This window comes from Vicia villosa, linkage group LG1, assembly GCF_029867415.1.
Source record: "Vicia villosa cultivar HV-30 ecotype Madison, WI linkage group LG1, Vvil1.0, whole genome shotgun sequence".
NCBI classification, from domain to species: domain Eukaryota; kingdom Viridiplantae; phylum Streptophyta; class Magnoliopsida; order Fabales; family Fabaceae; genus Vicia; species Vicia villosa.
In genome coordinates, this window is record NC_081180.1 from 72,027,850 (window position 1) to 72,099,938 (window position 72,089).

At 31.2% G+C, this 72,089-nt stretch overlaps 4 protein-coding genes and 1 long non-coding RNA gene across 10 annotated transcripts; all 5 read right to left on the reverse strand.

The window, feature by feature from the left end:
- Window positions 1-15,456: 15,456 nt before the first annotated feature.
- Window positions 15,457-16,581, reverse strand: LOC131609276 (ubiquitin C-terminal hydrolase 12-like). Its single transcript, XM_058880973.1, has 3 exons — window positions 16,450-16,581; window positions 16,185-16,363; window positions 15,457-16,092 (listed from the first exon to the last, which is right to left on the reverse strand). Exons 1-3 carry the CDS (start codon window positions 16,560-16,562, stop codon window positions 15,923-15,925), a joined length of 462 nt encoding a protein of 153 aa, XP_058736956.1. The 5' UTR covers window positions 16,563-16,581; the 3' UTR covers window positions 15,457-15,922.
- Window positions 16,582-21,815: 5,234 nt separating this feature from the next.
- LOC131641584 (uncharacterized) lies at window positions 21,816-26,893 on the reverse strand. The gene is made up of 7 exons (XM_058911887.1): window positions 26,599-26,893; window positions 26,310-26,449; window positions 25,946-26,218; window positions 25,686-25,853; window positions 25,142-25,205; window positions 23,562-24,112; window positions 21,816-23,418 (listed from the first exon to the last, which is right to left on the reverse strand). The coding sequence occupies exons 3-6, from the start codon at window positions 26,126-26,128 to the stop codon at window positions 23,955-23,957; spliced, it is 573 nt and encodes a 190-aa protein (XP_058767870.1). The 5' UTR covers window positions 26,129-26,218; window positions 26,310-26,449; window positions 26,599-26,893; the 3' UTR covers window positions 21,816-23,418; window positions 23,562-23,954.
- Window positions 26,894-28,127: 1,234 nt separating this feature from the next.
- LOC131609285 (uncharacterized) lies at window positions 28,128-30,285 on the reverse strand. 3 transcript variants are annotated; one of them, XR_009286056.1, is made up of 5 exons: window positions 30,097-30,285; window positions 29,886-29,966; window positions 29,302-29,672; window positions 28,637-28,770; window positions 28,128-28,494 (listed from the first exon to the last, which is right to left on the reverse strand). It is a non-coding gene; the product is annotated as an uncharacterized LOC131609285 (long non-coding RNA). The 3 variants fall into 3 exon arrangements; XR_009286055.1 differs by having other exon boundaries at window positions 28,656-28,770; window positions 29,805-29,966; XR_009286054.1 differs by having other exon boundaries at window positions 29,805-29,966.
- A 7,303-nt stretch (window positions 30,286-37,588) lies between these two features.
- LOC131609295 (pectin acetylesterase 8-like) lies at window positions 37,589-41,044 on the reverse strand. Its single transcript, XM_058880991.1, has 13 exons — window positions 40,885-41,044; window positions 40,507-40,631; window positions 40,343-40,425; window positions 39,967-40,096; window positions 39,761-39,840; window positions 39,581-39,667; window positions 39,365-39,489; window positions 39,169-39,229; window positions 38,990-39,043; window positions 38,836-38,913; window positions 38,576-38,681; window positions 38,089-38,234; window positions 37,589-37,933 (listed from the first exon to the last, which is right to left on the reverse strand). The coding sequence occupies exons 2-13, from the start codon at window positions 40,628-40,630 to the stop codon at window positions 37,820-37,822; spliced, it is 1,188 nt and encodes a 395-aa protein (XP_058736974.1). The 5' UTR covers window position 40,631; window positions 40,885-41,044; the 3' UTR covers window positions 37,589-37,819.
- Window positions 41,045-47,094: 6,050 nt separating this feature from the next.
- On the reverse strand, window positions 47,095-55,490 carry LOC131641592 (pentatricopeptide repeat-containing protein At4g19440, chloroplastic-like). Of its 4 annotated transcripts, none has more exons than XM_058911914.1 (4): window positions 52,544-55,490; window positions 48,799-49,021; window positions 48,219-48,330; window positions 47,095-48,102 (listed from the first exon to the last, which is right to left on the reverse strand). In XM_058911914.1, the coding sequence occupies exon 1, from the start codon at window positions 55,246-55,248 to the stop codon at window positions 52,756-52,758; it is 2,493 nt and encodes an 830-aa protein (XP_058767897.1). In that variant the 5' UTR covers window positions 55,249-55,490; the 3' UTR covers window positions 47,095-48,102; window positions 48,219-48,330; window positions 48,799-49,021; window positions 52,544-52,755. The 4 variants fall into 4 exon arrangements, with proteins under 4 accessions (XP_058767897.1, XP_058767894.1, XP_058767885.1 ...); XM_058911911.1 differs by having other exon boundaries at window positions 47,096-48,102; window positions 48,799-48,895; XM_058911902.1 differs by having other exon boundaries at window positions 47,097-48,102; window positions 48,219-48,385.
- Window positions 55,491-72,089: the final 16,599 nt, after the last annotated feature.

Consider the following 72,089-nt stretch of genomic DNA (forward strand, 5'->3'; position numbering starts at 1 on the left):
TTAGATGGTGGAATTTGGCAACCTTATAGATCAAATGAACCTCATAGATTTGCCACCAGTAGGAAACGAGTTCACATGGTCTAATGCTAGGGGTGGGGTGACAAGTAGGCTTGATAGATTCCTAATTTCCGAAGAGCTATTGAGGCTTGGAAGATTGTGCGCCAAGAAATAGGAAGCAAAGATATCTCCGATCATAGACCGGTGTGGATAAAATCAAGCAACTTAGACTGGGGGCCAAAATCTTTCAAAGTTAAAGAAAAATCAAGCAACTTAGAATGGGAATCTTTCATTTTAAATGGCAAGATGGCTTACAAAATGAAAGAAAAATTGAAAATGTTGAGATATAGGCTGAGGTGGTGGAATAGAGAAGTTTATGGATGGCTAGACATAAAAATAGAAGATGTTGTCTCTAATCTTAATTCAAAAGAGGAGCAACTATTAGATGTAAATTGTGTTTCGTCGGAAGAGGATAAGATTTTGTGGATGAAAGCACAAGATGAGATTCGGAAAGGTTAAATCAAAAGGAGAGTCTTCTGAAACATAAGGCTAGATTGAGATGGCTCCAAGATGGTGATAACAACTCAAAAAAAAATCAATATTATGATGAAAATTAGAACAAGGAAAATTTCAATAATTTCAGTGCCAACTAGTGTTGGGGGATTAAAGGTGTTGTGGAGGTAAAAGAGACTGCTAGGAAGTTTTTTGAAGAAATATTTGAAGAACCATATAGGAGTAGGCCCCGTTTGGGTAACATTGAGTTCCAAAAGCTAGATGCCAAGGAAAGTTTAAAACTTGAAGAGAAATTCTCTGAAGATGACATTAGAGAAGTTATTTGGGAGAGTGCTGGAGACAGAAGTTCAGGGTCAGATGGTTTCAACCTGGATTTCCAAAAGAAATGTTGGAGTTTTGTAGGGGTATATGTGATGAATTTTATCCAGGAATTCCATGAGACAACCATCCTCCCCAAAGCCGTGACAACATCATTTCTTACACTAATACCAAAAGTGGACAATCCTCGAAATTTAATGGAATTAAGACATGTATGTCTTATAGGATGTATGTAAAAAGTTGTGGCTAAGATCCTGGCTTTAAGACTTAAAAAAAGTGATTGGTAAGGTGGTATCAAATACTCAAACTGCATTTGTACCAGATAGGAAAATCTTGGATGGAGTTTTGTTAGCAAATGAAATTCTTGATTTTGCCAAAAGAGAGAAAAAAAAAGTTGTTTGATGTTTAAGGTGGATTTTGCACAAGCATATGATTGTTTTAATTGGGACTACCTTAGAATTATGTTGGGAAGTTAGGGTTTGGCCCAAAGTGGTTGAAATGGATAGAGGCAGGAGTTTTCTCTAGTACAATGTTTGTCTTAATAAATGGTAGCCCTACTAAATATTTTGTGGTGGGTAGGGGGCTTAGGAAAGGAGGTCCACTATCACCTTTTTTGTTTGCAATATCTGCTGAGGACCTTGCTGGACTGGTGAAACAAGCAATTAAAATTTTCTTGTACAAAGGTTTTAATGTTTTTAATAGTGTAGCCTACAACTTAATCCAATATGCGAATGACATAATCTTGGTGGGTGAGGGCTCTTGGACTAATATTTGGGCTATAAATTCAATTTTGAGAGGTTTTAAGATGGTTTCAGGTTTAAGAATCAATATGTGGAAAAGCAAAATCTATATAATCGGTGTCAAGGATCACTTTCTTCAAACTGCTTCATACTTCATGAGGCGTAAAATTGATAGCGTACCTTTTATGTTTTTGGGGATCATGTTGGGTTCAAATCCTAGAAGATATGAGAGTTGGAAATTTGTGATAGCAGTGGTAAGAAATCGATCAAAATGCTCCCTATGATGGAGGGACCTTGTTAGTAATGTGGGAAATGAGATTGCTAATGGTTTCTTGAGGTATGTTTCTTATAAACCTGGTTCTAGTGCAAACATCCCATTCTGGTCAGCAAATTGGACAGGACAAAATACTTTGGCAGAATTGTTTCCAGACATATTTCAGAGTCAGATCAATAAGTATATCGACGTTGGCAACATGGACGAGTTGCGTCAAGATGAATGGCATTGGCGTGTTCATTTCAATACCATGGTGCATGGATCGCTAGACAATGTTGTTGCAAAAGAGCTTGTGGAACTGAATCAATTACTAATGGAACTTGTTCCTAAATGCAATACAACTGATGATGTGGTATGGGTTAGTGTTGGAGAAAAAATCGTTAGTGTCAAAGTCTGTTATGGAAAAATCATGCAGGGGTGTGGAAATTGAGGTTGACGAAATCCTGAGAAAAGTTATGAAACTGGCGTGGGAAACTAAACTCCCTGAAAAAGTTAAAGTTTTTTAATGGCTTCTTTTAGAAGATAAAATTCCAACAAGAATGCAGTTGCATTATAAAAATATTATTCATAACTCTCAAGACTTGGGGTGTGTGTGTGTGTTTTGTGGCCAGCAGGTGAAAGATATCGAACACCTCTTTCTTAAATGTTCGGTGGATCAAATTATATGGCAAAATGTTTGTACTTGGACTGATTTTGACACATTTTCCGAGGAAAATATCATGGATCACTTCATGAGGATGAGGATGTTTTGGGAGGGAAAGGTTTATAGAAGATATTTGAGTGTCAATTGCATGGATTTTTTTTGTCTTTGCGGAACAAACGAAATGATATATTATTAAACAATACCATAGCTAATGTAATTGGTCTGAGTTTCAATATTATAGCATTTTCATGGTTTTGGCTTAGTGCTACTTTTGGTACCAATAAAAAATGAATTTTTTATGATTGATATAAAAATTCACTTCTTTGTCTAAAGTTACTTTGCTTCATTGTTTGTAACTTATTCCTTTGATTTGGTGTATTTGGGTTAGAGTACCTCCAATACTCTATATTAATATATCACATCTTTGCTTATTATAAAAAAATATGTAAAAGATTTTGTATGTGATAATAGAATCAAATGATATAACTATTATGGTTTGATAATAATTGGTAAAAATTACCCGGAGTATGAAAACAGATTATATATCTTTACCCGGAGTACAAAAACGAATTTAGATATAATTATGTAAATTCAAAAAATTCTGTAAATAATTAAATATTTGAAGTTTATTATAATTGAAGTATATTTTTGATAAAATGATCGACAAAGATACAATATTTTTTGATATGTTGTTGAATAAATTAAAACTTGTTAGGAGTATAATACAAACTCATATCTAATTAACCACTAATAGTAAAAACTCAACTCAAACTCCAAATTCATTAAATCTTGAGTTCAATTGTGAAACTATATTATTAGAGTTATTGAAATATTTGACAAAAGATAGATCTTAAGAGGTAAAAGTACTTGTACTAGAAGAATAAAAGTGGAAAGATGAGGTTTTTCTCTTAATAGATGTATATCATATTTTTGTTAGAATGTATAATTATGAATGTATTTATGATATATTCTACCTATATAAAATGAAGTGTGGCCACTTCATAGAATTCAATGACTTTACTTTCAAGTTCTCATGAAAATTATATGAGAAATAAGTTCTTCTCAAATTAATCATATTGATATTATGATAAAAAAATATTAATATTTCATGTGTGAGTTATGCATTTTTTTTAATAAGCACCCAAATGAAATATATATATATATATATATATATATATATATATATATATATATATATATATATATATATATATATATATATATATATATATATATATATATATATATATATATATATATATATAGGGATAGGATCAAATGACACCAAGGTGTCAAAGTTTAATTTGACACCAAATCTCGATCGTTAAAATAATTGATCAAACGGTGATGCTAAATGAAATACGATAATAATAAAAAAATATATAGCATATTTTTCTCCTAAATAATAGGCTAGTTAGCATCACCGTTTGATCAATTATTTTAACGATCGAGATTTGGTGTCAAATTAAACTTTGACACCTTTGTGTCATTTGATCTTATCCTATATATATATATATATATATATATATATATATATATATATATATATATATATATATATATATATATATATATATATATATATATATATATATATATATATATCAGGAGAGTTATATTGACTCCAAGAGTAAGTTATCAACACTTACTCCCCATCTTGACCATTAATTCTTTTCAATCTAATGGTTAAAATTAATGAGTATTGGTTTTCTCTCTCCATATTTAATTACTCATTAATTTTAACCATTAGATTAAAAAAAATTAATGGTTAAGATGTGGAGTAAGTGTTGATAACTTACTCTTGGAGTAAATATATCCCTCCTCTCTCTCTCTCTCTCTCTCTCTCTTTCTCTCTCTCTCTCTCTCTCTATATATATATATATATATATATATATATATATATATATATATATATATATATATATATATATATATATATATATATGGAGCATATCAAGTGAGAGCATTTTTAAATGAGAGATGAGATAAAGAAATATCAATCATTGGATTCATCCAGAGAGAGAATGTTAATACATTAATGAGGCAATTAGGAGAACTTAACCAAACCCCAAAGTATGAGAATCTATTTGCTCATTAAAAATCTTACTAAAATAAACTCAATGTGATAAGCTCTTGATGAAGGAAAAAATCATGCAGAGATAAGACATTGATTCAAAAATAAATAACCAAATAAACAAAATATATACAAATTTGACCATTTTATCAACATAATCATTTTTCTCTCTAAAAAGGTGAGTGAGTTTAAAATGCATTTGAGAAAAAAAGAAGTATGAAATTCCTCTGAGGGAGACATTAGATATCCAATCTATTTTCTTATCTTAAAACCCGTAATTGTTCCTGCAAAATCAAATAGAATTAAATGTTTAATGATGACACCCTGGATGATAAATTTGCATTAGACATACCAAGATTTGTCACAATAGTTGTTGATATGATGCACAAAACTAGTATCACTCGAGATACCAATGATATTTTGCAAGTAAAAGGACATAATAAAAGAGATGTAGAGATGACTCCGAGATAGTACCACAAGGACCGCATTTGAATAAAATGGCACAACCTCTAGAGCACAGGTCGTCATATGTACGTAACTTATTATGAATTAGTCTTCAAATAATTATAGATTTGATAGTGGAATATTTTTGTGTCAAACTATTTTGGTCCAATGAAGCATCTAACTAGGAGGCTTTTGAAATTTATATGGTTATTTGAAATTTAGAGAGTCATACATATTTTTAACTCAAACAAGTTTGTCAGAAAATTTAACCTTAGAAATAGTTATCTTGCTGAGCATGTTACACAAATTACAAATTGTATGTATACTATAAGTATAAATACGCCATTGACTATTGATCATGAAATCTCTCACCTTAGCATTGAGGACCACGCTAGAATCGATAGAAAGAACATCCCCTAACAAGTTATCAAGTCAAAAGTTAATAGAATCCATGTCACCAACAAGCCATTTGGAGTTATCCGTCACACCTGAAATTTTGCTTTTAATTCCTCCCCAAATAGAAGAGCGAATGTGGTATTGTATAAAAGTTATTTTCCTATTTGAAATTGTGAATTAAAAAACACGAAAAAAAAAGTTGGTCGTTTTCTTTAATGGCAAAAACTGTTCAATATATGACCCTATATACAAGGGGAATTATAGAGGTTTGAAAATCGTTGGTTTAAAAATAAATCCTTTGATAAATAAGAGTTTGAAACCATTTTATCAAAATGTTTGAATAAGTATACATCAGAAATTCAAAGGAAAAAAAGACTGAAAATAAAGAAGATAATGGAAGAGAAATAACATAAAGAATTATATAGGTTCGGCCAAGAAAACCTACTCATGCCCCAAGAATTGATATTGAGACTATCTATTATGCTTGAGAGTTTTTAGAAGGTTTTTAGAAGGTTGTGTCCACAAGAAAATGAAGTTTCAGGCAAACTTCTAACCGAATAACGAACATGGCTTAAAGTGGTTAGTCTTCTACCAAACGAAGATTTTGCATAGGCTAATCTCGAGCCACGATGAAGTTTTGAGTTGGATATCCTCTGAACTAAATCGGATTCTTATACTGGTTGACCATGAACCGAGCCAATATTTATACTAGGATGATCTCGAACTTACTTAGTTTTTATATCGGGCTGAACTCAGAGACCGAATGAGATGTTACACCAGATTGATCTCGCATTAATGGAGCTTTTAATCAGGTTGAACTCAAGAACCATTATGGAAATTTTTATTGTTTGATCTTCATAAACCAAAACAGAGCTTTTTCAATGGCGGAACTCACGAATCAAACCGAGACTTAGACAAATCTCCCAAATACTAACAAAAGATTTTTCAATGGTTTAACTCCTAACCAAAATACCAACTTTCTAAGAAAGAATTAGTTAGTCAAGAGAAAAAAACTACTCTTAATAAATTTACAATTATGCTCTCTGTAACAACCCGATTTTATTAGATATTTTATTTATTAGCTTATTTGTGTGTTTTATTAATTAATTGTTTATTTAATTATTATGTGGAATTACTAATTAATTGAAATATCTAATTATATGCATTTTGTGTTTTATGATATAATTAGGATATTAGTAGTATGTTATGTATTGGGCCTAATTAATAATTGGATGGGTGGGTGATAACATAACTAAGCCCATTAAGAGAAAGATAGTAAGAAGAGAAAACTAGGGTTTTAGAGATAACACAATTTGGGGAAAAGAAGAGAAAGAAGAGAAGAGGAATTGTAGATTTCTTGAAGAGGGTGGATTTAAGAGTTAGAGGTAAGGGTTTGAATACAAGTTCTTGTAGAATCTATGATTGGGTAATGTTTGTGTTGTGTGAATCTCTTCATTCTTTGCTATTTCATGAGAAATGTATGAACCCTAATTTCTATGCTATTTCTATGGATTTACATGATTAAACATGATTTTGATGATATATGTTATTCAATAATGATGAATACTGGTTGTATTTGATGTTTATTGATGTTTGGAAGTGATTTGGAGTGGTGGGTGTGTGATTTCGCAGTTCTGTATGTTGCTGAGTTTTTCTGCATAATCGCACGGCCGCTAAGCGGACCCTGGCCGCTAAGCGGAGCTGCGAAGACTGAAAGTTACTGTTAAGCCCGCTAAATGGCCGCTGAGCGGACCCTGCTGTAGGCAGAATTTTCCAAACTTTAAAATGTCATAACTTTTGATCTGTAACTCCTTTTTAGGTTCCGTTTGAAGCATATTGAAGCTTAAATATTTGTCTACAAGATAGAATAGAATGGATTGACACTTGTTTGATTAATTATGATGATAATTGGGAATAACATTTACCTATATGTGTATGTTATGGATGAATTGTGCATGATCAATGTTCATGGATGTATTATATGATATGATAACCGTGAATTATGTGATTGAATTCTAAATGCTAGTTGATGTGGAATAGTTTAAATTGGATGTTAATATATGGATAACATGTGATTACTTATGTGTATATTATGAATTAAGACTTGTGGTTAATATTCATATATGTGTTAAGTGATGTGATATCCATGATATGTTGGAATGAATATAAATATATATTTATATGTACTATTTGAATGTATCTTGTTGATAATGATCATTTAAATGTGTATGTATCGAGATGTGGATTGAATAAATGATAATGCTATACTTGAATACATGTGATTGATTGTTGTGTGTTAGTTGATGCATTGTTTGGAAGAGAAGTCATGTTGTGTAATGTTGTGCAAAGTTGTAAAGATGTGATTGTGTAGTTTAAGAGATAGAGACATCGTCTTAAATGCATGAGTCTTGTTTTGTTGCACACGTACACAAGCATGAGTCTTTGAAAGTGGCAATGTTGGGTAATCTCGCGAAGGTTATTTACTTGTCCCAAACCTAACAAGTATGGGGCTTTGAGGTGGTTATCTTGTCCGTAGAGAGTGGCAATCGGCATGACCGGAAATGATAACGGAGGGATCCACATGCATATCGCATTGAGTCACACTTGAGTCGCACGTGTCGGTGTGAAATTTTATTGTTGGTGTGATTTATGTGATATGAATTGTGTGGAATGATGTTGATAGATATGCATATATGTGGATTTGGTGATTCATTTGATATGAATTGTTGTTGTGTTATGAATGTGATATATGTGATTTGGAACATATGTGATATAGATGTGAATTTATATGTATTAATGATATATGTATATATATGTGGGTATGTGAATCATGTTTGATCACTTAGAATTGAATCAGCTATGTTGTATGACATGAACATGTGAATCTTGATTAATTGCATATGATGCATGTTTATGGGAAGAGTGATGAATTCTTGAAATGTATTCTTATTGTATTTTACATTTCCCATTATTATATTTTCTATAAGAAGTTGAATTCTCACCCTTCTGTTTGAATGTTATCCTTTGTTGGTAACGTGCAGGTTTCGTGGATAGTGACGCTTTGAAGGAGGCTTAGCGTCGAGATTTAGATCTCTAGTAGGGTGTCGTGACTAAGTAGTCACTTGTGCTCTGGTCATATGTAACACATGGGAGTTGGGTTTTATGTTTTTATGACTCGATATTATGAGATATTTGTTTACTCATATTGTATTCGCATTTGAATATGTTATTTTGGTTAATGTGAGGCCTTGAGCCAAGATGTTGAGACATGGTGGATGATGTATGGGAATCATCCTATTTTACCATTTATTTGATGAGATGATTATTCCGCTGTGGTTTGCATGTTGTTTTAAAATCCCGTGTTATTTGGAAATGACCATTGCATGTTTTAAAGATAAAATATTTGTTTTATTTTGAATTATGTGTAACGCCCTCGTGAGATGCATGCTTCTTTACTCTGATTTACGCAAATATATGCCTTATTTGTTTAGTATAGAATTGGGGGTGTTACACTCTCACCCCAAAACAATATTCCTCACTAGACTCAAGAACACTCTCTAAGTAGTATGATTAAAATATGTGAAAAAAGGTATGAAAGACTTAGAGAGGTTATAAGAGAAATAAAAAGTGAGATTTTTCATGTTTTTTGAATGTGAAATAGTGATAGAGAATCTCTCTAATTATATGCCAAGACATGGTGTAAATTTAGAAGCAATCAATGGGCCAAATTAATGATCAAATCGATTAGGTAATGCAAATAATTGATTGTTGTTGCCTAAAATATAAGGTTTAGATATAAAGTTATTACTGATCATTACGAGATTTTCACAATCAATTGTAAACTCAATTATCCACCATCTAATTGATTAGGCCAAAGATCTAATCGATTAGACAATTGCAAAAAATCTTCTAATCAATTGAAAAATTCCTTAATCAACTGGTTAGACCTCAAAAATATTTTTTTGGTGATTTTAATTAAAAAAATAAGAGGCTTCTCAATGTTTTTAGTGTGTTTGAGTGTGTGTGTGTGGGGGGGGGGGGGGGGGGGGGAGGAGGTTGGGCGGGTGTGATTTAGGCATAATACTTCTAGAAATATCCTTGTGTCTTTACAAAAAAAACTGATTACTCAAACTAACACGATCAAGAGAGCTTTCACACTTTCTCTCTTTCACACATTTTGAAGCTTCAAGTCTTTGCATCACTATCTTTTATTTTAGCATCACGCAAGTGTTAAACAAGTGACCTCAAGCACGAGAGGGAGTGTATTATTGTTTTAGAAAAAGTGTGGATACTTTTCCCTTTCTTGATTAAGATCGTTTTAGTAATATTTTTGAGTAATAAAGTGTAGCAGAAGTAAGGTAAATAAATTATATTGCAGAAATTTAAAGAGGATAAGGATAGAAAAATTGCACCAGAAAGTTATCCAGGTTTGGCTGAATGTCGGCTTAGTCCTGTCCCCAAGAGTCTTTTTGAGATTTTTCACTATAGACTTGTGAGCTTTTATGGGTTACGTCCACGAACCGTAATACAATCTGACCTTCTGAATTTAAACAAACTTATTCTTCAACCTATGAACAACTTTCACCCAAGATTAAAGCTTTTTTACCGACTAAGCTATATAAACCAACAATAGAGATTAATGGTTAATCTCAAACAATCAAAACCTTAATTTCTTAAAGGTATTGTACATTTAAGACTATCAAAGACCAACACAACCACTTACAAAACATCTCCTTACAGATTAAATGTTACTCCAAAACACTAAGGCACTTAAAAGTGAAGAAATAAAATTTCTAGATAGAGAAGGAGAGAACTTAGAGAGATAAATTCCAAACAAAAATGAAATCGTTGGAAACTGACGTTATTTCAAGTGATGGAGACCTCCCTTTATATAGTAGTTGGAATCACCAAAAAAAGAAATGATATATGGGCTGATTTAATGACTTAATCGATTAGCCACCAATTAGACGCTGATATCATGTCTTGGCGCGCAAGTTTGGATTGTTTTAATCGATTAGACAATCAATTAGAAATGGCCAAATTTTTCTTCAAGTCATTTCTTTAGCTCTTAGGTCATTTGGTACAACTTTAAGACTTCTTTAATTTAATTTATTTTGATATAAAAATTTCTTGTGTGCGTGTGTGTATGTGTGTGTGTGTGTATGTGTGTGTGTGTGTGTGTGTGTGTGTGTGTGTGAGTTGCCTTAGTACTCTTAAGCTACTACCTTATTTTTACAGCACTCAATTCACTCAGACAGGTGACAGACAAGACTTGGAGAGCTTTCACATATTTCTTCAAAGAGACTTCAAGACTTCTTACTAGATAGTATATTATTGTATATGCAATTTTAATTTGAGTCTTCTTTCGCACGCATATTTTAAGCACATATAATTCTTCATGCATTGTCGTCATCAAAACTTTAGTTATTGATCTTTATTTCCTGCAAAACAAGGTTCCACAACAAAAGCCTAGAGTCTTCTTGATGAGACTTGAGATATTTCCAAGTTAGTTACCATCATTTGAAAGATTAAAAGTTTAAATCACTAGTGATCATAAACCCTAAGTCTTCACTTAAGAGTCTTGGACTATAGTGTTGACTTTAAACATAATGTTTATCTTGATTCGGGAGGATAGCTTGATCAACCATCTAGTGCATCTTTGATCGATTGGGCTACCTAGCAGTTGCTTGACTTCAGGTGATGTCATCATCCAAACTAAGAAATTATTGGTTAAACTCTAAAAAAATAGATAGATAAATTTTGGAGTGGTTAAACTCCCCTCTCACATGAGAAGAATATATAACTACTTCCTCTGATATTATACTCCCTCCATTTGTCATAATCAAAAAGACGAATAAAAAAGCTAGACAGAATTTTAAATATGCAAGCACATAGTCAAATAGCTTACACATATTTTACAAAGGAAGAGAAAATCATATAGAAACAGGAATTATTTTCATTAATTAAAAAACATGTGGAGTACAAAGAAGAAGAAAAGAAATAACATGTAGAAAATAAAATAGAAAAACATTTGAAACAAACAAGCAAACAACTAAGCAACTAACTAATTTTCCTCTTCATAATCATCGCTTGAACCAATCGAAGATATAAGTTGGGTTGCAACAAGCTTGTTGGTGAGGCGACGAATCCTTGAGTTAGTCCTCCTTTACATCCTTATCATTTCTTGTTGATTTTGGAGGAGGTTGTTAAAGATATTGTTGGAAGAGAAGGTGGGAGGGATGTTAACGTCCTCCACATTTTCTGCTTGTTGTTGTGCTCTTAGTGATGCTTTTTGAGGTAGTAGAATTAGTTCCCATTTTCAATTTTATACCTCATCTAACTTAAGGTTCTTTTTCCCATTCTTGAATGTCTATTCTCCGATTCCTCCTCCTCTTAATCGTAGCCAATTTTCACTGACTAGTTCATTATATGGTAGAAGCGTGTTATTCGTTTTGTTCCCCACCATATGATGGATCACCGCATCAATCCAATTTTTCTCAACTATATTTGCCAAAAAATAAATTAGAGCTATGTCAAATTTGTTTATATGGTTAGAGTGGATTTTCCTTGGGAAAAAACATGATTCACCACATTTGAGATCTAAACTCCAGAATTTCACAATTAAAATTGTTTCCTTCTTTATTATCATCATACTCGTAGTGGTTGTAAGGAAGATTACAAACATGTGAGAATTTTTCAATACTTAGTTGGATTAGATGTTTCTTTACTTTAGATATGAGAGCCCCATCTATATATTTGAAGGTGACATAAAACATTTTCACTAAGGTGGAAAAATGTTTTTGGAGTATTTCAAAGATGAAGTTCGTCAAACCGGCCTCCGCAAAAGCTTGGACAAAGTTACAATTTTTAGGTCTTCTCATCCAAGTAGCGAGACTAAAAAATTTCTCTTTCGGCATTGTAGTGGTTGAAGTTTGTTTCTTGCTTTTTGATGGAGAAAATTTTAAAGTAGTATGAGGTGAGGTTGCGGCTTCAGAGGTGCATGCTCTTTTGAGTGCTAAGAAATTTTTTCTAAAAGCTTAAGTATACATACAAGAGAAGATAATTTGAGATGGAAAAAAAGAGAAAATACCTATTTACAGAGACTATCTAATCGAGTGAAACAAATTTGAGATGTATGGCTCTTAGAAACTATTGTGAAATTAATATTAATAACAAAGTATAATAGGTTTTTTTTCTTGGTAAGAAACTCACAAGGGTAAGAAAGAGGGAAGTAAGAAGAACCCAATAAAATTGGTTATAAACGGTTATTCTTTACTTTCTCTTTTAAGTAAAGAGAAAGTAACATCTCTCACCCTAATTAGGATTTACAGTATGTAACATGAGAGATTAGTATGTTATTTATAATAAAACTAATACACCAAACTAATGGAATTTTACACACAAATTTATTACACAAGTTAATTTAGGGAACAATCTAACTTAAACAATTGAGGCCTTCAACTACAACATGTTACCAAACTTCAACGGCATGCTAAAATCTTGTTGAATTGTCGAACCAAGAAGCCGTCATTCAATTATACTAGAGTTCAATCCCATATTTCACAGGAACTAATCGTTACGCCGTTTTAAAATATTGTTATATTATTAATTTTTTTAATATACTCTTCATTAACTACATGTTTTTTAAATTTAACCGTTGGATTGAAACATAATATCATATAGATCATACCTATAAAGTTTGAGCTTAATCTATAATCATTTACTATATCATCAAGATAACGTTAATTTTGATGTAATTCAATGACATAGTAAATCATTATAGATTAAGCTCAAACTTTATAGGTATGATCTATATGATATTATGTTTCAATCCAACGGTTGATTTTGAAAAATATTAATTCAAAATGTAGTTATTGAGAGAGTGTAACTCGTGGTGTAATTTGTGGGGTGTAATTTGATCCCTCCTTATATATATATATATATATATATATATATATATATATATATATATATATATATATATATATATATATATATATATATATATATATATATATATATATATATATATATATATATATATATATATATATATATATATATATGAGGAGGGATATTCTTACTCCAAGAGTAAGTTATCAACACTTACTCCTCATCATGACCATTGATTCTTTTCAATCCAATGGTTAAAATTAATGAGTAATTAAATGTGGAGAGAGAAAAATAATACTCATTAATTTTAACCATTGAATTGAAAAGAATCAATGGTCATGATGAGGAGTAAGTGTTGATAACTTACTCCTGGAGTAAGAATATCCCTCCTCTATATATATATATATATATATATATATATATATATATATATATATATATATATATATATATATATATATATATATATATATATATATATATATATATATATATATATATATATATATATATATATATATATATATATATATATATATATATATATATATATATATATATATATATATATATATATATATATATATATATATATATATATATATATATATGGGCCTTGGACCCTTTTCCTTTTCCTTCCTTGCACTCCCCCACTATCAATGCACCTTTGACTGTGTTTGTTTTCAAAATTAATTTAGTTTTTTTTTAAAATTTTAAAATTCCTTACACAAACAACTTACACTACGCGAGAACAATTAAATGACTTATGTTAAAACAAATCCGAATACAACTACAATTAAGAGGCTTCATCTTAGTCGCTAACCTACTCAATTAGGTTTAGGTAATTATCGCCGATTTCTAACCTAATCGTTTTATAAAATTAACTCGTTTCAACTCCAAGAAATTTCTAACGCACTCGTTTTAAATTGATTTTTTTTACTGTATTGCCCCTTTTTTGAAAATATAACACCAATATACCTTCGAATAAAAATAAAATATCAGAATGTCCGATTTTTGCTTGTGATTCGGCCAAAGGAGACAAAGTCCTCCCCAGTATGGGTTCGGCCCCCAAACCTGCCTTTTTTTTTTTTAAATTGAAAAAGATTTTTTAATTATAAAAAATGTTTTTTAATATATTAAATCATTAAAATATAAGATGTGAGATAGAGAAGAGAAACGTACAACAACACAGAAGCGCAGTTGCAGCAGAGCAGCATTACACATACCACAGTGTTAAACTCAGCTGTCCACTACCTCACTCTCTTTGAAAGATAATTAATAGTTTTCTCATGGTTTAATTGTAATAAAATAAATTATAATTTTATTTTATTATGTTAAATGTTTCATGAAGTTTTAATTAATTATAATTTAAATAACTATAGTTTAAATGATAAATTGTATCAGAAATCTTAATTCGAATTCAGTCCTATTGAGATTCTATCGGATTTTAAAAATTAATTTATACAGTTATAGACAAATTATATTGATTTATATTAATGAAAAAAACTGTTGAAAGAACAAGTCTTACCATCTCGTAAACATAGCCATAAAGAAAGCAGTGTTAGATATAGCAATAATTCTCTGATAAAGAGGAGCTTGACAAGCAAACGCTGCTATAAACCTAATCCTGAATTCAGTAGCTAATGATGATAACGTATAATATATCCAAGATTTGCTTTGTGTTTGTCAATTCATTTGAGTAATGAGATCAATTCTTTAGTATGGTAGCTAACAACTAGCTGATGAAGTGACAGTGACGGTGACTCTTCTCTATCTCACATCTCACTCACTCATGGCATGACCCCATATATTTTAATTTTAATAATTTAATATATTAAAAAATATTTTTCACAACGAACCACATTCTCATATTTTATTTTCATTGGGGTATAAAAAAATCTTTTAAATTCAATTATCATTGTACCATTGTGCAAAATGTTTTTTTTGGAAATATGAAATAAACTAGTGAAAATGAAATATATAAATAATCAAATAATATTCTAAATTTTAGAAATAAATCATATTTTCTATTCAAAATAAATTATTTGAACAGTTAATTACTAAAAGTATCCGAAATAATTCTCGAACAAAATAATTAACTAAATATTAAGAAAAATAAATAGAGAATAAAACTAAAATATAAAAACAAAACAGAGAAGGGAGGGTGACGGTCGCCAGGCACTTCATACCGCCCGTTATGGACCCTGTGGTCGTCGTGGCACTTCAATCCAAGCCACACAAACAAAAAATATATATATAAATTGAGCATAACTATAAAAACTCTCTAAAGGAATTCGAATTTGAATGAACTCCTAGATTTCATACTATTATCACTTCACTTATCACTCTTGTTTTAACTTCAACATATTTTTATCATCTAAACCCAACATATAATACTTCTAAATACTTCTTTATGCATATTTATGGTCTCCAACTCCCCCACATGCCAACAATCCAACTCCCCCACATGCCAACAATTGAGAATTCAGATCTCTCCCTTCAAATCTTATCCTTTTGCATTTAAAATCCTTTTGCATTTAAAATCCTTCTTTTACATTTAACAGGCTTGTAGAGATTACTTTTTTAGAGCTACCACATTCTCCTTCCTTGTGGCTTGTAGAGAATAGAGATTAAGGAATTCTCATTTGTTGATTTACTAACAAATACCTCAACACCAATATAATACAAGTATCATTTACAACAAATCCATTTTCTAGATCACACAGCTCAACCAAAGTCATGAAAGGAGAGTAAGCCCAGTTGAGTTGATTTTCATTGTATTCGTGGAGATTTGTTGATTCTAGCAAATATATGTATGAAGAATCAATTTAGAATATGAATTACTAAACGACGAATTATGTACAATGTGTAACCGAAAAAAAAAAACCTCACCTCCAGTGCCGATTGTCATGTTGGAATCCAATTGATTGAAAATAGAAAGGTTATATTTGACATGTCTGCTCCATCCCTTAGACATACTAGTAGTTCTCACAGCCTTCAAAGAAATTGTTACTAAGTCGTCTTTACTGTTCGGATCTGGATTTTTGCAATGTGGATGCAGAATAACTCTCCTAAAGCAAAACAACAATGTCGGATCAGGAAAAAAAAAAACAAAAAAACTTAAAACTATACATTGTTGGTAAATTATTTAACATACCATGCATAACCGGCTAGAATAAAAGGATCTGACTTAATGTCCATAAGTATTTTCAACTTAGAGAAGTTCTTGATGTTCCATGTAAGCTTCTCAAATATCTCTTGATTCTCCATTTTACATATGAGTTTTGTTTTTGATGATTACAAGTTCAGCAATGCTATGTGTACACTAAAGTGTACACCTACACCGTATTGGTGTACGGACGGCACTGTTTATGTACGGGCGACACTATTCACCGTCCGTACATGAACAGTATAATATTATATTAATATTTTTTTTTACTTTTTTTATTTATTTTTTAAAATATTATTTTTTAAAAAAATATTATTTTTATATTTTTTAAAAAAATATTTGACAATACCTACAGATTTACTTCCGGATTTACCTGCATTTGAAATTACCTGCGGATTTACCTAAATTTGTAGGTAAATTCGCAAGTAAATCCGCAGGTATTGTCAAATTCGTAGGTAAATCCGCAAGTAAATCCGCAGGTATTGTCAAATGCGTAGGTAAATTCGCAAGTAAAATCTGCAGGTATTATCAAATCCGTAGGTAAATCCGGAAATAAATCCGCAGGTATTGTCAAATATTTTTTTAAAAACATAAAAAAAAATATTTTAAAAAAATTAATATAATATTGTACTGTTCATGTACGGACGGTGAATAGTACTGTCCGTACATGAACAGTACCATCCGTACATACGGTGTAGGTGTACACTTTGGTGTACAAATAGCATTATTGTTACAAGTTATATAGGATGTTGCTTAGCGTGTGTAAGATATGAGTAAGTTATTATATCTATAATATAAGAAAAGTAATGGTTCTAGAAAAGTCAAAAATACCCTTATTTGATTTTTTGACACCACATTAAAATTGTGGTTTTTTGGTCTTTGCACCATAAAGTTCTTATTTTACTATTAAAATAATACCACTCTTATATTTTATCAAATCTCTCTTCATTCTCTATTTTTTCTCTTTCATCACTTTCTCACTTCTTTCTTCTAAAAAAATTATTATTGATATACATTTTTTTTATATACGAAAAATGATATTTATAATCGAAATATTTTTTGATAAAAAATAATATACGAGAAAAATTTATTCAAAAAATCTATTGTTGATCTAAATATTTTTATATACGAAAATTTAATATTGATCCAAATATTTTGTAAATGATACCTAAATAAATATAATATTTGTATACAAAAAAATTTTATTATTTACAAAAAATTATATTTATGCTCCAAATATTTTTTATTCAAAAATGATACACAGGAAAAAATCTACTATTGATCTAAATATTTTTATATGCGAAATTTACTATTGATCCAAATATTTTTGTAAATGATACCTAAAAAAAAGAAGTTTGTATACCGGAAAAAACCTATTATTTATCTAAATATTTTTATATACGAAAAATGTTATTTATGATCCAAATATTTTTTATTCAAAAATGGAATAGGCCAAAATATCTATTATTGATCTAAATATTTTTATATACAAAAATTTGATATTAATCCAAATATTTTTGTAAATAACACCCAAACAAAACTAATATTTGTATATGAAAAAAATCTATTTTTTTACAAAAAATTGTATTTATAATTCAAATATTTTTATTCCAAAATGGTATACGGAAAAATAATCTACTATTGATCTAAATATTTTTATATACGAAATTTACTATCGATACAAATATTTTTGTAAATATTTTCCTAAACAAAACTTAGGTCTGTATATGGGAAAAATTTATTATTGATTTAAATATTTTTATATACGAGAAATAGTATTTATGATCAAATATTTTTGTAAATATTTTCCTAAACAAAAATGAGGTTTGTATATGGGAAAAAATCTATTATTGATCTAAATATTTTTATATACGAGAAATAGTATTTATGATCAAATATTTTTTATCCAAAAATGGTATACGGGGAAAAATCTATTTTTGATCTAAATATTTTTTATACGAAAATTTAATATTGATCCAAATATTTTTGCAAATGATACCTAAATAAAAATAATATTTGTATTATTATTTACGAAAAATACTATTTATGATCCAAATATTTTTTATTCAAAAATGGTATACAGGAAAAAAAATCATGTAAATATTTTTATATAGGAAATTTATTATGGATCCAAATATTTTTTTAAATGATACCTAAACAAAAATGAAGTCTGTATACGGGAAAAATCTATTATTGACCTAAATATTTTTATATACGAGAAATGGTATTTATGATCAAATATTTTTGATCCAAATATCGCATACGGGAAAAACTATATTATTTTGATCTAAATATTTTAATATACGAAAATTTAATATTGATCCAAATAATTTTGTAAATGATACCTAAACAAAAATAAAATTTGTATACGAAAAAAATCTATTATTTACAAAAAATAGTATATATGATCCAAATATTTTTTATTCAAAAATGGTATACAGGAAAAAAATTATTATTGAGTAAATATTTTTATATACAAAATTTACTATTGATCTAAATATTTTTGTAAATGTTACCTAAACAAAAATGAAGTGTGTATACGGAAAAAAAATCTATTATTGATCTAAATATTTTTACATAGGAGAAATGGTATTTATGGTTAAATATTTTTAATCCAAAAATGGTATACGGGAAAAAATCTATTATTGATCTAAATATTTTAGATATGAAATAATCAATTATTTATCTAATTTTTTTCTTTTTTAACATTTTCATTTAAAATAAATAATGTATCTAAATTCGCGTAACCGAACAGTATTGAATATTAACGGAAATCGAAAGTTACTGATTAAAATATTTTTTATTAACAAGAACATGAAGTTACGTATATTAACTGAACATGAAGTTACTTATCATAATATTGAATATTAACGTGAACATGAAGTTACTAATCACAATATTGATTATTAACAGTAGCATGAAGTTACTGATTAAAATATTTTTTATTAACGAGGACACGAAGTTACTGATCACAATATTGAATATTACGGGAACATGAAGTTAGTGATTAAAATATTTTTTATTAACGGTGACATGAAGTTACTGAACACAATATTGAATATTAACTGAAACCTGAAGTTACTAATTAAAATATTGAATATTAACGGGAACATGAAGTTACTGATCACAGTATTGAATATTAACGGGAACCTAAAGTTACTGATTAAAATATTGAATATTAAGGGAACATGAAAGTTTCTGATCAAAATAGTGAATATTAACGGGAACATGAAGTTATTAATCACAATATTGAATATTAACGAGAACCTGAAGTTACTAATTAAAATATTGAATATTAACGGGACCATGAAGTTATTGTTCACAATATTGAATTGAATATTAACGGGAACATGAAGTTACTGGTCACAATATTGAATATTAACGGGAACTTGAACTTACTAACTAAAATATTTAATATTAATATGAACACGAAGTTACTGATCAAAATATTGAATATTAACGGAAATATGAAGTTAGCGATCAAAATATTTTGAAATTAATGGAAACATATTTACTGAGCAAAATATTAAATATTAACGGGAACATGAAATTACTTATCAAAATATTGATTATTAACGGGAATGTGAAGTTACAAAAGGCTATTTAGACACAATTTAATTTTGGTGATTTCAATTTTATTTCTGATTTTTTTTAGACAATTTAATATTAATTGTTCTTATTTTTTTTCCATAAAATGTTAATTACTTTTAATATAATTTTTTCTATTAAAAATTATATATCTAAAACAAATGCGCGTCCCGTACCAGAACCCGTGCGAACGCACGGGTTTGTTACTAGTAGTATTATATAGTACGTTGCCTCTAACAAGCTGTTAGCTAATTAGCTAATGTAATTATATTTATTAACGTCATTTTTTTTCTTTTTAAATTATAGTTTTTTCTTAATTTCTTTTCTCTCTCTCGCCAGAAAAACAAAAGGGTATGAGGGTTGTCTAGTAACAGAAAATTGGAAGTAATTTCTTTCTCTCTTAATTATTTTGAATTATTTTGGTTAGATTAGGGGTTTGGTTCCTCTCCATCATTTTATTCTCTCCAACTATCTCCTTCACTATTTTATCTCTTTCTCTCACTAATAGTTTCTCTCTCTTCTTTCTTTTATTAATTTTTCTTAATTTCATTAATTCTATTACACTTGTTTTTTGTGAAGGAGAGAAAAGACTTGTTTTTGTGAAGGAGAGAAAAGGAGGGAAGTTCATGCTTTTCTCTCCTTTTCTCCTTCATTACCAACACAAGATGAATTATCAACAAGTTCAATTTAATTATTTAGAAAGAAAAGAAGTAGTAGATCCTTGTAACTTTTTCTGCATTTCAAGGAAAAGTTGGTAAAATAAAAAGAAAAAGAGATGATTGTGTAGAAAAGAAGGTGAATATGAAACTCTTACTAGTTGAAGCTTGAATGGAAGAGGAAGAAGAAGAAGAATGAATGAATGAGAGATTGAAAGTGAGTTATGGTTTATAAATGCTTTCAGCTGCCGACAGTAGTTACTGCTAACAGAGCAAAACCGAGTGAAGTACTTGCAATTTTTAGAAATGTTCTTTTCTTGTGGTTCTGAAAGTGAAAACACTGTGGTCTAGAGTTAATAATATTTGTTTTTAGTTATTAATAATCCTTTTATATATACTCCTCTTTTTACATTTTTATATTTTTAAATTAAAAACTTTTTAATAAATTACCTCCAAAATTCATGAAAATTAGGATAGACTTCTAAAAGCTTAAAAGATATTTATAAAAATATTTATTATTATAATTACAAATTATGTCTCGAAAAAAAAAACAATCTTCACTTTTTTTTTTTGACAAGAAACAATCTTCACTTTAGATATGAAAAAGTTGAACTCACAATCATTATGTAGTTATGAAATAAATTATTAAAATTATTGTTAGTTTTTTCTTAAACAATGAATATTATTTTTAGTTGAATATCACATCCCTTCCCCTTTCATGCCTTTAAAGCCTATTTAATTAAAAATTAATGAAATATTTATTTTGATTGATTATTTTATTTCTTTATTTAAGCATCTATTACTAGAAATACTCCGTTTTCCTGCGGATTTACCTGCGGATTTGAGCAAAATTTCCTCAGGAAACGTGTTTCCTGCGGATTTTCCTGCGGCTTTTGGTCCCCAGCTAAAACCTTCGTGGGTAATATTTTCGGCAGGAATTTCCGCAGGAAAATCCGCAGGTAAATCCGCAGGAAAATATCCGCAGCTAAATCCGCAGGAAATTCCGCTGGTAAGTCCGCAGGTAAATCCACAAGAATGTTAAATCCGCAGATAAATCCGCAGGTAATTTATTTCTAAATTTAAAAAAAATCTAAATTATTATTTGCTCCTCTATCAGTATACAAGCATCTAATAGATCTATATGGTTACAACTTGCTAGAAATACTAACCTTAACTGTTTTCTCCTTATTTTCAACTTCTTTAAGCAATCCAATATCAGGAACTGCAAAGTTATATAGCTGTGAAGCTCTTATCAACAATTAATTCTTTAATAATTTTATGATTCAGTCCATCGTTTACATATTTTGTTACTCATAATACATAAACATAATGGCTATGAAAACTTTTTTAACAAAATGAAAACATATTCAACTAATGAGTATAACCAATACTTATTGCCTGATAAAGTTGAGATGTGTGAAAAACCCATGTCTAATCCTTGGCTGAAATCCTTTGCAATGATCAATGCTATAAACACCACACACACACATACACACATAACTAATTGCAGAAAATTGAATTTGAAAACATGTAATTTAGGGAAAATTTCAGAATGCAAACAATATCGAAACAGAATCGAAAAAGAGTTGATAGCTAAAATTCAGTTCGATTCTGAACCAAATCGAAACAATAATCTGAATCAAAAACTGAAGCAACGTCAGAATAATATTATTTTATCTTTTCATCATGGAAATGAATGCCTACAGTGAGATTTCCACTTAATTTTGTCCAGTTTAAATGACATCCCTTCAATCATTATACTATTTTGGATACTAATTTCATAATAGTTAATGAAGTTTTCAAAGGGGGTGGAGATAGCATAAATAAGAAGAAACTTGAGAGGTATAAACTTGGAGGAGTGAGTAGCACCAATACCGGGCTTACTGGGCTTAATAGACTTGTATGAGATTGAGAATTCAGCTAGATAATGGCCAATCATTTCAGGTTTAATTTCAACTTGATTGAAGGTCTTTCCATTGAACACCACAAGTTTAACAACAAAATCAGTAAAAACCTCAACAATTGAATTATCTCACAAAACTAACTATAGTCCTTCTAACTATGACCGAGGATTGAACTGTTCATCCTGGGCGATGGTTAAGTTGGTTAGATAGTTAGATTATAGTGAATTTGTTTAGTAATTAACTGCTAACAAACTTAATCATTTTATACCATAAGTGTAGAGAAGGAAAAATTAACTACTAACCAAGTTCTAACTATCTAACAAAATCCTAACAGAAAAATGTAAAAGCAGAAAACTAACTTCACTATAACAGGTAATCAGCAATTAGTACTACAACAGGTAATCACCAATTAGTACTACAACATGTAATCAGCAATTAATTATGTAACAGCTAAAACTAATCTCTCTATACTTTAACAACTACTCTACTTAAATCATACTAACAGATAATCAGCAATTATTTTAACTGACTGAATTAAATAATCTGAACTAAACTTAATCAAAAGATGTTTAATACAGTAATTAACTTTTCCTTTAATTGCTTTTCTCTCAACTTTAACTATCTTTTCTTTTTCTCATAATTCCTTTACCAGTTACTATTAAATTCCATTACTAAAAACTAAGATAGAGATGGAAATGAACCTCAACCAATGCAGCTTCCTTCCTTGACAAAGATCCAACAATAGAAGGAGAAAGACCAACATCCTTCGCTCCAGCAATTAACGCAGCTTCTGTCCATCCCAGCTTCATCTGAAAATCCACAATTTGCAGAAATGAAACAATCAAGATGCAGAAAAATGGAATAATCATTAAATTGAAAATGGAATAATCAAGATGCAGAAAAATGAAGATTAAATCGAAAAGAATAAGAGAAATAGAATCGACGCACTAACCACGTGAGTGAGTGAGTGAGGCGTGAAGCAAACGAGCATGTTCGTCCTCGTACTTGGCTCTCGATTTCGAACTCTCGCGCCGTGAATCTTCATCTGATGATGATGATGATGATGATGATGATGATGTTGAAGAAGTGGAATCATAGAAGCTAGGGTTTTCGATGGTGGAAACGGGTATTGCGTCATGGATAGAGTGTGGATTAGAAAAAGGTTGATTCTCCGTCGTGGAAAAGCGGGAAGAGGTTATCAATGCAAGTTTAACAACAACAAAATCAGTAAAAACCTCAACAATTGAATTATCTCACAAAACTAATAGAGTTTGAAAATAGAAATTGAAATGAAAAAGCATCTAACCAAAATCACATGTCTTCGTAGCATCCAATAGGTTGACCATCACCGATGAGACCGAAGTACATTGACGGATGCAGTTACATAGTCCCTTCTATTGCTCATATGCTTTTTGGCTAACTCCAAACAATGTTGATTACTATAACACCAATATGAAAGGGTAAAGCTCTCAAACACTCCCATTGCATCAAATGAACTGAAATCTACAACAAAAGCTTAGTACGACTTAGCGTCTGCAACATTTAGCCCATCAAGCGAAATATTCGAAATAGCAGCTGCAATATCTTGGGGTAGCACTTGCATCAACATTTGTTACAAGATTAAAAATGGCAATTAGAGAAACCATATAAGTGTTGAAAAAGTTGCTGACATGTTTACCGAATCTTTATTGGGTCCTAGGATAGCTTTCATATGTAATAAGTTGGATGCATCTAATATCTATGCATCAAGTTAAGGGGGAATGATGATTATGATTATGTCGTTATTCGTTCATCTTCATTAGCCTCTCATAGTTCCCTTGGCTTGGATGCCAATTTGATTCTGATATTATGGAATCATGTTTCTCTTGTATGTATACTTATAAATCTCTTGTGAATATGATTAACTGAAATCTCTAAAGATGTCTTTACTTCATCTTTGTATCACATTATGTGAACATTTGACCACTCACCATGGTATCATTCAGGAACTGCCAAACAGCTAAGAGTAACATTAAACTACAAATTAAGTACATTCATTAATTTACAAAACCAACTCATAAATCAAACTTTTTAAATTTATTATAGACAACAGAGTAATAACTACCTGTAAGTTGTAACTAGATGGTGAAGAAAAATAGAGAGCTCTAGCCTAGAGAGTTCTACCCCTGGACATAACCTTTGTCCACCACCAAATGGTGTAAAACAGTAGCTTCTAGTCCCAGCTTCAATTTTCGGCACTAAAAAATATATAGCTTTTACGATTTTTTAATAAAGTCGTGTTTTTAAATTGCGGGCGAATATTAATTTTTTCCAGATATTTATTTACCACAAACATGACAATTTGAATAGCAGAGCCCAAAGTAACACCTAAGGAAATGTCGTGTAGTTATGAAATTAATTCAGCTTCACTTGAATAATATTTTTTTTCTTTCAATTCATCAACTTTATAGCTTAGAAAATATGAATTTAATTATATCTTAAGATGAAAGGATTAAGTATGGAATTGAGTAACACTATAATATAAATTCTTACCAACTATAGGTAGCAAGATTATGCTGAGGAAGCTCACAGATAAACCCCATGAATCTGATGCATCCTGTTAAGAATAGTTTATGAGACGCCTATAAGTTGTTTTAAGTGTATTATAGTAAAATCTCTCTATAATCTTAGCAAAACGATTTATAACTAATATAAAAACAGTTTAAACACATTTTATATTTGAGTATAGAACCTTGTTTGGTAAATATTTTAACTAACCATTTAAAGCATAACTTCTTATTATATAAGTGTTTATGTATAAGTTACTTCTTCAACAAAAGATAAAATAACCAAACTGTTTTTGTATAAGCTATAAATTGTTTTTTTAAGCTATCATGAAGAGCTTATAAAAATAAGCTGAAAACAGCATGTTGACATATTGTAAGCTCTACCAAACAACCTTACAATAAGTCAATCCAAACCTGCTCCTGACTTATGCATAACTGCTTATGTGATAATTAGTCATCCAATAAGTGCTTAATTGAGCTGTTTGTTCAAAAGAATTCCAAATTAGATCTAAACAATTTAGTTGAGTTACCTCAATTGTATCCACCACATATTCAGACAATATAGCAATGAACACAGTCATTCCAGCCAACCAAGCAAATCCACTCCAAAATCCAATCACAACCACTTTTGATTCATTGTAACTCACCGTATAAATAAGGTTCCCAACTGATCGGCTGCATCCGTCGGTAACACCGGCCTTAAAACAGCAAAGAAACACAAAAAATAATAAAAAGTTTGAAAGAGAGCTCAAAATTAGAAAGAAAATAGAATATAGAATGAAATGAATACCTCGTGGATAACAGCAGTGAGATTGGTAGTGACTTTGTTGTTGGCGATGGTGTTTCGAGCTGTGCGTTCGTCTAAGCCGATCTTCAGAAAGAGATCGAGAGACTTCTCCTTCTCCGAGCTATCTTCCTTCGCTTTCGTTCTGAGAAGGAACAGTAGGACCAAGTCCTTTATCATCATCCACATTACTCATACAATCAACATTCCTCGATTTCGTTGAGCCGTTAACATCAACTAAATCAAATTCCTCTCTCACCGCTAACTTCGCCACAAAAGCTGAAACAAGAGAAACAATATTTCAATTTTCGACAAATAAAAAAAATAATCCAAGAAATGAAAATGTTGAGAGCGGAAGAAGAAGACTGACGAATTCGGTTGGGACATTTCATCGAACACCTTGCGAGCGTGGACAAATTCTGCATTTTTCTTCATTTCAACCGGTAAGCTCTCATCCAATTTAGCTTTATTATGTTGTATACTCACTTTAATTTTAATTCAAACCAACAACTGCACCGAAATCGAATCACAATCAAACTGTAGTAGAACCCGTAATTGAGTCGAAACCGTAAAAATGCAAGAATTCAAAACGCAACCAATTCTGAACAGAAAGTAAATCAAATTCTAAACTGAAAAAAAGATTTGAATTAGAAACAAACCTGTACCAAAAACTTGGCTTGAATACAAAATCTGTACTGTGAAAAAGCTCTGCTCGAATCCAAACTCTGCACTGAGTCGAAACCTCTAAACTAGAACCAAAACAAAACTGAGTAGCAATTCGATTCTGAACAGAAAACCTTTGCGAACACCAAACATAACCGTGAAACTCTTTATCTGAAAAATAGATGAAATGTTTGAGCGTATTGTTGTTGTTACGCGAGGAAGATGAGAGAAAAAATAGCTTTTAGGGCTCCCTGGAGTTTTTGGAAAAAGCCCTCAGCGTTATTGTTTGTCTCTTATCCACTTCCTTTCCTTGATTTTTTTTGTTTTAATTTAAATTTAAACTAGTGTGCATACCCGTGCGAGGCACGAGACAAATTAAAAGGGCGTCCAAGGTTCTAAAACGTTTGATTATTATATTTTATTTTGTTTAAACGAAAACAAAAGATCAAATCTAAAGTTATTATGATTTATCTATTAATCAATAATTAAAATTTATTAACAAAATTAAATTAAATGAATAACAAATAAATAAAATAAAATAAAATAAAATATTTGATACGGTATAAAATATATTTAAATACACATGTAAATTTAATATAAATAAATTAATTATTAAAATAAACAATAATTATATAAATTTAAATGTATTAAATAATCATAGAAAAAATGATATGTTATGCAGAAAAAGAAAAAAAAACTTGATATTTAAAAATAAAATTGTCTTTTAAATTAAATAAAGCATTGTTTATTAAAATAAAATAAATATTATTTTGACAGTGAACCGTGAAATAAAATGTTAGTTGTTTGTACTATTAAGTTATTTAATTTGATATGGTATAACATGTATTTAGAATCATATAAAAATTTAAAAGAAAGGGCATTAGACGGAGAAAAAAAATTTGACAATTAAAAACCAAAAATTTATTTTTCAAATAAAGACAACGGTTAATTAAAAATAGAATAGATATTATTTTGATAATTACTCGTCAATTGTCAGAATAATTTGATAAAATAATTGTTAATTTGATAATTCTAAACTACTTTTTAATAATAATGAATAATTTTTTAACAACTTTAAGGGGTTCAATTTTTTTAAATGTCTTGTAAATTCAACAGTGTTTTTTCATTAAATTAAAAAGGTTGGATCTTTTTATTTATTTTTAGAAAATATATTAAGGAAAAAAATAGTTTAGAATGTATCTCTTTTCTTAGTTATATACAATTGATTGATTATCAATTTTAACATTGTCTTCATTATGTGAGTTGAATAAATTTTATTTTTAAAGCTTAATTTTCTTTCAAATTGGAATTTCCGTGTTGCCCAAATATAGCTTATCCTCCATAATTTCCATATAAAATAGAATAGTAATAACTAAATTTAAATAATGTTGAAATTGAAATATTCTGTTTTTAATGCTTAATTTTCTTTCAAATTAGAACTTTCGTGCTTCTCTAGTATAGCTCATGATCCTCCATAATTTCCATACAAAATAAAATAGTAATAACTGAATTTAAATAATGTTCAAATTGAAATTTAACATGTAGAATATATTAACCTATACATAGAATAAAATAGGATTTAAGCAAACAGTTACATGCATTAGTCGATCTTAGCCATCGATTTGAGATCAGTCAACTCCTCTCACCTCTTTTCTAAATCATCATTAAATCATCTTCTCGTTAATTTAATATCAAATGGCCAAAATCAATAACGACACAGTTACTGCGTTTAAACCAAATCCTCAATCTGTGACTTCAGCAACTGCAAATTTTCCCTAAATACTTTAGACTTCTCAAGTATATATAGAGACCTGTTATCAGTTCCTTCTCTTCTATTGGCCCACTCTAACAATCATTACATCTGAAAACAAAAAGCCCCTTCCATTTCTTCCCTGAAATTTACCAAATTTTAACCACCAATTTGTTGCTTAAACATGTTTTTATAAATAAATCAAATTCAAATCCAAAAAATATAACACGAGAGTCTCAAGATATGGCCTGAGATTGAGTTTATAGGTGGGAGACATCCCTCACCTTATAAGTTTTTACCTACCCTCCCTGAAAATCTCGCAAAGGATGGATTTAGAAGGATCATTTGGCTAATATTAATATGCTCCATCAATAATGCTTGTACTTGTTGTTGAATTGTAATCAGTTGTATATAATCCCTTCAATAACATGTCAGTCATGATTCTCTAACATTAATCTAAGTCTAAAAGTGATAAACAGTTTAAATATTTTCAATATTCAATGCTCAAACTAAAGCTATTCTTAGACAAAATCATGGGCTATAAGTAAAAGACTAACAAAATCATGATATTCTATATACAACAAATTGTATATTGAATAGATATGTAAACTCAAAAAAAAATTATATTGAATAGATATGTAAACTCAACAAAATAGATATGTAAACATGGCAGATATTGGTTCCATTAATTAAATTTCAAACTCGTTTAATGAAATATCGAATTGGAAACGAAACTATTTGAATTATGTTAGGAAATGAGAATAAGAAGCATGGAACAACCAGTAACTATACTCAACAATTCAATTATGTTAAAAAATGACAATAGGAATCATGAAACTCTATCAAAAATTTAGAGAAATGTGACAAAGATTTTGCACATAGCAGAATGGCACTAAGAAATTATAGGCAGAAGAAATTTTTTTATAACAAAAGAATAATCATAACTTACCTCTGGTTTGAATTTTTAAAGATATTGATCCTCAGCATCCCAACAACAAAATATCATCTTCATCAAGGATCTGCATCATTATATTTGACCGCACAAATGCAGTATGGAACATAATTATAAATATCATCTTTTCACCAGTAGAATCACCATTCCAGTATGTGCACTAAAAAATTACCAATAACAACGGCAACACGACAGCAACTCACGAATCACATCAACACAACACCAATACAAACAACACAATGACCAGTACTCAAAAGTCGCACTCGCAGTCAAAACAGGGGTACACAACTGCTAGGTTGTTTGTTTCGTCGTTTCATAACATTTGCAGGATGATAACAATGTATCAATTGGATCTTGAGTCAACCACCCTGTCACAATTTAAAATTAAACATCACCATTCAACTCTTAAAAAAACTCAGAAACAACAATCGAAATTATCCATTCCAATTCCACCATAATTAGCATAATACGAAAAGGAAACAACAACAACCACAAACAACCTTCTCATCCATTAGAACCATCTTCATCGCAAAAAAAAATTCTTTCAAATTCATATCTGGTACAAACCATAAGCGAATCACCTGAACAACAATGTCCCAAGATTCCTTAGAGGGATTGATTTCCTTAACAAAATCATTTCTTACGGCAGCCATTGCAACAACCTGATACAGAATCGAGAATTCAAAAGAGGAAAATATGCAGAGATGTACGTATCAGAAGGAGAATGATTGAGAATCAATGAAATTGCTCCTATTTATATGTGTTCAAGCAAAAGAAATTGATAGTGAATACCTGGAAAATTGTAGAAACGATTCCATTTTACAAAATGAATTGGGGGAAAAAATTTATGATGACATTATTAGGTACATGAAAAGAGAAATTGGTTTGGGAATAGAGATAGGGTTTAGGAAGAGTTTATTAGGGGAAGCGGCGCATAATTACTGTATTGAATGAGCATGTTATTTTCTGATGAAGTTTGGAATTCCCAGATGTAATAAATTTAAAAAATAAAGAATAAAAAAATATATTATTTTCTGATAAGCGCCGATTTGGTTATTTGTATTTATTATTAATTATTGTATTAATTATTGAGAGATTAAGAAATAACAATTTAAAAATTTTAAAAATATAGAAAGATAATTTTAGTAAGTTTACTATTAATAGAAAATATAAAAATAGGAAGGCTTCTAAAAACATGACAAGTGGCAAACTTGCCCAAATACTCATCTAGCTATATTATATTCTATGATTAAGAGGCCATATTTTAAAAGAGAAATTAGTAAATGATAGATAATTTTTGTTTTAGAGAAATATCAATTGAAGGTAAGGTATTATTTTAGTGGTAGAAAATTGTTTTAAATTGAAATATATTATTAAAATTATATTAATTAATATAATATTCTAATATATGATTAATTCACGTTAATATATATAGCTGATAGAATACATAGTTGTCATTAGTTGACAGTGTAAAAATAATTGACAATTTCAATGCACCATCCATTTTCTCATATATATATATATATATATATATATATATATATATATATATATATATATATATATATTTTTTTAATTAATACTGACGAAGTTTTTTTTAAAAAGGGTGTTTCCGGAGATGCATCTACGGAAATTGGGGCATAAATGAAATTTTGTTTGGTGTCTAAAAGATCTATGGGATGCATTGAGAAATCGTCAACCATGTTTGGGCTGTTTTTCACGTAGTCGCTATTCCATATGACGTCACCTTCTTTGTAAAAAAAAAATAGTTACCTGCGGTAAAATATTTTAATGTCCGATCAGCAAGTAAATCCGTAAGTAACAGTAAATTCTATTGAAATTTTTTAAAAAAAAAATAGGAGGTGCAATATAGAATGGCCAAACATGATTATTGTGGTAATATTTTTTAAATATGAGTTACTTATTGATTTTTTTAAAAAAATTGGTTATTATAAAAAATCTACAATACCCATTCTCAAAATTTTCAATACCTTTTTTATTAATTTTATTTTTCAATTTTTTTATACCTTTTACTTCATTAAAAAATTAAAATGAAAATTTAAAAATAACACAATTCACATTAAAACATTAATTAATATAATAATATTAAATAAATAACCATTAAATATAATAATTAGTTATTTAAAAAAAATAGACAAAAATTACTATTATTTTAAGAAAATAGTTAAATTTGCAGCAAAATCCGCAGGAAACTTTCCTGCGGAATTACCTGCGGATTCTGTATTATAGTTTGGGATAAAATAATGTACCTGCGGAATTACCTGCGAATTTTGCATTAGAGTTCGTTTTCTATTTGAAATATACAAACCGCAGCAAAATCCGCAGGTATTCCTGCGGAATTTTCTGCCAATTCTTAATCCGCAGGAAAATTTACTTTGTTTAAGAAAGTTCCAGGAAAATCCGCAGGTAAACCTGCGGAATATTTTCCACAGCAAATTCCGCAGGTAATATGTGTATTTCTAATAGTGTGACTTATTTTAATAAAATAGAAATACATTTTCTAATATCTAAGAGATATTATTTTAGGACAATTTAGGTATAATTCTTTAGGAGTGGTTCTTACTATTTTTCAATGAAAATATGACAAATATACTTAAATATTATTTAGTGAGTGAAAATAGAAGAAATTTACATACGTGTAAAAGGAAATTATATATTTGTCATATTTTCATTTGAAAATAATAAGAATCGGATTAAAAAGTTATACTTAAGTTTTGTTCATTATTTTATTATTAAATAACATCTTAGTGATATATTTTAGTTACTTTGACTGAAAAATATACATCACATTTCCTATAGTTTAGAAAACATAAGCAGATATTTAACTATTTTTTTGGATAAACTTTTTATATTGATTTGTTGACAAAAATATTTACTTATTTTTTATAATTATTGGTTTTGAGGATGTTGGTTTTATAGAAGAGGTTCAAATTCAAATACAACTGGCACGCAGATGAGGGTGAGTATTTAAATAGAACCAAAAACAACTTAATACTATATAGTTCATATATAGTATAGTTTATTTCATATTTTATTTTATTTTGACGGTGACATATTTCATATTATTCTTGTCTATCGAAATCGATATTACACTGCAACATGCATGCATACCCCTTTACGATTTATATCACCTCTCAATTAAGAAATCGGTTACAACTTACAAGTCAAGACCGTCTCAAAACTCAATTCATCTAATGAAAGTCAATAACATCTTTTCGGTTCTACTTGTTCCTTTGCCCAAAAAGGTCTTTCTTTTTTCAACTTTAAAACGCGTCCACCAACAACCCCATATTGTCACATGGGATTATGGGAAGGAGAAATTTTATCCACATTTAATAATAGTTTTTTTTTTTTATTATCAAGAGAGTATAATAATGTCACGCATTATAATAATGTAACTGTTTCAAAGTCGTCTCAAGTTTTTTTAAGTCCTGTGTAGGTTAGTTATAGTTTATTTATGACAGAATAAATAAAGGTCTTATTTAATTAAAATTTAATCGGACGAATAATTTATGAGATCCTATTTACTTATAGTTTAACTCTAAAAATTTTAAGCTCAATAAAAAATCCGCATTGCACGCCTTCAAAGACGATCCTAGTGACGATGCATATAAGAATGACAATGGGTATCCATGATCGTGTGTATTAATCTTTTGTTAGGGGTGAATAAATGATTGGTTGGAATGAATTATAATCAACTCTAACTTTATTCTAAATTTTAATCGGGACATTTCAATGATTTTATCCGTTTCAAAATTCTAACAAACATGATAATATATACTCCCTCCATTCTTATTTATAAACAAATTTTAATTTTTTAGGTTCATTAAATAATTGATGTATCTATCCTACAAATAGTTCAAATACATCATTTATTCAATAAATTTAAAAAGTTAAAATGTGCTTATAAATAGGAATGGAGGGAGTAGGTCAATAAAAATAAAGTTAATTTAAGACGAAATAGTTGATCTTTGAAAATTGATGGTAGCATTTTAAAATATATATATTTAAATAAATGAATTTTAAAACAAATATACATGAATTACATGGATGTTAATAGAGTGTTTGGGCGGAGTTCTATAGTACTTGTCTCGCTCTCATATCCGCAATTTGAAAGAATATATGTACATGAGTTTATACTTGAATAAGCAGCAATATTTGTATTTGTACTCTGACTTTATATATACTTAAGTACTTACGAATGGACAAGAAACTTCAACTTGTTCAAAAATCGGTCGAATTGATTACCAAATAAGCAACACGGTCAGATCTATGAGGATTGTCGATTACTCAAATGAATTTTTACGATTTTTGATGGAATAAACAGACGAGTCCGAGTGCACTAACTTGGTTTATCAGCACCCAATATTGATCGACAAGCAAATGTTTTAATTTGTCAAAGTATTTTAACTTATATAATTATTAAGTAGACTTTTAAAATAAAAAACAACATAGTTTAGTAGAAAGAGGTAATCTTAACCTATCCGATTTCTTCTCTTATCTCACCCTCTTTTTGTTGGGGTTTGTTAAAAATATACATGTTGAAGAGGTCTCACATCGCTTAGTTTTGTGAAGGAATAGGGAATTAAAGGCTAATTAAGTGTAACATGTTCCCTTAGTTTATAAAAACAACCAAGGTGAAATGTATTTTATATTTTCAATAGGGAAATAAAATAAAATAAGTAAGTCTGCCGGTTTTAGAATAAAATTGAGGTGAATGATATCTATTTTTTTAAAAATATTACATTGTTTACACAGAATATTAAAAATACTCATATTCATCATCATTGCTGCAATTTTAGATAGAGGTTTTTTTTCCCTCCTGCGCTAAATGATACCAACTTCTGTTTTATCCCAAAATGTGGAAATCTGAATAGTATGAAGGATTTGCGTCCAATTTCGTTATGCAACGTGGATTATAAAATTATCTCTAAACTCCTTGCTAATAGATTGAATAATTGTTTGGATAAGTGTGGAGCAATCGGCTTTTGTTGAAGGAAGATCGATTCTTGATAATGCCATGATTGCTTTCGAAGTCATACTTGCTCTCAAGAGAAAGACTTCGGGTAACAACGCCCAGTTGGCCCTGAAGATTGATATCAGTAAGGCGTATGATAGAGAAGATTGGGGATTCTTGAGGGGATCTTGGATCGGTTGGGTTTAGCGAAGAATTGGATAACGTGGATGATGATGTGTGTTTCGTTAGTGAATTACTCTGTTCTTGTGAATGTGGGTAGTGTTGGACCAATTCAGCCAGGGAGAGGGTTGAGACAGGGGGACCCTCTATCCCCTTATCTCTTTATCCTTGTCACTGAAGGCCTTTCGACTCTCATTAACGGAGTTGTTGCTCGTGGGGACTTCCATTGGGTTTAGTTTTGTAGAGGGGCACCTAGTGTGTCTCATCTACTTTTTGTTAACGATTGTTTTCTTTTTTGTAGAGTAAATCTTACTGAAGTTCATAATGCTATGGAGATCCTTCATTTGTTTGCGGACGTGTCTGGCCAAGATATTAATTTGTCTCAATCTCAGGTGTTTTTTAGCAGGAATATCAGTAGACCTGCACAGGAAGACTTGGCTAGTATTATGGGGGTATGTCATGTCATGGGTACAAGAATCTATCTTGGGCTCCTGTCTCTTATAGGCCGAAGTAAGAAGGCCACATTTGGTTTTTTGAAGGAAAGAATTTGGAAGAAGATTAATTCTTGGAGGAGTAGGCAGATATCTCGAGCGGGTAAAGAGGTGATGATAAAGTCGGTGCTTCAATCTATACCAACTTATATTATGAGTCTTTTCATTCTTCCTGATGGAATTGTTACAGATATCGAGAAAATGCTTAATTCCTTTTGGTGGGAAGGAGGTAATAATCAAAACTGTATTAGATGGATGGCGGGGGATAAACTTACAGGTACTAAGAACGAAGGAGGACTTGGGTTCTAGGATCTTAAGGTTTTCAATATGGCTATGAGGAGTTTGCATCTTTTATCTAAGCCTCAATCGTTAGTTTCCAAAATCTTTAAAGCAAGGTATTTTCCTAGAACGACGTTCTTTTATGATAATTTGGGCAATAATTCAAGTTTTGTTTGGCGTAGTATTTGGCAAGCTAGGAAAATTCTATCTCTTGGGTACAGGTGGAGTATTGGTGATGGTAGGAAAATTCCAGTGATGGGTTCACCTTAGCTTAAGGGAAAAAAGATGGGAGGTTAAATGGACCTCAAAGACAATGTGCGTATGATATGACTGTTAATGATCTATTGTCTCCTAATGGTAAATTCTGAAATGCTTTGTTAATACGGAAGTTGTTTGATTATGTAGTTGTGGATGACATTCTTCAAGTTCCTTTAGTTGAAAATGTGAGTGAAGATAAGGGGAATTGGAAAGAGGAATAAAATGGGTGTTACAGTGTTCGTTCTGGTTATAGGTTGTGGAGAAGGGAGCAACTGAGACCGGTTTCTGGTGGTGTGGTTGGTGATTGGTGTAGTCTTTGGAATATTAAGGCACCGCCGAAAACTAAACATTTGCTTTGGAGAATTTGTCGCGATTGTCTCTCGACGAGAGTGAGGCTGCGACAACATCATGTTTCTTGCCCAGATACTTGTCTGTTTTGGGAGCATACTTTGGAGGATTTGTGGCATGTTTTCTTTGGTTGTAATGTTACAAGTCGGTGTTGGCAGACAACAGGTTTGTCCCATATTATTGATCCTCGCATTCAAACTTTAAATGATGCTACATCTTTAATTCTTGATATTTGTAGTAGGGAGGATAGAATGACTGAGGGAAGAATTGCGATTATGATTGAAATTATGTGGAAAAACCGGAATAATATGATTTGGAATAAAGAAAGTGAGGTGTACTCTAAACTTGGTTTGAATTCTTTTTGTAGTTGGAACGAGTGGTTTACGGCGCAACGAAGTGTTGCTCGTTTGGAAAATAACCCAACAAGTCTGATGTGGGATCCATCGGTGGAAGGAATGGTAAAATGTAATGTTGGTGCAGGTTTTAATACTACAAGGGGTAGGGGTACTACTAACAGGGGCTGGTGTATGAGAGATTATACGAGGAGTTTTATGTTCGCAGGTGCAATTTGAGATTTTGGCCACTATCCAATTCTTGAAGCAGAAGCTTTGGCTCTAAAAGAGGCTATTCATAGTGCCATAGAGATGCAACTGGAGAATGTCATTTTTGAAAGTGATTCCCAAAGAACGGTTCATGCTATTCATACCAATCATAATGGATTCTCGGAATTTAGTTTTATTATTTCTTTTATTCATAGTTTGTTGCATAACTTTCCTAACTTCGAGGTGAAATTTGTAAAATGCCAAGCGAATGCGGTTGCTCACTTCATAGCAAAGGCGACCGATTCTTGGTTTAGGCGTAGTTTATTTCATATGATTCCTCTTTGTATTGAAGATCTTTTGCTTAATGATATGAGTTGAATTTCTTCTTGTCAAAAAAAAAATTGCACTATTTTATACCTTGTCATTGTGTGTTGTTTAGAGATCATTGTCTCAACATCTCTTAGGACATATGAGATCTAAACACCAGAATTTCACAATTAAAATTAACATGTGTGAATTTTTCAACACTTAGCTGAATTAAATGTTTCTTTACTTCAGATATGAGAGCTCCATCTACATATTTGAAGGTGAGGTAAAACATTTTCACTAAGGTGAAAAATCTTTTTTTGGAGTATTTCAAAGACGAAGTTCTTCAAACCGGCCTCCGTAAAAGCTTGGACAAAGTTGGCCTCCGCAAAAACTTGGTCAAAATTGCAATTTTTAAAGGTTTTTTCATCCAAGTAGCGAGACTAAAATTTTTATCTTTCGACATAGTAATGGTTGAAGTTTGTTTCTTGCTCTTGGATGGAGAAAATTTCGGAGTAGTATGAGGTGCGGCTTCGGAGGTGCATGTTCTTTTGGGTGCTAGTGGTGATGATAATGAAGAAGAAATTTTTTTCTAAAAACACTTAAGTATGCACACAAGAGAAGATAATTTGAGATGAAAAAAAGAGAGAAAATACATATTTAAAATATTGTTATATTATTAATTTTTTAGTATTACTTTTACATGTGTATTTGAAATTTTATAAAAAGTTTTTGCACAAAAAATGAGTTAAGAAATAAATTTATAGATCAAAAGTTTCTTTATTTTTATCTTTCGTTTATCAAATTTTCCCAAGTGGAGACCTCTTCAAGTAGAAGAATTAAAATAGTTTAAATTGAATGTCAAAACATTAAGTTATTTTTTATAAAACAAAAACATTAAATTGTTAACCAACGATCAAAGGGGCCTTATTGACTTTTCAATAAACAATAGATACATCAAACTGTAATACCATACATTACAATATTTCATATAGTATTTGTAACATCATTTTAAAGTTGCCTTTATTTTGAGATCATACAAATTATGAATCACATTTTCATTTTCATAACATGTGTAGTTTTGTATAAATTATGTGTCCTTGAATGAAGCTATATTTGTTATAGGTTGGTTGTTAATTCTGTTCAAAGACACGGTTATGACAAGTAGGGTTGCAAGGATAAGAACAATCTATCTGATGAAAACCCTTTCTCTCAAAATACCAATCTCCCACAGCCTTTGCTATTGTCTGCACATTGTTAATAATCTAAGTTAGCATTTCAATTCAACTGGATATAAAGAAAAGGAAGAAAATAATAATAAATAACCTTTTTCAATCGATAATTTCGGTCGGTAATTAAACTTTTTTAGTAGTGAAAAGTACAAAAAAATGTAGTGTCTTACTGTATTTGCAAGCACTGGAGAGTCATTTCTCATCCATGTTTCCTGCATTCCAGTTTGGCAGTGGGAATAGCAACCGTCGATAAACATTCCTTTAGATGGAGAGTTACTAACCACACTAATTGCCTTTAAGAATTCTGTCCTGAAACCTGAAAAACAATTCATTCATGCATTATAGTCGATACTTCTATTTTCTCAAATTATTACCGGTGTCAGTGTCGCATCAGATGTTCGTGTTTGTGTTATGTCGTATCAGATGTTTGCATCTATGCTTCATAGCACAATATGCATAAAGTATTGACTGACAAAACAAAGTGCTATGTCGCATCAGATGTTTGAGTCTATGCTTCATAGCACAATATGCATGAAATATTGACTGACAAAACAAACTTTATGCCTATTTCTAAGGTAAGTAGAAGCTTGGAAAATTGGAGAATTTATCGAGTTTATAGGAATCAACAAATTTAAGTGCAAGAAAAGTCATGTTCACCTTGCATTGTGGTTAATTGATTAGAAGAGCAATCTTTTATATCAAGCTTGCAGCTACGCCAAGTGCCATGGGGATCAGCAACACCAGGTGCCAAAATATTCTTAATCTGAACCAAAGCAACAAGTTTGGGATCAGAGAAAAGACTATAAAGATATCAGCACTTGTTAAACCATTTACCGTGTTCTTGTCGTGTTCACTTTATGAAAATAAAACTTTCCTAGTGAAAATAAATTGATGTTTTTGAGAGAGAAAATTCTGACCTGCCATGAGTCATAGGCTGCATTTACAAAGAAGATTGGTGTACTGATTTGTGCGGCCACGTTTTGTGGGAAAAAACACTACAAAAATAGTTCTGAAGTATTAGCAACGCCGAAGAAGTTGTGATGGTTGTAGGTTTACAATTCAGAAACTTACCAGCCCTGGTGGAAGTCTTGAAGTGCAAGATGAAGGCAAATTCTTGGCGGAGCCCTAAAATAAATAAGAAAATACAAATAATCAATGTCCATCGAAGAAAATTTTCAAAAGTTTTTTCCTAAAGGAAAGTTGTAAAACCATTAATAGCAACTTTTTAACGAGAAAGAAAGAATGAGTACATGTGTTTGAACAACTTGGCTGTAGATTTGTTCAATGTGTTGTGCTCCAGAGACAGCCTTTCTGTTGTAAACAAATAAAGTACCGAATCATTAATTACTTTAGAAAATAATTCGGAAAAAAAAAACTATAAATCACAGCCTCTTAGTTCCTACGCACAATAGTTCGGTAAAACTAAATCGACACTATGCAACTTACGCATTGATAAAGTAACCAGCATCTGAGACGCATTTAACTTTCGCTGCTGCAGGCAGCAAAGTTCTAAAGCGATCGCATTGTAAAATAGAAGTCAATCCTCCAGCTGAACATCCAGATAGAATTGCCTGAAGTTACATTTCACCAAGTGAATTAGAATCTCAGTAACTTATTCATAAAGATTAAAAAAAAAAGTCGGAAGTCATCAATTTATCGTACATTTTTAGCGTTTTTCATTCCCTTTGCTAGTAAATCCTCAATGACAGCAACAAATATTCTTCCTCCTCTGTAGTGCAAATTGGTAGCCTGACTCATAGTTCAAAGTATAGAATCTCAGCACAAATAGAACATAAGCATATAGTTTAAATTTTCAAATTTTTCTAAATTTTCTAAACTTACTGGATCAACAGCTTCAACATCACCGGTAAATGACGAACCGTCACAATACCTAACCTTGATTCTGTTCCAATTGTAGAAATCTGGATTTTGCAAAAAAAACAACCATTGCTCAAGATTGAATTTACACAAGCACAAACAATACCTAACTTATAAGATAAGTGCTTATCCTATAAATGCTCAATTAAATTTATCCAAACAAAGTATACCTGGATTAAACTTTTTTCCATTACTAAAAAATCCCGAAAAGGAAAGTGTTGTATCCATTTTCTTCGACGATCCTAATCGAGTGTCCCTACGGTCAAGGCAAGTAGAGGCATTGTTACACCATCCTCCTCCCTACAAAAATTGTACTCAAGATCATTATTAGTCAAAAGAACAATTGAAAATTCATCATTTTTTTTTTCCGAAAAGTTGATCTATAAACAACCTGTTTACATTACTACATAAATATAAATAAATGTTGTTGTCAGATACTGAATCCTAGACCAGCAGTTTACGCTCATTTAACTGAACTAACACGTATCAGTTAAAAATTCATCATCAATGACTGCAACCAAATTTGCAAAAAAGGAAGATACAAACCTCAAAGTGAACAATCCAGTTATCAATTCCAGCTTCAAATCCCTTATCAAAGTGATAAGCTGGTGGACTCCCATCCAAACAAACTGCACAAAGATACTATTTCACATCAATTTCACAATTTTCATAAACATTAATGTACTCAAAAATAGTATAAATTTTCTCACCAGCTCCTTTTGGTACTGCACTTTGAACATAAGTGATTGGCACAGTAACACCTTCAGCTGCTTTAACTAACAGCAATGTGCATATTACAAGACTTAACAAATTCTCCATTTTTGTAATCTTCATTCTGCATAAATATAAGAAACAGAAAAATGATAAACCTATAATTGAAAACAATAAATACAAATTATAGTACCTTACTAGATCTAATCATTAATTAACACAAGATCATCATTACCAACACAAGTTCAATTTAATTATTTAGAAAGAAAAGAAGTAGTAGATCCTTGTAACTTTTTCTGCATTTCAATGAAAAGTTGGTAAAATAAAAAGAAAAAGAGATGATTATGTAGAAAAGAAGGTGAATATGAAACTCTTACTAGTTGAAGCTTGAATGGAAGAAGAAGAAGAAGAAGAATGAATGAGAGATTGAAAGTGAGTTATGGTTTATAAATGCTTTCAGCTGCCGACAGCAGTTACTGCTAACAGAGCAAAACCGAGTGAAGTACTTGCTTTTTTAGAAATGTTCTTTTCTTTTTTTGTGGTTTTGAAAACACAGTGTTCTAGTATTAATATTATTTGTTTTTAGTTATTAATAATCCTTTTAATATTTATCAATTATTGTAATTATGTCTCAAAAGAGATCTTCACTTTAGATATGAAAGTTGAACTCACAATCATTATGTAATTATGAAATAAATTATTAAAATTATATTTAATTTTTTAAATATTATTTTTAGTTGAATATCACATCCCTTTCCCCTTTCATGCATTTAAAGCCTATTTAATTAAAAATTAATTAAACATTTATTTTAATTTATTTTGATTAATTTTTTTTTCTTTATACCTATTTTAATACAATAGAAATACATTTTTTAATATATAAGTGATATTATTTTATTGTTAAATAAAATATCTTAGTGATATATTTAGTTACTTTGACAATGTGAAAAATATACATCACATTTCTTATAGTTTAGAAAACTTGAGCAAATATTTAACTAATTTTTTGGATAATTATTTTATATTGATTTGTTGACAAAATTATTTACTTATTTTTTAATAATTATTTAATTAATTTAATATATAGAAATATTTATTAAATACTGTATTAATTTTTTTTGGTGAATACTGTATTAATTTTATACATTTAAAATACATGGAGAATCAGAAAGTGGCTTTGAGGGTGTTGGTTTTATAGAAGAGGTTCAAATTCAAATACAACTGGCACGCAGATGACGGTGAGTATTTAAATAGAGCCAAAAATAACTTAGTACTATAGTTGCTAGTGAGATTCATATATAGTATAGTTTATTTAATATTATTTTGACGGTGAGAAATTTCATATTATTTTTGTCTATCCAAATTGACATTACACTGCAATATGCATGCATACACCTTTACGATTTATATGACTTCTCAATAAAGAATCGGTTACAACTTACAAGTCATGACCGTCTCAAAACTCAATTCATCAAAGGAAAGTCACTAACATCTTTTCGGTTCTACCTCTTCCTTTGCCCAAAAAGGTCTTCTTTTGCAACTTTAAAACGCGTCCACCCACAACCCCACCTTGTCACATGGGAAGGAGAAATTTTATCCACATTTAATAATAGATTTTTTTTTATTATCAAGAAAGTATAATAATGTGTCGTTTCTCTGGACCACAAAATTAGATTAATCAGTTCACTATATGAATCGGAATTGGTTGGTTAAATTAAAAAAAGTGTATAATAATGTGTCGCATTATAATAATGTGTCGCATTATAATAATGTGACGACGCATATAAGAATGACAATGATTATCTATGATCGTGCATATTAATCTTTTGCTAGAGGTGAATAAATGACTGGTTGGAACGAATTATAATCAACTCTAACTTTGTTCTAAATTTTAATCGGGACATCTCGATGATTTTAATCCGTCTCAAAACTCTAACAAACATGATAATATATAGGTCAGTAAAAATAGTTAATTTAAGACGAAATAGTTGATCTTTGAAAATTGATGGTAGCATTTTAAAATATATATTTAAATAAATGAATTGTAAAACAAATATACATGAATTACATGGATATTAATGGAGTGTTTGGGCAAAGTTCTATAGTACTTGTCCCGCTTTCATATCCGCAATTTTAAAGAATATATGTACATGACTTTATACCAGAATGAGCAGCAATATTTGTATTTGTACTCGGACTTTATATATACTTAAAAGTACTTATGAATGGCCAAGAAACTTCAACTCGTTCAAAAATCGGTCTAATTGATTACCAAATCAGCAACACGGTCGGATCTTTTAGGATTGTCGGTTACTCGAATGAATTTTTACGATTTTTGATGGATATAAGCAGACGAGCCCGAGTGCACTAACTTAATTTGTCAGCCCCCAATATTGATCGACAGGCAAATGTTTTAATTAGTCAAAGTATTTTAATTTATATAATTATAAAGTAGGCTTTTAAAATAAAAACAACATACTTTAGTAGAAGGAGGTAATCTAAACCTAACTGATTTCTTCTCATATCTCACCCTCTTTTTGTTGGGGTTAGTTGAAAATATACATGTTGAAGAGGTCTCACGTCGCTTAGTTTTGTGAAGAAATATGGAATCCGAGGCTAATTAAAGTTTTTCTAAGTCTCACACCGTTTACTTTAGTGATGGAAGAGAGAATCCAATGCTATATATAGGGTTCAAGTTTTTGTTTTCAAGATGTATCAGTCAAAAGCACTTTAAGCTTGTATTTGACTTTTTATATTTTCTCTTATACTCTTTTTTTATAGTGTTGTGAGGGGTATTTAAATACTTGCTTTGGAGAGTGCGAGTGTATTAGGGTCTTGGGGTGGTTGAGGGTAGTCCATGTGTTGTAACAATTTTCACATAGTGTTATTCTCTGGTTGTCATTTGACAACGGTCGTGATTTTTTTCCGATTTTGGAGTTTCCATGTTAATCTCTTGTGTTGTTATTTTGTTCCTCTTTTTATCTATGTTTGTTATTTTCCTAACAAGTAGTATCAAGAGCCTTGGTTTGGTGGAGTACAAAGTATTTAGTATGATTTGTGGTTGCAGTTTTGTATGATCTATCATATTAGAAAAGAAATTTTATACTCTGTGTTGGCGGGGAAAATTTTGTTTTGCTGTAAGAAAGGTTTTGGCTGCAATGTCAAGTTTTTCAAGTGCGGTGAAGATTGACTTAGAGAAATTTGATGGAAGAATCAAGTTATCATAATAGTTGTTGTTCTTTGAGAACAACATATCTTTGCTCTAATCCTGGTCTTGTTGGATAGATTTTGTGCTCATTATTTTAAATTTCTATGGACTGCATGCAATCAACTTTTAACAAGTTATCTACCCCAAGTAAGGAATTGTTTGTTCCAAATTTGAAAAATATTTTTTCTGCATTTGCAATCCATCACAGAGAACTTTTCCAAGCTTCTTTAAGTTCCAAGATTTCATTATTTTGAGCAAATGTTATCAAGGTAAATTCTTTCACAATAAAGATATATAGTGGTGGACTTAGATAGTTTGATGTGGATTGATATCTTGGCAATATCTTGAGCGTTGTTCCTTTAAGAATGTAGGGTAGAGATTTGATGTTGTTGCAGTGTAACATGTTCCCTCAATTCATAAAAACAACCAAGGTAAAATGTATTTTATATTTTCAATAGGAAAATAAAATAAAATAAGTAAGTTTGGTGGTTTTTGAATAAAATCGAGGTGAATGATATCTTTTTCTTTAAAATATTACATTGTTTACACATAATATTAAAAATACTCAGATTCATCATCATTGCTGCAATTCTAGATTTTGTTGCAAATATTTTTTCAAAGCTTGAACAACCTTCTTTGTTTAACCTGGAAGCAGGAATGATTTTCTGCACTTGCAATCTATCATAGAGAAATTTTCCAACACTCTTTAATAGATCTTTAACAAAGAGTTGTTCCAAAAATACAACATCAACACTATTATGTGAGATAGATTGCAAGGGTAGAAAAAATATTTTGTTCAAGGGTAGAAGAACATTGAAGATTTTTTTGTCTTGCAATCCATCCTAAAGAATGATGTGTACTAGTTTGGGACGACAGCATATAAGTTAGGATTAGGGTAAAGTCTGCTTAACGAGTGCTTTTATACTAAAATGTGATTATGTTACCCCTTAGTTTTTACAAAATCTAAGGGTTAGATGATTTAGTGTTCACTTATAAATAAATAAAAATATAAACATCCTTATGTGGGATTTGAAGCATAACCCGATTTATTTTACCCCTCGGTTTTATTAGAAACCGAGGGAATATGTTATTTTTATTTTTATAAAAAAATAAAACATGACACGCCTTGACATTATACCTCATTTTATTTCTGGTTGAGGTGAAAGCTTCATCATAAAAAACGTTATTTATTGTAGTAATTTCAACTGATCTCTTTTTCCAACTTCCTATTATCTTCCCCTAGTGTTGGAAATTTTGATTCATCAAAATGACAATCTACAAATCGAGCAGTGAATAAATTTCCTTATGTTGGTTCAAGTTACTTTAAAATAGATGGAGATTCATATCCAACATATATTTCCATTCTTCTTTGAGGATCCATCTTTGTGCAGTGCGGTAGAAAAATTGGAACATACACCGCACATCTAAAAATTCTTAAATGAGAAATATTAGGTAATTTATCAAACACTAATTATAAATGGGAAGAGGTGTGATAACTTGTTGGCCTAATGCAAATCAATGTTACAGTATGCAAAATTGCATATGTCCCTAATTAGAAATTGGGAGTTTATATCTCACAATAAGAGGCATTTCAGTTAATTTCATACGTTTAATAAAGGATTATGCAAGTCTATTTGTGTATGAACATCTGCTACTGGATGTTCAATGTCAATTACAATAGACATACAATATTCATTAAATGCTTCAGATGAAAATTTTGCAGCATTATCAAGACATATTTTCTTGATAGGATAATCGAAGAAATGTATTCTTATTCGAATTAGTTGAACTAGCAATCTCGCAAACGCTTGGTTGCGAGTTAACAACAAACATGCATGTGATCCTCTAGTCGATGTATCAATTAAAATCATAATATATCTAAATGGTCTAGATGATGAATGTATTGACCCACAAATATCACCATGTATACGCTATAAAAATTGATATTATTCATTTCCAATTTTTATCGGTGATGGTAGAGTTATCAACTTCCCTTGATAGCAAGAGTTGTATGAGAACTTGTTAGATTGAATAATCTCATGACTCTTTAATTGATAACCACATGAATTTTCAATTATTTTTTGCATCATTGTATAACTAGAATAGTCTAACTGGTCATGCCAAATTACAAATTTATTATTATTTGTAAACTTCTGGTTTATATTGGTTTGTGCTTCTGTTGTATTAATATAGGTGTAGTACAAGCCCGAGAAAAAAGTTAGTAGCTTTTCGAATTCAGAGGAAGATCGGAATCAAAAAGTGGGTCAAAGACGTATGTACGGTGCTGATGAAGAGAAGGAGGGGGTGTATCTACAAGGTACTCCGACGAGCAACTAAGTAGGAGCACGGATACGTGAAAGTGTTTCAAGGATTAACAATTGTGTTACCTGACCCTCAAATGAGAGGATTTTCATATTGTCCCCCAGCACTTGGCCATTGGTCCATGTTTTGGGGTAGATTGTGGATTTAGGTCCAGAACGCATGATTGTCAGGATTCTAGGAGCATGTCTAGGAATCCTGGGAGGCTGCCAGAAACTATTTGTTGGTCGGGAAGATGGGTGGTTCCTAATCGACGCAGGTGTACGTCGGGCAGAGGTTGTTCCGCCCCCGGGAGGGAGCGGGGCGCGTCTCCACAACCCTCAGGTGATTGGGCCAACGTTATTGGGCCGTTCTAGAAGTAGGAATGGGTTGGGTCATGCCTAACCATCGGGTCAGTCCAGAACATTTTCTATTGCACATATTTTGTCCAAATCATGTTTTGTAATGCAAAGACATTCAATGCCTCCATCACCTCTTGTTTCAAAATGGTATTCATTTAGACGAATATCTTTGATACTTGATAAATTTCTATGAGACTTAGAGGAGTATAATGCATTTTCAATGTGTAATTTTGTTCCTCCATATAACATGTTAACTCTTTCAAAACCTTCAATTATTTTTGAGATTTCAGATATAGTATTGACATTAGTTTTTTGTTTCATTAAATAAGAGAAATATTTTTTATCTTTTAAAATTGTGTTAGCGGTTGCTCTAGGGACAAATATTTTCACTATTGATGTTAGTGTCAATATTTATTTTGAGAGCTTCGTGATGATAATGTGTTATGAAATAAGAAGAAAGAGCAAAATATTAGAGAGCAAAAAATATAATTTTGTATTGTCTTGTTCTCGAGTATAACTCTACAATATAACATAGATCCTATTTATAAGACACAAATTGTTTGATACACAATTAAAGATAAATGATTAATACTCCATCTTCCTCATTTATAAAAAAAAAAAATCACTTTTTAAATACATTAAATAAATAATATATCTATCAAGTGAACTTTTTCTTATAATATAAATGGGACCAGAGATGATATTTAGTAAGGAGACAATGTTATGAGTTATTCACGATTATTTAAAACAAAGTCTCTTTATTAGCAATTAATACAATTTTAAATTTTTTTTATGCAAAATAAATGGGTTTTAGAGTCACTTATTGGTATGAAAGAGAGACCGCACCCCGCATGTACAAGCAATGCCAGACATCTCTCTTCTTTCTCTGAGCAAATACGAAGGAAATGTCATTTGCACATTTTAAAGAGAAAAATCTTTTCTTTTTTTATAGAAGCATGCCTCCTGCTGTTTAAACTATGGTGAACTGTGTAAGTGGCGAAGGAAAACACGCATAGCATCATCCATTATAAAAAATGCAAAGTAGAGAACAATAGCAACGGCAAATTGTTTCATTTCTAAGCCTCAACATTGCCTTACACTATGAGTCGAAGGAAGGTGAGTGTTTCTGAAATACTAGAGATCACGTCAGTGGTCAATGCAATTTTACCAATATCTTAATATTTGCAGTTACATACAAAAGTTTACGATGGAAGTAAAAAAAATACTATAAAAGGCTAATGTAGTATTAGAAATGCGTCTTATGCATATAAGTAACCCGGGTACAGCCACTGTATTAAAATCTCTTTTCTTCATTTATAATGAACCATGGCCCAGACGAAAGAAGCAGATAAATTTATCTGTCATTTCTTTAAAACCAGTTCTATTGAAATAAGAAAAAACATTATACTTCAAGGGATTTAGCTGCATATCTCTACAGTCCAGATGGAAGTTTCCCTTTCATCTTTTCACTAGTCCTATATGTCTTTTCTTTTTTTTAAATTCCACCAGTGTCATTGAAAAAAGTGCAAAATGTTGTTAGCTAACAATTCAGCAGGTATATATTTAATTTATAAACTTTTGCGTCTTAAAACTTAATATATCTAAAGCATATGTTAAGAACAACTTCCAAATTGTAACAACCTATACCAAAAAACAAATGCTCCTTAAAAATGCAGGGCATCCTGATGTTTGGTAGTCTAACAAGTACGCTTGCCACCAGCAAGTACCTGACGAAATTAACATTAAGTTGTAATTTCAATACATCAAAAAGACACAAAATAGCACAAAAAACCCAAGGAAGAAAAACATGTACACTTTCAAGTCAGAAGGTGTGTCCACTTACCTTGTACATACTTCTAACAGTCTCTGGATTATTGTTGTGGCTTTTTCTACATCAAGTTTCCATCTTGTCTGAAGTGCCATACAATACTTTGGTGGAAACTGGAAACATATCCCTGTTTGTTGAATTTGTTAGTTATTTTCTTTGTGACTTTGGTGCTTTGTTGGGAACTGAGGTTGGGAAAAACAAATAAGCTATTAATATTTTGGTTAAAAATGCTAATGAATAAATGCACATTTATCATATTACATATTCAACTTTTTAATTCTTCTGCGCATTATATCTGAAAAGTAGTTTCTTCCTTGCTCTGGTACGATCTAATAAATCATGTTTAATATAGAACTAGATATAGAAACCCCTGTTTTGTACAGGAAAATGAAATATTGAATATTCAATCAAAATTACCGTTGGGGGAAAAAATAACAATGTCATTTGAGTGGGAAACTATATCCAAAAGACTGATGTGTGGTAAATGGTAACCTTCTCAAGAAATTTAGAGTATGCTTGGTTAAACTTACAAAAGAAACGGTTTAAGTTGTGTATAAAAGTGATTTATTTCTTAAAGATTTAACATAAAGAATACCAGTTAGTCTCCTCAAATCTTCAATGCTATGCTATCTCCGATATCCATAAGAGATCTGCCTCCAACCAAAGCTCCGAGACCATATGACAAAGGGTTTCTGAAAATCAAAACAAATATATTCATACAACAAAGAACACCAAAGATTAGCCCTCACCACAACACGTGGAAAAGATGGATAAGATATTCATTTGATGTTTGACTGTATCGCTCTTATTAAATATGCCTGCAAGTGTAGGTTGGGCTGGCTTGAGTTGATCACCAAATAAACAACATCAATAAATATATGATTCATAGGAATTAGTAATCAAATCCAACAATTTGATAGAGCATACACATCTAGAGCATTTCTAATTTCTAGAACTTTAGCACCGATTAGAAGAGGGCCAGAAGAACACATGGTCAACCAGCAACGAAATCAATACGTTGACAACATGTACCCCCTAAATCACCACAATAACCAAGTCTTATCCCACTAAGCGAGGTCGGCTACATAGATGAACTTCTGTCATAATATTCTATCCAAGATCTTGTTTCCATCCAAATCGTTAATATCGAGATATTTCTTAATAATTTCTCTTATAGTTTTCCTAAGTCTTCCTCTACCTCTAGTTGTTTGACTCCTCTCATATAATCTACTCTACTTACAACAAAATCTATTGGTCTTCTCTCTACATGCACAAACCACTTAAAACTATTTTCCACCATTTTTTCTACTATAGGTACCCCAACACACTCTCATATTATCATATTTCTATCTCATCCCGTCTAATCTTACCACACATCCAACGCAACATCCCCATCTTTAGTACACTTACTTTATTCTCGTCGCAGAAATAAATATTACTCCCTCCGTCGCAAAATGTTGGAGACAACTTTTTCAACAAACAATAAATAAGGTAACGCAATACCCCTAAATTCAATTTTTTTCAACAAACAATAAAGGGATAATAGCTATTTTGCCCCCTGCCATATGGGCGAGGTTTGAAAAACGCCCCTGTAAAAAAAAAAAATTGGATTCGCCCCCTACCATATGAAGATTCCCCTGTTTTACCCCTTCAAGAAATTTAATATTCAAAATTATTGACGTGGCAACCATTTTTTTATTTTTTTTAATTATTTATAATGACGTGGCATGCTTAGTTGGATTTTTTTATTATTTTTAATAATTTTTAATGACGTGGCAGGCTTAGTTGGAGTTTTTATTTATTTTTAATTTATTTTAATTCCATGTGGCATGTTTTATTATTATTTAATTATTTGTTTGTTAAAATGTCAAATATTAAAGCCAAAATTTTGTCTCCCATGAGTATTGAACCCATGACCTAGTAATTACAAGGGGACACCACCAACCACTAGGCTACTTTACTTTTGTTGTTCTATTCTTACTTTAAGTACTTATAGTATAGTAATTTCTGAAAATATGTTTATTAAATATTTATTTAGGTTCTTATATTTTGATATATGTTTTAATATTATTGTTAATCAATGATAATGTTTTATTAACCAGTATATTAGTGTTAATATATTTATTTAGGTTATGATTTTTTATTATATGTTTTATTATTATTATTATTATTATTAACTAATAATGTTTTATTAACTAATATATTAACATTAATATATTACATGAATTGCATATTTACCGTTAATATTTAAAATATTGTAACATAAATATTTAAAAATTATTAAATATCATTGATATTTAAAAATGTTAACATTTAAATAACTTTAATTATTTAAATAACTTTAATTATTTAAATTATTAATTGAAAATAACGTTAATAAATTAGTTTAAACTAGTTTATTACATTAGTTTAAAAGGTACATTATTTTTTTAAAACATAGCCTATGAAACATGATTAACAGTATATTTTAAAACATAGCTTATAAAATATGACTAAATTAATTTGGTTCAGTATTTTTTAAATTAGTTTATAAAACATAGCCTATAAAACATGACTAAATTAAATTAGTTTATGTAATTAAAACTAAATTAAACAAATTTAAATTAAAACTAAATTAATTTACATTTTAGAATTTAATTAATTTTAACAGTAAAATAAATATTAATTATAATAGTATTAATTAATAACAATGTTAACTAATAACTATAATATAACTATTATATTTTAACTGATATATTTTATAATTTAATTAAAATAAATATTTAATTAGATAAATATATTAACGTTAATATTTGACAAAAGTAAAATAGAACAACAAAAGTAACTGATAATATTTGATAAAAGTAGATAAATATAACTAGTTTATTATAATATAAGTACTTAAAGTAAGAATAGAACAACAAAAGTAAAGTAGCCTAGTGGTGGTTGGTGCCCCCTTGTAATTAATAGGTCATGGGTTCAATACCCATGGAAGACAAAATTTAATATTTGACATTTTAACAAACAAATAATTAAATAATAATAAAACATGCCACATGGAATTAAAATAAATAAAAATTCCAACTAAGCCTGCCACATCATTAAAAATTATTAAAAATAATAAAAATTCCAACTAAGCCTGCCACGTCATTATAAATAATTTAAAAATAATAAAAAATTCCAACTAAGCATGCCACGTCATTATAAATAATTTAAAAAAATAAAAAAATGGTTGCCACGTCAATAATTTTGAATATTAAATTTCTTGAAGGGGCAAAACAGAGGAATCTTCATATGTTAGGGAGCGAATCCAAAATTTTTTTTTTACAGGGGCGTTTTTCAAACTTCGCCCATATGGCAGGGGGCAAAATAGCTATTATCCCAACAATAAATAAGGTAATTTACGTACACAAACTTTTTTTTGGCAAGACAATTTTGCCAATAAATTCAATGGTAGTTTGGGTACAATAAATGGTGGACAAGACAACTTTAGTGCTTTAAAGAAATGAACTAATTTCCTTGGTGGGAGCGATTTAGTTAAAAAAAAATCTTTATTTTGGGACAAAGGGAATAAATAAATTTATTATATAAAACTAAATGAAGAGGAGTTCGACGAAACAGTTGGAGTAGCTGCCGTGAAAATCAGCCGCTTGCAGATACAAGCAGATACAATCTAAAGCTACCTACAATAGATTTGCAACAGTTCCAACCCTTCCTTGAACCCGAGCTATGACGAGCACTCTATTAGCATTAGGTTACTCTTTTATATAAAACTAAGAAATATTATGCGGTAACATTATGCAGCACCGTGTTGGCAACTTTATATTTCTCAAAGTAATAGAAATCTAAGAATCTTTTTAAAGAGAGGACAAAACACACCTATAGAGGGATAAGATGTCCTCCAAAACAGAAAATGAAGAATACTCAGAGTACCAGGGAAGAACAAGAATGCTGTAAAGCTGCTCAATCTCTATGCATATATGAAAAGGTTGACTCCTTTGAAACAGACATTGATAAAAAAAAACAGAGAGATCATTAACACAATCTTATCTGTCTCATAAAAAATATGGAGGGAGAGATGTACACTTAGAATGTGTTAACCCTTGATATCCAATCAAGAGAATCCGCCGCATAGTAGAACATATTCACTCTGCACACCGAAATATCTAAATATCTTCCTTCTTCGTTGCTTATAAATACCAAATATCTAAATATGGCACAAATGCATAAAACAGTCATCATCCTATATTACCATTATCAAAAAAATTCAAAACCCACGACAAAACAAAAATAAATAAATAACAAATGCAATGTAGAACAAAAGAATAAAAAAATGAACAGTTTGATCTTGAAAGGCTTACCCTTAAAATCAAAGGCTCGTTGTTCAACTAGCAAACCAAGTCAAGAGTAGGTTGCTTCAGCTGTTGATAGTAACCCATATGCCTGGAGATCAAGCATATGAAATCTTCATCTTTCAAATAATATGAGCTTGAAATCAAGCTTAACAATGGAAGTCTCGACCACGAGAGTTCTGGTATCAACAAAGTGTCAACTGTTTTGAGTAGTTTCCTCATTATTTTTTATTACTAATTGCTGCATCTGTATGTGGATGCAGCTTTTCAACCAGTGTTGTATAAGTTATTTCTTCCATGGGTGCTTCTGTATTAGGCATAGGATCGCATAGAAGAGTTTCTTCGAGCTCCTTTTCCTTGCAATATCCTTTTTGCAATACATTATAAGTAACAGTATCCGGTGATATTCCATTTCTTATCATCTCATTTAAAAGCTTAGTCGCTTCTGTCGTATTTCCTAATTTACAATAACCACCAATCATAATAGTGTAGGTAATTTTATTAGGATGTATACATTTTGAAGTCATTTCTAGTAAGATGTTCTGCACTTCATCCATCTGACCTAACTTACAGTAACCACCAATTAGAGCAGTATAACAAAAGACATTTGGCATCAATCCTTCATTTCTCATCTCTTCAAAAAAGTCCTTTGCTTCCTCAACACGGCCAATACGGCACATTCCATGTATTATAGAAGAATATGTGGCAATTGTAGGAAGAATGTCTTTACTTTTCATAGTATCGCGGAGTTTGAAGGCTTCAATAAAATTCCCAGCTTTACTATGAGCTGCAATAAGTATGTTATAAACAACAGAACTAAGTTCTACTTCCTTATAAACTAACTTGTTGAAAAAGCTCACGGCATTATCAATCCTATCAGCATTACAATATCCTTCCAACATTAGTGCATATGTATAGATATTTGGAACCACGCCATGATCTACTGCTTCTTGCAAAACCTTATCAACATCATCTATTTTACCCTTATCAGCTAACCCTTTCATTAGGAAATTGTAGGTATAAGTATCTGGTTTGAATCCTTGCTTCACCATCTCTTCCTTCAGCTTGAAAGCCTTCTCAATATTACCTGATTTACAACAGCCAAATATAAGTGTGTTGTATGAAATCCCATCCAGTACCAAGCCTTTCCCCATCATTTCTTTGACAACTGCAAAGACTTCTTCCATGTCCCCCCTTAGACAAAGTCCATGGAGAAGCCCATTTGAGGCCGCTGTATTTGCTGCAATCCCTTTATCAGCTAGTCTAAACCAAAGATCAATTGCCTCCAAATGTTTTCCACATTTACAAAGTCCACAAACCAACAAAGTTAGCAAGCTATCATTAACCTTAATATTCCTCAACAACAACTCCTTTACAATTTTCAAAGCCGAATCATACTTGGAACTATTGCATAACAAGTGAATCACATAAGAACACGCATCCTCATTAACAGATAAACCATTCGATAACAAGTACCCTAACACTTGCTCAGCTTGCTCCATTTGATCACTCCTACAAAACCCCTGTAAAAGAGTATTAAAAGTAACAGCATTTGGCTTCAACCCCTTCAACATCATGTCATCCCTAATCCTCAACGCCTCATTCATATTCCCTTTCCTACAATACCCATCAATAAGTGCATTAAAAACAAACTCATTGGGACAAAATCCCTTGCTATACATTTCCACCAAAACTGAATTCGCCTCATCGAATTTCTCAGACTTCATGAAACCATTAACAAGAATCCCATAAGTAACTAAATTCGGGCTCACTTTGTTCTCAACCATCTTATCTTTAAACCTAAAAGCTTCTTCTAACCTTCCATTCTTACACAACCCGTCAATCAAACTATTATAAGTAACCACATTCGGCAAAACACCTTGCTCCTCCATTCTAAAAAACAAACCAACAGCATCATCAATCTTTCCACCTTTACAAAACGCATTAATCGCAGTCGCGTACGTGTAAACATCAAGCGTAACACCACTACGACAAACAGCCTCAAAAACTCTATAACTCTTGTGAAGCTCATTCGATTTCACCAACGAACTCAACAAAAAATTACAGGTTTTAAGCGAAGGAAAAACACCATTGCTCGTAAACAGTGTAAAAATATCAAAAGCCCAATGAAAACCTAAATGCTGAAACTGCGAACACAAAATATGAAGCAACAAATCCAATTCACCGTGACTTCCTTCCGTTAAGCGATTCAGTTCAAGAAAAGACGAAGCGATTTCGCTAAGCCTATCGTTCACATTACCTAACGGCGTGTAAACGTTTCCGTCTATTAAACGCTTCAACATGAATCTAGCACGGGGTAAAAACCTAGACGATAGAAGCAAACGGATTAAGAGGCAATAGGAACGAACCGTGAAGCGGAACTTGAATTGGTTAGAAGCAAAACGGAAGAAATCGAGTGTGGTTTTGAGGTTGAAAGAGGAATGGTGAATGAAGAACAAGCGGTCGAAGTCGTGAGAGGTTAAATGAGGTAGAATCGATTTGCATTTGGAAGAATCTAGAGTTTTGTGTGAGAGGATGGAAGGTAGGGAGGTTAGTGAAGTGTTGGTGGAATCAGGCGGCGGCGGCGGTGGTGGTGGTGGGAAGTGGCGGCGGTTGTAGCGGGGGATGGTGGAGGTGATCCACGTTAGAGGACGAGTGAAGATTAAGGGAGGTTTAGTGGTGATGTGTTTGGCGAAATCCATAGCGAAATGCATAGCATTGGTTTGTGAAATGAAATGGAAACGGTTATTGTTGGTTTGAATTTGGTGTTGTTGAACTTGAAGCCATTGGTTGGTTTTGTGATTGTGAGGGTGTGAACGTGGCACGGTTTAGTGAAGAAAGTGGTTAGGTTGATGAATTGAAGTGTTCCGAAGGGGAAGACGCAGACTCCGAAGGTGGGGAGGACTGGGTGGTGGGAGTGACCCAGGTGTGAGAGAGCGTTGGGGGAGGTGGGTGGGGTGAAATTGAAATGTGGGCTGGGTATGGATTCGGACCAGTTTAACCCGGGTAGAATATTGGGAAGGTGCGGAAGATTTTCTCTTGTGAGTTTGGATCGGGAACCCTTCTTTTGCTAATGCACTTCCTGTTTAGTTTAAAATAATAACTAGATTAGAATTTGGTTACAATACTTTTTAATTTTCATTAATAGAAATTGTATTCCATACCCCAATAATTATCTTCATCTCTATAATTTAATCAAAATATTCATGTATAAAATAGTTAATGATTAAAAAATTTCCATTTCATTTTGAAGTTTTTCAATTCAGCGGAAAAATTTGAGAAAACTTTGCATATAGAGTTTTATTTTCAAATTTTCTGATAAATTAAAATTTTCAAAAGTCTTTCTATCAAATTCTCTAGTTCATATCATACTTTCGAAAGTCTTTATACCAAGTTCTTCCATTCATATTATACTCTTAGAATCTTTCTACCAAATTCTCTATTTTTTATCGTCTTGAAAGTTAGTGTTTCGGTCCTATTCAAAAAAAATTAACTCTTCATAAACATGTATACAAATTGTTTAGGTGGTCCATATTAGGGGTGTTCATGGTTCATAAACTGCACTGAACCGAACCACATAAATGGTTCAGTTCAGTTTTTAATAACCACATTAATAACAATTCAGTTAATTGTTAAAACAATTTTAATTCAATTATGAATTGGTTTAAACTGGTTTGTATATTTAAACCAGTTTAAAACCAGTTTGTATTTATAAACCGGTTTAAAATCAATTTATAGTTATATAACCAATTTTATATTCTTTGTCAAAAAAAAAACAATTTTATATTAAAAATTATTTTAAAATTAATCTATTTTGAAATTTTATTTTAAAAAACATTATATATATATATATATATATATATATATATATATATATATATATATATATATATATATATATATATATATATATATATATATATATATATATATTATGTTTGTTTCGGTTGGTGTTTTGAAAATTTGTGGATTTCCAAGATTCAGCCTCCAGGATTCTTCAAATTTAAATCTTCAAATGCACACATTATATATATATTATGTATGTTTGTTTCGGTTGGTGTTTTAAAATTGGAAATCCACAAATTTGAAATCTCCACAAATGCACACATAAACCAATTGAAATCTCCAAGGAACTGCACACATATTCTTTCCGATTATTTTTTAAAAATTTAAAATAAAAGAATAGAAAAACCATTTATAAACATTATGTGATCTCAACTATTTTATTTAAAATCATATTATTTTATAAACTGCTTAATCACATTGTGTTGATGCACACATTGAATTTCAATTATTCTCAAAGAATATTTTCCTTTATTCTAAAACACTAAAATTTTCTTGCAAATACAAATTTTATTGATGACTTATATGAGATTATGAAATCATTAATAAATTACTAAGCTTCTTGAAATTAATTAATTAAAATAAAAGAACTAATTTAGTCATATGTTCAGTCAAACAAATTAACTATTTTAAGTGGACACAAAACTTAAATTACAATTAGATATTTGCAATTTGACAAAGAAAAAACGGACACTATTATGTATAGTACAAAATATATTAGATTTAGCCTTCATAGTTCATATAATATAATCAGTTTTTTTTTTTTTGAAATTTTTAGAAAATAATTTATTTTCAGGTTTTGTTTTATTTTCAAGAAAAAAAAAATTTTTACTTTCAGATTTTTTTTTTTCGGATTTTTTTTTTATTTTAAAATTTTTTGGAAAAAATATGATTTTTTATTTTTTTAGAAAAAATTCATTTATATAATTAAACCAGTTTATAAAAGAAAACTGGTTTTGAACCAGTTTTGAACTGAATCTGAATTGTTTCAATTAAATGGTTCAGTTCATTAACCATTTAAGTGGTTCAGTTTTTTTATGGTGCAATTCAGTTCAGTTCCAGTATACAATTCAATTAACCATATTTTTGAACACCCCTAGTCCATATAGATGTGAACAATTCTCCAATGTCATAAATAAGATTCATCCTTGTTACTCTAGAGACATATATCACTAGAAAGAATTTTATTTAAACTCCTCATATAAATATTTTTACTTCTTAAACTTGTAAATATCATTTAATTTTATTTAGATTTTATGCACCTACATCGAGAAGAATCAATTGTTAAACTCTTTGTCATATAATTAACTTATACTAAGTAAATTATGCTTTAACTCTTCAACCAAAATAACTTTCCCAATCGTTGGACTGGGGGAGTTACCGACGATACCAAAACCCTGAATTTTTTCCCTTATTATTATCATTAAAAGAGATAAAACATACCTTCTTAGGAGTGAAGAAGAAGTATAATTATTTATCACCAGCCATATATTTTGAATAGTCCCTTCAAAGTACTATTTAGTGTTTGAAATTATAAAGCATTTCTGCAATAAAAATGCAGGTCATAACTTTAGATACATATACGGGATGTGTTGATGTCCATAAGGTATATCCTTATGCACGGTTCATAAATACTCAAACATTGTTTATATTACTCAAAATATTATATTTATTATTCAAAATAATATACAGATTACTCAAAATAGTATAAATATTACTCAGAACAATGAATATATTACTCAAAATAGTTAAAATTCGATATTACTCGGAATGGTGCAAATATTACTCAGAATAGTGTACTCATTATTCACAATTAATAATTACTCATAATTAATAGATGTGTACAAATAATGCATATATTATTCATGAATTATGATATTATTACTTGTTTCTAACTAAAATGTTACTCGGAACAATTTAAATATTACTCGTACGAGACTTACGCATCGTGCATAAGGATATACCTTATGCACATCAACCTGACCCTACACATACCATTTTGGGTCCTCTACTGTTAGTTGGATAAACATTTTCATCATTAGATTTTATATTTGAAACATAAGTATATGATGGACCGGGACATTTTTCATTTTACACTCACAATGCTTTCTATAAAAGTAAGAAGAATGATGTCTTTGTTTACTTTCATGACTCTTTTTAATGAAACAAAACATAGCGATATTTCTTTCTTTATTACAGTAATTACATTTTAAGGTTTTGCAACGAGATGTAGATTTAGCATTACAAATATTATTAATGTTCTTAATATTGTTCTTGGGTTCATAGCCAAGACCGACTCTTTTGTAATAAGTTTTTTGGTTTCCCAACAAAATATTCAATTTGTCTCTTTCTTTAGTAAACTTGACAAGTTCATCTACTTCTTCGATAGAATGGGAAGAGTTTTGGACTAGATAATTTTGTCTTTTCCTAATATTTTCTATTTCCTTCAACATGTTTTTATTTTTAGATTCAAGGGAATAAATAGTATCCTTAGAGATAGAGACAATTTGTTCTAATTTACTCGTTTCTTTTGTAAGCTTCTTACAAATGCGAAAAAGATCTTGATAAGAAAAGTAAAAGGTTACCTTATTATACTAATGATTTTTTATGAGACGGATGTTGGTTTTTTCATCATCTAAGGACTCCATGTCATTGTCCTCCCACACGACGTAAGCATTCTTTCCTTTTTTTTAGGTCTCTTAGCTTTCTTCTTATTTGTCTTTCTTCCCTAGAGGATATTTTGTTCTGGTATGCTATTTCTTTCCATATTGGTAGCATGTAGGAATTGATGAAGTCTTTTCTTCACTTTTGTCTTGCTCTTCTTCTTGTTGTTTCTCGTGATTTAAGAATTTTCTGAAGTTTCGCACCATGAGTAACATGTCACCATCGGAATCAGAATCTTCGAATTTAAGAGCTAGACCTTTGCTTTTCTTCTCTCATTCCTCATCCACGGTAAACCTTTTAACTTATAGATAAGTTATCTGGTGAGCAACATAAGAAACTACCAAAAAACGTATAACCTAGTTATCTGATAAAGATTATGATACGAGATAACTTTTATGTAAATATCCGATGAATATATAACCATATCAGAATACATAATAACAATTTATCTAGTAAAGGGAAACTACGTACCGAACTTCTTTATAGCAAGTTATCTGGTGAAGGAAAACTACATACTTAAATTCTCTAAGTAAAGTTTTCTACTACATTAGTGTAAAGGTGCAAAAAACTTCAATTTCAAAAAAGTTAATTGTACTAGTAAAAATTAAATGGTAAAATTATTTGATAGGTGAAAATGATAGAATTGAAATATTTTAAAAAGTATAGGGGTATGTGTTGCATCCTCAATTCATTATTATAAACAAACACTACAACACGGAAGGGCTTTAAAAGCGCTTTTTATGGGCTTTAAAAGCGCTTAAAAGCGCTGTGAAAGCCAGCGCTGGCGTAGGTAACAAAAGCGCTTCAGAAAGCGCTCTGGTAGGCCCCCTATAAGAGCTCTTTTATGGAAAAAGCGCTCTGGTAGGCCCCCCCTATAAGAGCGCTTTTCTGGAAAAAGCGCTCTGGTAGCCCCCCCTATAAGAGCGCTTTTATGGAAAAAGCGCTCTGGTAGCCCCCCCTATAAGAGCGCTTTTCCAAAAGCGCTTTCGTATGTTGCGTTTTTTTTATTTTTTATGCTTTTTTATTATTCTTTGGCAGCGCTTTTACTAAGAAGCGCTTTTGTAGGTGGACCTTTAAGAGCGCTTTTTAAAAGCGCTGTCGTTGCTAAATGAGGTATTTTAATGTGCAGCATGTAATTTAATCCTCCCAGTCGACCTGTAATATTTTCGACCTGTATATATGTTTTCAACCTGTAATATTTTCGACCTGTAATATATTTTCGACGATATAATTTCAGCCATCAGTAAGACAATATATATATACTAATATAATACCATTATAATATCCAAAATTATATATATACATCATTACAACATCAATAATATTATAGTTCAAATCGACACAAATCCTACATGAAAAATTGCTTAATATAAATGTGACACAAATCCTCTTTGATTTCTTCCAACTTAAGTCTCGGGTACCCAGCAGCACGGAATTCGTCAAGGTACTACAAAACAAAAACATAATATGAATGATATATTTAGTTAAATGTAATAAATTATATGAAATTATCTTAAGTTATAAATTCATACCGTGAGCGGAATCTCTAATTGATTCGCCTGAAGGATTTCTTTCATAAACCTCAAAACAAAGTATCCGCAATCTGAACTGTTTCGCTGTTGCGGATACTACATAGAAAAACAAATAAGATTTTATAGTTGTCTTGTTTTATCAAGTAGCATAAATATTATAAGCAAAATTGTGAAAAATAATGTACCTGCACTTTGATCCAAGTAATGTTGTTTGATTTAGTCCGGGATACCTGTGCGTCCCGTTGACTTCGGAACACTTGTATTGATCTAATTAACAAATATATAAAAGCATGTTTAGATCAATCCCACAAATAAGTAAATATATAAATATACACGAATATTTATAACGATCCCACTTACAAATCAACGATTTCCTTCATAGCCGGATAATTGGTCCAGTCACCATTTACCGAATTCAGATAATACACGACTTCTCTTATAGGGTTGATAGCAAGCAACAACCAGTGTGCTCTATAAATTAAAACAATAGGTTATATGAAAATTTTGCTATACACAAAAGAAACAGAGATTAGATGAACCAAGAATGAGAAACTAACCCTACTGGTCGGGTATTATACGCCCAAAGATGCAGACTTTCTGAATTGCCGGTGGACATGAATCTATCGACTAGGAGCTGTCTAACTGATTCCGGTTCCGAAGCAATTGCCATTCCGCTGCAATGGGCGGAAGACACGAAACGGAATCTGTTAGACAATACAGTCCCGCGCAACACTCTGTCATACAACAACCTTAAATAAAAACCTAATAAACATTAGATTATTTTCATTGAAATGTGTAAATAAATTATATTGTGGGACTAATTAAATAATATATCGGATGAGTGAATATTACCGGATGTATGAGTGCATATTACCGACGCCTAGTTGTTCATGCGTAAAAATCTCTTCCAAGTCATCAATTGCAATATGTGACTTGAATTCAATACCAAAGACACTTTCATCCATATTGATTTCACGTAAAGCACCATCCTTCAAATCGGACATATCAACCATTGTTGCGAGCGTCGTCCGGTACCGAGCCACAAAAGCACCGCCTTTTTTTGCCGCTATCTTCGGAGGACCAGTGGGTGGTACGCTACGAACTTGCTGCGTCACTTGTTGTGACTCCCGAGCGGGTGCCTAAAAATCATATAAGTTAGGTAAAATAAAAAATCATGCAGATTTAGATTCAGATTATATATTAACACTTTAAATGTACCTCTTTTAGTGATGCAACAGACTCCTCCTCCTGTAAAATCCCTTTACCCTTAATTGCGGGTTTTATAGGAGCAGTCTAAAATTAAAATGTAAAACATAATTAATAAACGGTTTAGAATTGACATTCGAAAACTAAATGATTCATAATCCTTTTCAATATACCTCATCACTAATGGTAATGAGCTCCGAGGGCCATGCAACAAATGATCCTATTGCATCTCGCAGCAATGTCGTCTCTGAGACCATGTCAGGTACCGGTAGCATCGCATCATGATCTAATACAACATCCACCGATACTTTCAGGTGTCCATCCGGGAGCGGTCTATGGTGAAGTAAATCTCCCAAAGTGTTGTGCACTTTTCCCTTGCCAACTAGTCGATAATTCGGTGACGATAAGTATAGTTGGCAAGATGAAATGCCCTAAACCAATAGTAAATATAAAGTCATTATCATTAATAAAATAGAACAATTTGTAAGGAAAAAAATTTATAATTACCTCGGGAAATTTCCTTTGACAGTTGATACTAGCCTTATCACTAGTTTCTTTCACCGATGAAGTGTTGCACTTTTCTCTCATATACATATCTTTATCTCTTTGCAATTCAGAGACTTGTGCTTGCAATTCCTGCAACTTTTGCAACACTTCTTCATTGGTAAGATTTGATCTTCTCCTAGGACTCTTGTAAAAAGAGGTTGGAGTCACACCATGACCCTTACCCCTCACTCGACCGGGATACTCAGGAGCATCTAGTGCTCTACTAAGTACGCTCCCCTCACCGGTGGATACCGATTGCGACAAGGTCTCCTGTAATTCATTTACATTTCAATAATTATTAGTGGAGATAAAAAATCATTTATATATTAAAAAACATTTGATTTAATTAAAGACACAGCATTATACTTACACATTCAGTATAAACTCTCTGAACATCGGGATCGACAACTTGATTCTTGCCCACACGAGCTTCCTTCCACAACACATGTACAGGAAGTGAAGTTTCCTCACTTTTAGTCTCCTCTAACTATGCACTGACACAAATGATAAAATCGTCAAATAAAACATGCACATTTAGACAATTAATTAAAACGTATTTCTATTTACTTACAATTTTATCCTCTAAGCGTGCATATCCCAAACACCCTTTTTTGTATGGATACGCGGGTTTGGATGCTCTCGCACTATTCGTGGCACTCCTTTTCCGAAAATCTTCATCTCTTTGCTTTACAAACTCAGCCCAATCTTTTTCATCAATGAAGATCTCATACTTTTTTGGCCGTCCCGGTGCCTCTTCAAGAAAGTTTCCATCTTTATCCTTAAGATAGGTGTTTGTCAAAAAAGCTTTCCACCCTCTATATCTTTTGCCGGCCAAACTAAGTATGTAGCGTCTACGATCATCTGGTATCTCAAAAGTCCTCTGCAAAAAAACATACGCATAGTGTGTTAGTATAAGTAATTTAAACAATTTATCGTCAATATAATAACAACAATTAACCATATATGATATATACCTGAAGCTCGTCCCAAATCGCTTTTTTTTTCGCATCCAACTCTTCGCTTTTCAGATTCCATTTAGCTATGGAGACCGGAATATGCATACGAACAAGTGTATCAATATAGCTTGTCAACTTTGCAGAATTAGGACCAATTGCTTGTTTATCAGAATTCCAATCCAAATGGTATACTAATCCTTGGTCTCTATGTCGAATGATTCCCTTCATAATGGTGATGCCTCGTGCAACTTCTTTTGCTTCAGTATCAGGTGGAGCATTTGTATCCGTGGCATCTCTTTCTTGAGCATCTCTTTCTTGTGAGTTTTCTTGTGAGTTTTCAGGTGGAGCATCTCTATCCGGAGCCATTGAACCTGTATCAAACAAACTAAAGCACATTAGTACACTATTAATAAGCTAACAATCTATACAAGTCAAATGGAAGTCAAACCATGCATGTACAAGTAAATCGGAAACGAAATCGGTACAAATCAAAATAAGCGTCAAAAAAGAAAGTTGTCGGAATTGAACGAAATTTACATGGCTATGGTAAAACGTCCCCACGGACTAAAAAATAAAGTCGGTTTTCCGAAATTCAGACCCTAAGCCCGACTTTTGATTACGGGCAGAAGCAAAACCGATAAAAAACAGTCCCAAAATGTAAAGATAAGTGCATGAGCAGCTCCGGAATCGTCAAAATAGTATAGTTACATGTATAGAAGTCAACAAACGGATACATGGTTCAAAAGTTATGTACAAAACGAGAATATGCACCAAAATTGAATAAGTACTATACTATTGAATAAAACAATCGGTACAAATTGAATAAAGCAAATTTGTCGGAATATGTATACTATTACCTTTATCACTAACGTCTCTTTCTTTTCTTGGTAGGATTGTGTTCTACGCGTCTCTTAACAACGCGGACGGTTGGATTGATCCAAATACCCTCATTATGATCATTTCTAGTACACGATTCATTCTCATTTTGATCGTTTCTTGTACAAGATTCAATGCCAACACCAATATCACCTTGATCTTCAATGTTTTCATCAACTATTTTGTTAGATAAAAGCACTATAGACCATTTCGTACTTGTCGGATCATTGACATAGAACACTTGTTTAGCTTGAGAGGCTAGAATGAAAGGCTCATCTTTGTACCCTACCCTATTGAGATCCACTTGCAAAAATCCTGACTTATCCATTCGTATGCCACTATTATTTTCAACCCACTTGCCCCCAAAATATGACAAATTTGCAAATTTTGGATTTAAGTCATTCGCACTTGATATGTGCATTGCTTCAGCTACCAAGGTAACACCACTATTTTGCATAGTACTTTTATCATCCTGTTCTTTGGTATAAAATGTGTATCCATTAATTGCGTATGCGCTATAAGAAAGCACAATTACACTTGGACCATAGGCTAAACATCTCAACCTTTCTGTTACTGAAGCAGGATCTGAACGATACTTTGAATAAATATGATCCCTAAACCACGGTATGAAACTTCGATTGTGCTCTCGTACTATCCAGTTCTCATTTCTATTTGGATTTAAATCTCGGAGAACAACCTTGTGCATTTCAACATACGGCTCAACCTCAATCTCATTGTGCAGAACATACCAGTGCGCTTGATCCCGTTCGACCATTGATACTGTCACAACTTTATTTCCAATTAGCCTTTTTCCTTCTTTTTTTTCGACAATATGAGATTTGGGGAGTCCAATTGATTGAACATTTGACAGATATTCAGTACAAAACTCAACCGCTTCTTCAACAACGTATCGTTCGGCAATACAACCCTCCGGTCGACTTCTGTTTTTCACGTACCCTTTTAATATTTTCATATAACGTTTAGCAGGGTACATCCATCTCATATAAGCTGGTCCGCACAATTGTGTCTCTTTCACAAGATGAACGACTAGATGAACCATTATGTCAAAAAACGAGGGAGGAAAATACATTTCAAGATCACATAAAGTAACAACTATCTCTTTTTGCAATGTTGGTAAGATCGCGGGATCGACCACCTTACTGCAAATTGACCTGAAGAAGAAACACAGCTTAGTTATTGCGCTTCTTACTTTTTCTGGCAGAATAGAACGTATACCTATTGGTAAAAAGTGTTCCATTATAACATGGCAATCATGCGTCTTCAAACTCTTTAACTTGAGGTCTTTCATGGACACAAGTCTTCTAATATCTGAAGAGTAGCCTTCTGGAACTTTAACTTCACTGAGGAACTTACACAATGTTTTCTTCTCCTTTCTAGATAGAGTGTAAACAGCAGGTGGCAGATATGTTCGTTTTCCTTTCGTCACGGGTCCCAATTCAGTTCTCATTCCCATGTTTACCATGTCCTTCCTTATGTTGAGGCCATCCTTAGACTTTCCTTGTATATTGAGTAACGTACCTATGACGCTGTCAAATACATTTTTTTCAATATGCATAACATCCAGGAAATGTCTTACGTACAACGACTTCCAATATGGAAGTTCAAAAAAAATTGACTTCTTCTTCCACCCACCCTTGACAAGTGAATGTGCAAAAGGCTTGCCAAACTGAGTGCTCACATCTTTCACCTTTTCAAAAATTTGATCACCTGACAAAAAAGGCGGGGCTGTACGATGTTCAGCCTTTCCATTGAATGCTTTTCTCCACCCACGGTAGTGATGATTAGAATTTAAGAATCTACGATGGCCGAGAAAGACATTCTTCTGACAAAGCTCCAATCGTGTCGTATCAGTTTCATCTTCACAAACAGGACACGCCTTTTGACCTTTATTGCTGTACCCGGATAGATTTCCGTATGCTGGAAAATCATTAATTGTTCCAAACAACATCGCCCTCAAGTTGAAACTTTCCTTCCTATACCCATCGTAAACCTCCACACCGTTCTCCCACAAAAACTTTAAATCTTCGATTAACGGTGCCAAGTATACGTCTATGTCATTCCCTGGTTGTTTAGGCCCAGAAATTAGCATAGATAACATCATGTACTTACGCTTCATACATAGCCACGGAGGTAGGTTATAAATCATAAGAATCACAGGCCATGTGATATGCGAGATACTTTGAATACCATGCGGGTTCATTCCATCAGTAGACAATGACAACCGAAGGTTTCTTGCTTCTTTTCCAAATTCAGGATAATCAGTATCAACTTTCGACCATTGTGGTGAGTCTGCCGGATGTCGCAACTTTCCATCAATAATTCTTTCATCTGCATGCCAAGTCAAGTGTCTTGAATCGGTCTCACTACGATACATGCGTCTAAATCTCGGAATTATAGGAAAATACCATAAGACTTTAGCAGGAGACAACTTTTTCTTATATCGAGGGGCACCACATTTAGGACACTCATTCAACGCTGCATACTCGTTTCGAAACAAAACGCAATCGTTTGGACATGCATGTATCTTATCATAGCTCATGCCAATAGAGGACAACATCTTTTTGGCTTCATACGTTCGATTGGGAAGAACATTATCCTTTGGTAGCATATCTTTCATAAGGGCTAATAACTCTGTGAAACTTTTATCCGACCATCCATTGTCCTCCTTTAAGTTGTACAACTTTAACACCGCAGACAATCTTGTGAATTTTGAACAACCATCATACAACGGTTTCTCTGCATCGCTTACCAACCTCTCAAACATTTTGGGACAATCCGCAAGATCTTCTTCAAGCGCTTCTGCAATCTCTTCGACTCGATCGCAATCGTATGTGTCTGTGCAATCGTCGTTTGAAGCATACTTCCTATTACAACTCGACTCAGCATTACCGTTACTTTTCTCACCATGCATTGTCCAACATGTATAACTTCTATCAATTCCAAACCGTAGTAAATGGGATGCCAACTTATTCCCGTCAACCTTACCCCCATAACAGCAACCCAGGCAAGGACACGGCATTCGAAGCGGGTCTTCGGAGTGCGCAACCGCAAACTCAACGAATTCCCATACCCCTTTCTCGTACTCTTTCGACAATCGGTTTGAATTCATCCATGTCTTATCCATGTCTTAATTAAGCTAAACAAATGCTTCTTGGTTTCTCTATCAGGTACTAAGGAATTCTGTCAAGATAATAAATAGCTATCATCATAATAGAATACCTAATCAGAATACCTAATCAGAATACCCGATTTCTTAAAGAAGACATTACCTTATTTCAAGGTAATATAAGTCCACAAACCAAAAAACTGGTTGAGAGACACTAAATTGATATTAAATAGAACCATAAACAATAAACTATAAGCAGAAAATAACAAACTATAAGCAAGAAGAAAGGGATAGTAACCTGAGTTAGACTTGATATGGGAGATGGGTAGGTTTGAATCGGCGTTGTACAAGTAGAAACCAGAGACTTCAAAGTAACTGTAAAATTAAACACACACACACGATGCAGTTAAATAATATGATTAAAATTATAAAGTCCAAGACCATTTTATAATTAACCTACTTCTACAATACAAAATCCTAGAAACATAAAATTAAGCATAGTTGCATAGTAAAATAATAATGATAATGCAAAATTCTTATCACCAAACTATTTCTTAATTTAACATAACCTTGATAATAACGAAGATATGGGCAAGGTAAAATACAAATAGCCATAATCATATAGCTTACAGGTGGCGAAAACAAGAGGAAAAATTACTATATATTGCACCATTTGAAAGAAATCCTTTTTTATAGAATAATATCTTGCCATGAGAATATATATGTCAGTGATGCGTTTATCATCATTGAACTCAAAACTCAGCCAAAAATAAACCAATTAAGTAGAACAGTGATCTCATATTAAATAATATGCACGTAGTTAACCCAAGCAAGTTTTGAAATCCAAAACATCAGCAGAAACAGAATTTACAGTCCAACTATTAAAGTAAAACCTGAACACGTAGTTAACCGGTGCTAAAAATCCTAAAGTGCAATCGATCCGGTCCCAAGATTCAAATCTCTAAACTTAATAAAGAACACACAATACAGGGGCTGATTTAAACAATCTCTAAACTTAATAAAGATCACACAGGATGAGAGAACCTTAATAGAACTTCAAAGAACATTGCAAATGAAACAAGAATGCACTACACAAATTCTAACCAACCAAATCTCCCTAAACCCCTTTCCATCATACTATCAGTTAAAGGAAGCACTTTTTTCTGCTCAACAGAATCAGAATTTGTTAAAACCGGAACTGATTGTGATATTGTTAAATCAAAATTTGTTAAATCGGAATTCGTGAGATTTCCTTCAATTAATTTAACAACAACGTGCACAAAGCATGGTTGCTTTCAAATTTTTCAACTATCATAATCACAGTCAAACAAAAACTAGCAAAGAAAAACAAACTTTATATATATTATCATGATCTTGTGAGAAAACTTACATTGAGAAGATACCTCGAACACCTCGTCTGCAAGATTGAACACCTTTTCTGTGGTTTGAAACGACGAGGGGAGTGCAGGAAGAAGACGGTGGCTTCAGCTTCGTGAATGAAATTGGATTCTTCTTTGAATTCGTGGTTAAGTTTTCTGGAATGAGCTTGAAATCGTGAGGGATTCTGAAATGTTAGTAGAAAGTTTAAGTTTTCTGGGTTTTCTGGGCAGAGAATGAAAGAGGAATTAGGGATTCTAAAATATGAAACGCGCGTTAGAAAATTTGGTTTTTAAAAATTTTAATTTTAAAAAGGCTATGACAGCGCTTCTGAAAAGCGCCTTCGTAGCCAGGCCTTTACCAGCGCTTTTTGGGGAAAAAGCGCTCTTGTAGCCCACCCCCTATAGCAGCGCTTCTGAAAGCGCTTTCATAACCCACCTATAAGAGCGCTTCTGAAAAGCGCTTTCGTAACCCCCCTATACCAGCGCTTTTAGAAAGCGCTTTCGTATCCCCCCCTATACCAGCGCTTTTGGAAAGCGCTTTCGTACCCCCCTATAAGAGCGCTTTTTTAGCGTGTTTTTTAATTTTGTTTTTAGCGAAGCCTATACCAGCGCTTTTCCCTAAAAGCGCTTTCGTAGGGGTGCTGCTAAAAGACAAATTTGGTACAGTGAAAAAAAATTAAAACAAAATTATTAAATAAATGTATTTAATATATTAGATTAATTGGAATATATTGTTAATGTAAAATAACTTTACACCGTCATCCAATTAGAGTGAAGCGTTTAACACAGTGTTTTAAAAACTGGACTAGATTGGTCGAACGGACCAATTGAACCGGGAACCGGCCAAATAACTGGTTTGGTTCAATTGTTGGATTGACTATGTCATCAAACCGTTACGAATCGGAAAAAACCAATAAAAACTGCTAAGATTGGAAAAACTTGCGGTTTTCCTAAACTGGCGATTTAAATGCTTTTTTATTATTTTTTATTTTTCAAAATCAAAATGACGTTGTTTGATTAATTTAATAAAAAACAAAAAAAAAGAGTTTAAAGATAGTGCACTGTCACTGTAAAACAGTTTACACATACAACCAATCAAAATGCTTTAATTTACCATTTAATTTCAGTTTTTTAAAATTAAAAATTGAATTTATTCTGATCCATGTCTCTCATTGGTTGACAGTGTAAAAATACTTTACACTGTCAGTGCATTTTCTTTTTTCCCAAAAAAAAACCTAATAATCAATAATGAGTGAAATTCCTCTTCTTCCATAGCACATGTTTTTCAATTTTCATCTCTAAGAAACTTAAAGCGACCGCGCTTTATTTGGAAGCATCAAACCATCACAAGTTTTTCACTAAGACATCCACTGTACTATCGGCTACACTCTTTGTCTACATAATCTTAATCCTTAAAAATGAGTTTTTAAAAGGAATTTATCTTCACATTACAAAGCAATAAAATGGAGATGTTAAGCAAGGATTGTTATCATAGTCAAATTGCTAGAAGACAATAAGATCTTTAAGTTTATTAATGGAGGAATGATTTTTTTTTTTGGGTAAAGCCGTAAAGGTGGTTACTTCTTATACAATTTTGTTATTTTAATTTATTACTATATGTACATTGCTAAACTCTCTAGTTATTTTGTTATGTGTGATGCATATGTTTAAAATTTGAATTTAAATTATGAACTTTTGAAATTATGATATGATATTTTTTAAAAAATTTAAGTGAATTATATTTTTTAGAGACCGAATCATCCGGTTTGATCGATTTTATACCTATATAGTTTTGTTATAATGACCAGTCTATTAAACGAATTATCTGGTTTAATCATACGGTTCAACCAGTGACCCAGTGGTTCGACCAATGAACTAGTGACTCAGTACCCTTACCGGCTTGATGATCGATCTGATTTTTAAAACACTGGTAAAATCTATTAAAAATAAATGTGCCTATTTATTTTTTAATAAAACATAAAATTGCAGGAATTAAGAATCGAACCTCAAATTCCTGAATACATCAATGTCAATTTTTGATAAAATCAAAATAACAAATTAATGTTTTTTTAAAAAACAAGGCGTTCACAGTGTATATACCATCGATTTTTTATTCTTCGTTGTAAAAACTTTATTATAAAAAATATTATTTATTGTAATGTTTCAAAACAATAATGCCACTTAAGATGAATTAAATACCCATATTCTTTTGGCTGATCTTGAAACACATGGTTTGATTTGCTATTTGCTCTTGTGGCACTGTGGCAGGTAAGATGGAATATTTAGTCAAAGTAATAAAGTAGTAACATTGAATTCGATGACTTAATACAAAATAGTTTTTCAAAACAAGGCATTCTCCTTTTCCTTAAGATTTTACAGCCTCCAAATTAAAGTTCCAAAATTAAGTGGATATGGCTATCTATCATCTATGCATAATAGAGTCCCCGCCAACTTTAAGAACTAATGACGCGTTTGGCACATAGGAGAGAAAACAAGGAAAAGGAATCCTCTTATCTATACGACTATACCTACACTACATGCATATAAAAAGAAAGGAATCAATTTACACCACGTGCATATAAAAAAGTAATCAATTTTCATACTTACTAGATTGCCAAAATTATCTTATAGGTCATTCAAGTTATATTTACAATTATATTATTAATTTTTTAATGCGAAAGACTATAAATTAATTTTTTTTCTTTTTAGTTAATAATATGGAGATTAAATAACACATATTTATATTATAACTACTTACGTAGTCAAAAATATATAGACCTTTATTTGTAAGAAATCGTAAAATTTATCTTATAAATTTATAAGATAATAGTATGGATTTTGTGCCTTGGCAAGTTCGGAACCGATAAGTCAACTGTGTTAATATCACTAATAGTATGAATTTTATGGCTTCTCATATTTTGAGAGAATAGAATAGTTGTCGGATTCTATGGTAAATATTGGACAAATGGTATCGGAATACACTAACTATAATTGCATCTCTATTTTCTTGCGGGTAGATTTTGTAAAGAATAGGCTTGGTCTTCCTTTTTTTTAGGTTCACTTCTTCTTGAGAAGATTTTGGTATTATTTTTAGAGACAATATAAATTTATTTTAAAAATTAATTAAAAATTGATTTTATCGAGATTACAAAAACTTTATAAAGAAATAATTTTAATAATTATTATTATTCTAATTTAAATGGTTATCTAATTATTAATCGAAAACAAATATAAATTATAGAAACATCTAAACTATAATAACAAAAATTATATAAACGGACATGTTATTTTGATATAATAATTAAAAAATATACAAACTTAAGATATAATTACCATCATCTAAATTTATGTAATAAAAAATTAAATATTCAAATGACTTACGTATCATTATAATATTATTAATAGTTTCGATCCTAACACAATCAC

Coding starts and splice junctions, on each gene's coding strand:
- LOC131641584 (XM_058911887.1), bottom strand. CDS start 26,128: ATGTGGATGATGATAAAGGACTTGGTCCTACTGTTCCTTCTCAGAACG. Junction 25,854..25,945: donor TCACTGCTGTTATCCACGAG/GTATTCATTTCA, acceptor TGCTGTTTTAAG/GCCGGTGTTACCGACGGATG. Junction 25,206..25,685: donor ATGTGGTGGATACAATTGAG/GTAACTCAACTA, acceptor TATTCTTAACAG/GATGCATCAGATTCATGGGG.
- LOC131641592 (XM_058911914.1), bottom strand. CDS start 55,248: ATGCATTTCGCTATGGATTTCGCCAAACACATCACCACTAAACCTCCC.
- LOC131609295 (XM_058880991.1), bottom strand. CDS start 40,630: ATGAAGATTACAAAAATGGAGAATTTGTTAAGTCTTGTAATATGCACA. Junction 40,426..40,506: donor TGCAGTACCAAAAGGAGCTG/GTGAGAAAATTT, acceptor ATCTTTGTGCAG/TTTGTTTGGATGGGAGTCCA. Junction 39,841..39,966: donor TGGAAAAAAGTTTAATCCAG/GTATACTTTGTT, acceptor TGCAAAATCCAG/ATTTCTACAATTGGAACAGA.
- LOC131609276 (XM_058880973.1), bottom strand. CDS start 16,562: ATGGAGAATCAAGAGATATTTGAGAAGCTTACATGGAACATCAAGAAC. Junction 16,364..16,449: donor ATTCTAGCCGGTTATGCATG/GTATGTTAAATA, acceptor GTTTTGCTTTAG/GAGAGTTATTCTGCATCCAC. Junction 16,093..16,184: donor CATGACAATCGGCACTGGAG/GTGAGGTTTTTT, acceptor TATATTTGCTAG/AATCAACAAATCTCCACGAA.